The sequence below is a fragment of the Coregonus clupeaformis genome, chromosome 13 (assembly GCF_020615455.1).
Source record: "Coregonus clupeaformis isolate EN_2021a chromosome 13, ASM2061545v1, whole genome shotgun sequence".
NCBI lineage: Eukaryota > Metazoa > Chordata > Actinopteri > Salmoniformes > Salmonidae > Coregonus > Coregonus clupeaformis.
In genome coordinates, this window is record NC_059204.1 from 4,079,669 (window position 1) to 4,151,757 (window position 72,089).

Sequence of the window (72,089 nt, forward strand, 5' to 3'; positions counted from 1 at the left end):
TCCTCTAAAATTGGTGCTGGAGCTATCTGCTCCCTTGTAATCAAATGCAATATATTTATGGCTTTAATAACTATCAATGTTGAAAGAGTTAAATTGCTTCTCACTGTTGTTATAATAGACTGAAGTGTTGATGTCCTTGTTGTTACTTCATCCATTCTCCCTAAGACTTTGAACTCCTTACTTGTATTTCCATCTATCACCACTAGTGTCACTCTCTCTTCCTACTAACATTGAAAATTAGCTTACTGTCCTAGAGTTCCTTCAACCCTAGTTCTCCTAACTTTTTTAATCTAATCTTTTCTCCTAACCTTTAAAAACCTCTTTCCACTGATTTATTCACAAAAGCCTTTACCACCAATTTTTAGAATATGTGATTGGGTAATCCCCTGTCTAGACTTCTTTACACACAGACTTGGCAAACGATCGAACATCTTGTAGCCTAGTTTGAAATCTCTTGCACCTCTTTTAACTTTATTTTTCAGACAGATTGTCTAATAGGCAGTCCAATAGATTCCCCAAAACCCTACTCTTTTAAAATATTCTACCAGACAGCCGTCTAGTGCACATCTTATTGTACAGTTCAATTTACACAATGCATCTCTTCCCAACAATGCAATCTCTATATGTTCTAATACCAGTATGTGTATTTTAATTTCTCTTTGATTTTTATAGCAGAGCTCAATTGGTTCCTTAAGAGTAATCAACTGTTTTACTCCCTCAAATCCCTATCCTAATTAGTTAATTTTACATAGTGAGATGTTTAACCTCTTTAGGCTCAACACAGATAAAAGCTTTTCCTCTATTCACCTCTCCTCGTCCTTTGTTTTTACTTCAATTGTTAGATATTTTTTCTCCCTAATCGGTGCTATCAGCTGACACCCCCCTTCGGATCTTCTAGGCACTCTAGAATCCTTGCTCCTTTAAGGGTTCACCTGGAGGACAGGTGATCTTCACTTGCTCCTTTATCTTCCTCAGAAATGTCCTCTTTCCAGGAACTATCTATGGATATGGAACAACTTATACCACTTGTTGTGGCTGGTACAATTGCATTTGACCTTGTTCAGTTGAAGCTGTGGCAGTGATTGTTGATTTGGTTCACTCTGATTCTTCATAACCAAAGCTTCTCTTCTCCTTCTTATTCTCCACCAGTTGTATTTGATTGAGTTTTCTGAGAGTTTCTTGGTCCTGCTCTTTCTTGTTGTTGACATATCAGTATTCTTCAAAAGGTTATATTCTAAGTTCTGTCCTCGAAATATCATCTTCCATCATCTTCTTACTTTTCTCTCTTTCCTTGGCCTCAATGTATTCTTCTCCTCCAATTCTTGGGATCCTTTTCTCAGCAGTTTCTTCTTCTGTATTAATCATTGTTGGGTAAAATCCTCTTGAATATGAAGCACCTTTAATCTCCAAGTCTTCATCTTTGTCTTCATCTTTCCGAACCTCATTCTTCTCTTAGTTTCCAGACATCTCGGTTTTTTCTTACTTCTGGAGTTTTGGATTCATCTTTCTGGTCGTCTCTGCTTCTCCTCTCTCTATTATTCAACCACTTTCATCATGTTGATGACGTCAGGGTTAAGATTCCCTCTACTAGCTATGGTTGTTCAATGTCAGGCCAACATTTGTTCCATTTGCCGGATAACCTTGCAATACTTTAGTTAAAGGATTACTATTTTGTACTATATCAACAGGTGTAATTACCTTCATAGTCCTTATGTCCTTTTTCCCCATTGTAACAACTCTTTTATATTCCTTTAATGTGAATTATTTTTTATTATTTTAGAATATATAGCCTATAGTGTCCTCCCTTTAATTTTTAATATAAACTAAAAAAAACTTTTTTTTTTCCTAAATAATAAAAATTAATCAATAAAAATATGAATATTCAAAAATATTTTTTTTATTTCTATTTCCTATTTGACTAATTTATCAATTAGTGGCTATCTTACCACCTTCAATCAGGAAAAGTATGTATAATACCTATAATCCAGCAACACTACAGTACTCATAAACCCCATTGCTTAATAAGCATCCAATTATCTTAATTTTACAGAATAATGTCAGTACTCGATTCCCAACACAACTCTAAACAAACCCACTCATTCACAGAAACTCCAAAATGCAATTTTTATTTTAATCAGTCTTTTGCCAAGTCTTTGTCAAATTGTCATAACATCAAATATCCTGTAGGGAAGACTTTGTAAACAGAACAGCACTAGCCTGATATTTGACTCGATCCTGTCGCAGCAGACTCTGTCGCGTCACACCCTGTCACGTGATGTACACGTCAGCACTTCCTCTCTCTCCTCTTTCCTCCTATCGTTCCTATTTCCTCTCATATGACAAAAGAACAAAGAAACAGACAAGAATTTAGTAGTTTATGCAATCACTGATCCACTTCAACCATTCAATATTCCTCCAGTCACATTCGCTCTAAGAATTAACTCAGGAATCGCATAAATAGCTCAATAAAATTTTTATTTTATTTATTTACTTAATTATTTTTATTTTTAATCCGTCAACATCTCTCTCTCATTTATCAATTCAATAGGTCTCAAGAAAACAGTTTCATCTTCAAACAACAGCCTATGTAACAACCAGAATACACCATTAGACTCTAAATGTCTCTGTCTTTGTTCCTTCGTCTGTCTCCCCGCAGCACAGTGTAACAGAGGAGTGACCTATTTACCCCTACGTCACTCTAGTGTCGTGAAATCACACGTGTCGTAATCTAGTGTCGTAAAATCACACGCATGCGCAGTACATTCATCACTACAATTTCACCGTGGAAGCAGCTCCAGACAACAGAACGTTAGCATTCTGCTATAGCTCCTCTCTTTTACCCCTTATAGACAAACAATAACACTTAACAGTTCACAAGACACCAAGCCCAAGCTAACTAAACACATTTCTGGTGGCTCGTCCCATTCCAATGGACCACCAAGGAACAAATATTAATCATAACCCCGCATAAAAAATTGGCATATAGCATGAATTAGCATTAGCATTAGCATGTAGCATGAAGCATAATTAGCAGGCCACGTTAGCATTTCTCCCTCCGCCGTGCCGTAAAATTCCATTTGTTAGCTAAATTTGTGCTACCACGAGAACTGTGGAATCGATACGAGAGATTACATCAAACAAGCCATTCGTCAACCGCCAGCTGAGGGGCAACATACATTATCGATATACCACGGTCTCCAGTCCTCAGGACTCACCTAAAACACATCTAACGCGTTATCAGGATTTTCGGCCCACCTTAAAGAGGTCGCCTGTCTACCAGGGCTTGTACATGATCCACAGCGGCTCTAAGTTACATACATCTCTGCCTAGGCCTCATTCCTTATTCCACTTAATCGATTGTTCTTGAACTCTTATTCAAGCAAAATATCTCTATAGACACTATAGATACTCTCCCCCCTTTTGCGCTGTCTACCAGTGCAAATACATTTATAATGGTTAGGCCAGACCCCTTATAGTCAACAGCAATAAAAGCACACAACGGTCCCCAACGGTACATCTCCCCAGCGCACACTCAAATAGCCTCCGAACTAACCAATGCCCAAAGTGGTGAGAAAAACTCACCCTTATCTGGCCATGACTTTGGAACGAGAGTCAGCTCGGCGACCATGAATGGAACAAAGGAGAGACGCAGACCGTCCCTTTTCGTGATGCCATTTTGTAGTGTCGAGTTAAATGTTGCTAGTTATGCTGTAACAAAGGAGTCCGCTTATACTGAACTTTGATCATAAGTTTTATTCATATCACAAGATTTCAGCATAAGTGTACAGGTGTCCAGATCACCCGGAGAGCAGTGGTTCCCAAATTGCAATGTCTGCTCTGCCATTTTTGTCTCTAGCCTATACTTATAAGATATACAAAAATATGGGTGGCTCCCTCTACTGTCCAATTACCTGTCTCCAACGAACAGGGGTGTCACTACAAAATGGCTCCCTTTCTGCTAAATAAACATCCTCTCAGGTTCCACTTAAAACCTTATCAAAGTCATAATCTTAATACACTACACAGGCACACTATCTCCTCTGGCATCAGACCTCTTGGCATAGCCTACACCTTTCAAGGGGTCGTCACTAGTTACCACAGACACAAAGGCATAAACCCTGCCTATTTCTACAATTGATCTTCTTAAAATGTGATTTTAAACCTTAATCCTAAACCTAAACCTAACCACACTGCTAACCATATGCCTAACCCTAATTAAGACCAAAAACCAATTTTTTTTCGTGTACTTTTATGATATACAGTACCAGTCAAAAGTTTGGACACACCTACTCATTCAAGGGTTTTTCTTTATTTATACTACTTTCTACACTGTAGAATAATAGTGAAGACATCAAAACTATGAAATAACACATATGGAATCATGTAGAAAAAAATGTTAAACAAATCAAAATATATGTTATATTTCAGATTCTTCAAAGTAGCCACCCTTTGCCATGATGACAACTTTGCACCCTCTTGGCATTCTCTCAACCAGCTTCATGAGGAATGCTTTTCCAACAGTCTTGAAGGAGTTCTCACATATACTGAGGACTTGTTGGCTGCTTGTCCTTCACTCTGCGGTCCAACTCATCCCAAACCATCTCAATTGGGTTGAGGTCGGGTGATTGTGGAGGCCAGGTCATCTGATGCAGCACTCCATCACTCTCCTTGGTCAAATAGCCCTTACACAGCCTGGAGGTGTGTTTTGGGTCATTGTCCTTTTGAAAAACAAATGATAGTCCCACAAAGCGCAAACCAGATGGGATGGTGTATTGCTGCAGAATGCTGTGGTAGCCATGCTGGTTAAGTGTGCCTTGAACTCTAAATAAATCACAACAGTGTCACCAGCAAAGCACCCCCACACCATCACACCTCCTCCTCCATGCTTCCCAGTGGGAACCACACACGCGGCGATCATCCGTTCACCTACTCTGTGTCTCACAAAGACACGGCGGTTGGAACCACAAATCTAAAATTTGGAATCATCAGACCAAAGAACAGATTTCCACCGGTCTAATGTCCATTGCTTGCATTTCTTGGCCCAAGCAAGTCTATTCTTCTTATTGGTGTCCTTTAGTAGTGCTTTCTTTTCAGCAATTCGACCATGAAGGCCTGATTCACGCAGTCTCCTCTGAACAGTTGATGTTGAGATGTGTCTGTGACTTGAACTCTGTGAAGCATTTATTTGAGCTGCAATCTGAGGTGCAGTTACCTCTAATGAACTTAACCTCTGCAGTAGAGGTAACTCTGGGTCTTCCTTTCCTGTGGCAGTGTTCATGAGAGCCAGTTTCATCATAGCGCTTGATGGTTTTTGCGACTGCAGTTGAGGAAACTTTAAAAGTTATCTTATAACTTAAGTATATAAGTAATGCTTATTTGAGCTGTTCTTGCCATAATATGGACTTGGTCTTTTACCAAATAGGGCTACCTTCTGTATACCAACCCTACCTTGTCACAACACAACTGACTGGCTCAAACGCATTAAGAAGGAAAGAAATTCCACAAATTAACTTTTAATGAGGCACACCTGTTAATTGAAACGCATTCCAGGAGACTAACTCATGAAGCTGGTTGAGAGAATGCCAAGAGTGTGCAAAGCTGTCATCAAGGCAAAGGGTGGCTACTTTGAAGAATCTCAAATATAAAATATATTTGGATTTGTTTAACACTTGAAGTGAAATGAAAAAAATAACTTGTTTCAAAATATTCTAAAAAATAAATTACAGAAAAGTGGTGCGTGCATATGTATTCACCCCCTTTACTATGAAGCCCCTAAATAAGATCTGGTGCAACCAATTACCTTCAGAAGTCACATAATTAGTTAAATAAAGTCCACCTGTGTGCAATGTAAGTGTCACGTGATCTGTCACATGATCTCAGTATATATATACACCTGTTCTGAAAGGCCCCAGAGTCCGCAACACCACTTAGCAAGGGGCACCACCAAGCAAGCGGCACCATGAAGACCAAGGAGCTCTCCAAACAGGTCAGGGACAAAGTTGTGGAGAAGTACAGATCAGGGTTGGGTTATAAAAAAATATCAGAGACTTTGAACATCCCACGGAGCACCATTAAATCCATTATAAAAAAATTGAAAGAATATGGCACCACAACAAACCTGCCAATAGAGGGCCGCCCACCAAAACTCACGGACCAGGCAAGGATGGCATTAATCAGAGAGGCAACAAAGAGACCAAAGATAACCCTGAAGGAGTTGCAAGGCTCCACAGCAGAGATTGGAGTATCTGTCCATAGGACCACTTTAAGCCGTACACTCCACAGACCTGGGCTTTACGGAAGACTGGGCAGAAAAAAGCCATTGCTTAAAGAAAAAAATAAGCAAACACGTTTGGTGTTTGCCAAAATGCATGTGGTAGACTCCCCAAACATATGGAAGAAGGTACTCTGGTCAGATGAGTCTAATATTGAGCTTTTTGGCCATCAAGGAAAACGCTATGTCTGGCGCAAACCCAACACCTCTCATCACCCCGAGAACAACATCCCCACAGTGAAGCATGGTGGTGGCAGCATCATGCTGTGGGATGTTTTTCATCGGCAGGAACTGGGAAACTGGTCAGAATTGAAGGAATGATGGGTGGCACTTACAACTGGGAAATTCTTGAGGGAATCCAGTTTCAGTCTTCCAGAGATTTGAGACTGGGACAGAGGTTCACCTTCCAGCAGGAAAATGACCCTAAGCATACTGCTAAAGCAACACTCGAGTGGTTTAAGGGGAAAACATTTAAATGTCTTGGAATGGCCTAGTCAAAGCCCAGACCTCAATCCAATTGAGAATCTGTGGTATGACTTGAAGATTGCTGTACACCAGCGGAACCCATCCAACTTGAAGGAGCTGGAGCAGTTTTGTCATGAAGAATGGGCAAAAATCCCAGTGGCTAGATGTGCCAAGCTTATAGAGACATACCCCAAGATACTTGCAGTTGTAATTGCTGCAAAAGGTGGCTCTACATAGTATTGACTTTGGGGGGGTGAATAGTTATGCACGCTCAAGTTCTGTTTTTTTTGTCTTATTTCTTGTTTGTTTCACAATAAAAAATATTTTACATGTTCTAAGTGGTAGGCATGTTGTGGCGTGTGATTTGGACGGAGTCAGGCGCAGGAGGGTAAATCACAGAATAAAGATTTTTTCCGTATATAGGTCGATACAAAGTACAAGGAGCTCCACCGAGCTCATATAACCTCCACAATAAACAATCACACACAAAGACAAGGGGGCAGAGGGAACACTTATACAGGTGCTGATGAGGGGAATTGAAACCAGGTGTGTGTAATAAACAAGACAAAACAAATGGAATGATGAGATGAGGAGCGGCAGTGGCTAGAAGGCCGGTGACGACGAACGCCGAAGCCTGCCCGAACAAGGAGAGGCGGCAGCTTCGGAGGAAGTCGTGACACATGTTGTGTAAATCAATTGATACAACCCCCCCAAAAATCCATTTTAATTCCAGGTTGTGAGGCAACAAAATAGGAAAAATGCCAAGGGGGTGAATACTTTCGCAAGCCACTGTACATGATTTCATAGTTTTGATGTCTTCACTATTATTCTACAATGTAGAAAATAGTAAAAATAAAGAAAAACCCTTGAATGAGTAGGTGTGTCAACTTTTGGCTGGTATTGTATATAGCCAATTTTGACTTTGTAGCTATGGAATCTCGTTGAAATCCTCTCAAATATAGTCATTGATACACACACGTCACACCCCAATGCGAACAGAGGCCAGAGATGCCAAATAGGTACCAGGGTGAGTTGGTGACTACTACTATTGTGTGTTGTGTGTAGATGGTGGTGGGAATTACATTGATCCTTCCTATGTACATATATAGGTAGAGGTTTTTGTTTACATCCCTGTTAGTGAGCATTTGTGCTTTGCCAAGGTAATCCATCCACCTGACAGGTGTGGCATATCAAGAAGCTGATTAAACAGCATGATCATTACACAGGTGCACCTTGTGCTAGGGACAATAAAAGGCCACTCTAAAATCTGCAGTTTTGTCACACAACACAATGCCACAGATGACTCAAATTTTGAGAGAGCGTACAATTGGCATGCTGACTGCAGGAATGTCCACCAGAGCTGTTGCCAGAGAATTGAATGTTCATTTCTCTACCATAATCCGTCTCCAACGTCGTTTTAGAGATTTTGGCAGTATGTCCAACTGGCCTCACAACCGCAGACTACGTGTATGGCGTCATGTGGGTGAGCGGTTTGCTGATGTCAACGTTGTGGTATGGGCAGCCATAAGCTACGGACAATGAACACAACTGCATTTTGTGTATATCTGTATTCCCAGTCATGTGAAATCCATAGATTAGGGCCTAATGAATGTATTTCAATTGACTTATTTCCTTATATCAACTGTAACTTAGTAAAATCTTTGAAATTGTTGCATGTTGCATTTATATTTTTGTTCAGTATATCCCCAGAATGTGTTGGTTGCTCATGTTACATTATAAATACCATACAAAAAGATGTATCCCTTTTATGTCTATGCAGTGTAACCTAGCGTAACAGGCGTAAAAGAAATGCCTAGATACCCCACATTCTGGTCTTGACAAGAATAAAAAAAACTGTTGGGGGAGGTTCTCTTCTGCACTGTTCAACCAAACCAGTAAATGTGAAGGAGGAGTTAAGATGGAGTGAACATGCAGTTAAATGGAGCATGTTGTGTAGATGGCAGTAAAAATGAAGGTTAAGTATGTAACCACGGTTATGTGAGCTATTGGATCACTCCAGTATGGTATCCTTCTGCGCAGCAGGATACATTGCAAGTAAGGATTTTCAGATTGGTCCCGTGTACCGGGTAGTGCTGCAGCTGCGGCTGACCCCCTTAAATAGCTGCTGCCGCACTACTTCCACCTCATGTCCTTTTTCGAGGTGCAGTAGATCACAGACAATGAGCATTGGAGTGATCCAATAGCTCCCATAATCGTGGTTACATACGTAATAATACCAGATGAATCTGTGAACTAGATCTGGACCAGACAGAGTCCCGTAGGACTAAGCTCAGGGCAGCCATAGTTGCTGTGTCCCTCTGTCCTCACTCAGGGAAGCGGAGGCAACACCCAGCACAGCCGTCAACAAGGCGCATATGTAATTGAAGCAGGGCCCACGATGTAGCTACTCCTTTAGAAGAATGCGCCACTACAGCAGCTGGCAGAGGCCGGCTGGCCAGCCGATATGCTGTAGTAATAGTGTCCACAATCCAATGTGAGAGTCTTTGTATCGCTAGGCTCTGGCCCAGAACTCTCTCACCATAGCAAACAAATAACCGATCAGACTGTCGTAGTAGTATTAGTAATATTTATTTATTAGGATCCCCAATTAGCTGCTGCCAAGGCAGCGGCTACTCTTCCTGGGGTCCAAACAGAAATCAAAACACAACAAATAAAATACATAATATACAGTACATAGCCTACACTTACATCACAATTTAGTTATTTAGCAGATGCTCCCATCCAGAGTGACCCACAGCTAGTGCATTAATCTCAAGATTGCCAAACGAGACAACCATGCATAACATATCACTACATAATACAATACAAAATACCTAAACATTTTTGTGTGTCTTCACAGTCCCCGTCATGCCGTAAGGTGTTCTTTTAAAAATATATTTGTATCTGATTTTATTGCTAGCTTGAGTTACCTGGGGTGGCAGAGAGTTTAATGTAGTCATGGCTCTATTTAATACTGTACGTTTCACAGCCTCTGTTCTGAGACGAAGAGACCTCTGGTACCGATGAGTGTCCAAAATGTGTGCCAACTGCTTGAACAGACAGTTTGGTACCTTCAACGCATCAACACCTCGCACAAAGACCAATAGTGATTCAGTCAATCTCTCCTCAACTTTGAGCCAGGAGACATTGACATGCATGTTACTGACATTCGCCCTCTGTGTACATCTAAGTGGAACACATGCTGCAATTTTCCTATGTCCTTCTTTGTCGCACCTGACCACACAACTGGGCAGTAGTCCAGGTGTGACAAAACTAAGGCGTGTAGGACCTGTCTGGTTGACTGAGAAGTCAAGAAAGCAGAGCAACACCTTATCATGGACAGACCCCTTCCCATTTTAGCAACAATTGAGTCTATATGTTTTGACCATGACAGCTTGCTATCTAGGGTTACACCCAGCAGTTTAGTCTCCTCAACTTGCTCAATCGCCACATTATTCAATAATAGATCTAGATGAGGTTTAGGGTTGACTGAGTGATTTGTCCCAAAAACAATGCTTTTAGTTTTTTTTTTTATATTTAGCACCAGCCTATTGGTAGTTAACCATTCTAAAACTGACTGGAGCTCTATGTGTGTCAGTTATTTATTTTACTGTCATAGCCAACGTGTATACTGTTGAGTCATCAGCTTACATAAGCACACAGGCTTTATTCAAGGAAAGTGGAAGGTCATTAGTAAAAACAGAAAACAATGGCCCAAGCCAGGTGCCCTGCGGTACACCACACTCAACCGAATTTGCATTATAGAGGCTTCCATTAAAGAAAACCCCTCTGTGTTCTATTAAATAGGTAGGGGATGTAAATCTATCATCTAAATCAGAGGATGTAAATCTATAACACTGTACAGGTGTTTTTGGAGACCCCTCTGTCAAGAATGCAGTATTTCTTCGAGATTTGAACACAATATCCCCGAAATCACAGGTCTCATTTCAATCGCGGTTGGGATTACGTGGCATCAAAATCCACTCTGAGACTTTGTGGCTGTGTTAGCTAGTGGAAACCCAATGTAATGTAGCCAATTTTGACTTTGTGGCTGTGGGTAACTAGTGACAACACAACAGAGTCGGGAAATTTGAGACTGTGGATGCTGATGCGATAACAGTTACAGACAAGATTGGAAACTCCATTTGAGCAACAATGTCTTCACAACAGGTACAATTTATTTTATTTTATACATGTTATAATATTCACGTTGTCTGCCAGAAAGGTAGATAACGTTGGCAATTTCAAGGTAGCTAGCTAGCTAACATGGTTGATAATAGCTACCTTTTATTTCCCTGCCTGGTACAAGATAGCAATATGTTGATAGCTTTGGTACATTAGTTATCTAATTTGCATAAAAAAGCAGTGTTAAATAATGCATTTTGACTATGCGTTCATGGAAAATAACCGTGGCTTTGGCATGCATTCAATCCTTTGCCCTTCTGACTCCTAGCTATACTAGCAAGCTAATAACATTACTGGGATGGCCCTATGATTATCGAAAGCTATGGCTATGAAAGATGTTGTGTATGCGTTGTAGAAGTGTTATACTCAACTCTTCTGCATGAAAATCCTTATTGGTTATACATAAAGACCATGTAGTGAACATTACAATACAATCCTAATAAGTGTTGTATACTGTATATGTTTTTTTCTGTAGGATTCCAGTTTTGAAGAGCCGCAGACCATCAGGGGCACTGGCAGGGCTGCAGAAAGAATTGGACAGGAAGACCTTGAAGGGCTGCCCGACTGCAAGAAGAGAGGCTGGCCGAGATTAAGTTTAGTAAAACTCTTTCACCTGTGGTATTGTTTACTCGTTTCACAACATTATAATCATATCACACATTTGGCTGCATCCTGTAATTTCATGTTGCTTTTTTTCTTATCATTACAGGCTAAATTGCAAGAGCTGTCCTTTTAAGAAATGAAAGATGGGTGCTGGAGCTGGCCTCTTCCCGTCTACCTGGAGTGATTTCTGACATCATGGAGTACTGTAGAGCTATCCCAGGGTCTCCGGACAACCTCGCTGGTGCACCTGCATGAATTGCAGGGAGACTCTTGCACCTTACAACACACAACTGCTGCCATTTCTCCACTGCAATATTCAATGTTTACATAACAGGTTTCCACAACTACACTGTACTTTGTTCTTCATTTGTCGTTTTTATTTTTTTATTTTCCCTTGGTCTGGGTGATATCAGTCTTTTAACAGAATGTTTCCCTTACAATGTGTTTTTGTTATTTTGAGGAAGTATTCTTGTTTATCTCCATAATAAAACCATTTGAACTGATCTGTGTAATCGGGCCAACTTTTTTTATACCTTATTTACACCAGGGTAGTCCATCTGTCTTTCTGGATATCTACCCACCTGTAGGTCTGCTAATTTGAAGTGTAAACCTTCAAGAGCATAGATATCGAGGAAAAGAGAACAGTTTAGTAAATCATTGTAAAACCATTCCAAAAGTACAATAATGATGACTGTTGGATTAAAAATGTGCACGTATTGTTTCTCACACAAGTTTATTTCTGCCCACACAAACTTCCCTATGATTGATATGTTTGGTTGTAGGCCCACCTCTTTCCCCTGAGTACCCCGTAGGTTCACACTTCCCGGGAACCACCAAGTCTGACATCCGGGAATGCTCCGTTCATTCCCAGCTCAAAGGTGTGCTTACTGCACCCTGTGTTGCGTGGTGGCGTCTCCTTGAGGTTGTAGCTGCTCAACCATTGTTGGTGGTGGCACTTCAGGGAGTCTTGCTTGGGTAATCTGATCTCTGGATCATGTTCCTTGGTAGCCCCAATTGAGAGCCCAGTCTTCTCAACACTGCTCTCTGAAGTTCTGGGATGTCGGTGTAGTCCTTTGCAGTTTTTAATGCGTAGACACTTCACCTTCGAGACTTGTTAATGTAGTCTCCTTTAGTTGAAAGATATAATCATATTTGGTGAGTATTTTGTCTATAGCGGCTATTCCCCTAGGGGTACGTGCAATGCTGTGATTCACATTTTCAAACAGTCCATTTAGATTTTCCAACGGGGCTATACATTTGGGTGATGTTTTTTTCCTCGCCTGAGTAGCCTCGTTTCACTGCCAGAAATTTGCCAATATGCTGTGTTGCCAGACATATTTGCTATTCCCTTTGCCTCATTCCTCTCAGCCATACAGTTTTTATGAGTTCATCATCTATCATTAGTAAAGATGTGTTCAATACTAATGGATGATTTAGTTCCTGTTCTGTTTGTAAATACCATGGTAGGTTTACTGATAACCTGAAAAAGATTGCAGGCATCGGTTACAGCTCTAAGCTTATTTTTGCGTGGACAGCTTGATGACAACCAGTCAATATTTAGGTCACCCAGAAAATATACCTCTCTGTTCATATTATATACATTATCGAGCATTTAACACACATTCCAAATATTGACTTTTAGCACTCGGTGGTCTATAGCAACTTCCTACAAAAATAGGCTTTAGGTGAGGCAGATTAACCTGTAGCCGTATTACTTCCACATCATCTGACATGCGACCCTCTCTCAGCCTAACAGGAATATGGCTGTGGACAAGGGTATGTGGACACCTGCTCATCGAACATCTCATTCCAAAATCATGGGCATTAATATGGAGTTGGTCCCCCCTTTGCTGCAATAACAGCCTCCACTCTTCTGGGAAGGCTTTCCACTTGATGTTGGAACATTGCTGCGGGGACTTGCTTCCATTCAGCCAAAAGAGCATTAGTGAGGTCGGGCACTGGTGTTGGGCGATTAGGCCTGGCTCACAGTCGGCGTTCCAATTTATCCCAAAGGTGTTTGATGGGGTTGAGGTCAGAGCTATGTGCAGGCCAGTCAAGTTCTTCCACAATGATCTCGACAAACCTTTTCTCTATGGACCTCGCTTTGTGCATGGGGGCATTGTCATGCTGAAACAGGAAATGACCTTCCCCAAACTTTTGCCACAAAGTTGGAAGCACAGAATCGTCTAGAATGTCATTGTATGCTGTAGTGTTAAGATTTCCCTTCACTGGAACTAAGGGGCGTAGTCCGAACCATGAAAAACAGCCCCAGACCATTATTCCTCCTCCACCAAACTTTACAGTTGGCACTATGCATTGGGGAAGGTAGCGTTCTCCTGGCATCCGCCAAACACAGATTCATCTGTCGGACTGCCAGATGGTGAAGCGTGATTCATCCCTCCAGAGAACGCATTTCCACTGCTCCAGAGTCCAATGGCAGCGAGCTTTACACCACTCCAGCTGACGCTTGGCATTGCGCATGGTGATCTTAGGCTTGTGTGCGGCTGCTCGCCATGGAAACCCATTTCATGAAGCTCCCGATTAACTGTTCTTGTGCTGACGTTGCTTCCAGAGGCAGTTTGGAACACAGTAGTGAGTGTTGCAACCGAGGACAGACGATTTGTACACGCTACGCGCTTTAGCATTCAGAGGTCACGTTCTGTGAGCTTGTGTGCCTTACCACTTCGCGGCTGAGCCGTTGTTGCTCCTGGACTTTTCCACTTCACAATAACAGCACTTACAGTTGACCGGGGCAGCTCTAGCAGGGCAGAAATCTGACAAACTGACTTGTTGGAAAGGTGGCATCCTATGATGGTGCCACGTTGAAAGTCACTGAGCTCTTCAGTATGGGTCATTCTACCGCCAATGTTTCCAAAGAGATTGCATGGCTGTGTGCTCGATTTTATACACTTTTCAGCAACAGGTGTGACTGAAATAGCCGAATCCACTAATTTGAAGGGTGTCCATACAATTCTAGTGCATTATAGAAACAAATCAAATCAAATCAAATTGTATTTGTCACATACACATGTTTAGCAGATGTTATTGCGGGTTTAGCGAAATGCTTGTGCTTCTAGTGCCGACAGTGCAGTAATATCTAACAAGTAATATCTAACAATTTCACAACATTTACCCAATACATACAAATCTAGTAAGGAATGGAATTTAAGAATATATACATATATGGACAAGCAATGACAGAGCGGCATGGACTAAGATACAGTAGAATATTATAGAATAGAATAGAATACAGTATATACATATGAGATGAGTAGTGCAAGATATGTAAACATTATTAAAGTGACTAGTGTTCCATTTCTTAAAGTGGCCAGTGATTTCAATAGGCAAACACCTCCTCCATTTGCATTCCTATCTTTCCTGTATATGCTATAACCATGTATAGCTACTACTGCATCATCAAAATAAGTATCTAAGTGTGTTTCAGAGATGGCCAGAATATGAATTTTTTCTGTTTTCAATTTCATGAACCTTGTTTCTCAGGCTACGTACTGTATATTAATATGGGCAATTTCTTGTCCTTTTCTGGGTTGCTTGTTTGTTTTTAGTGATATTCTGACAGGCTAATCCGAGGTAGACATCTCAGTGACATTTGAGCCAATGGTACTGAGTGGGCTTCCCACAGTAGGCTTCATCCTAAGGAAGACAGTTTCCATTCAAACCGTGGAATTCAATTGTATGGGCATATGATTATTGCTGACAATACCCTCAGAGCTAACAGTTAAAGGAACATAGATTAAGTTAGTTACATTGACTGCACTTCTATTTCTCCAGGATATAATACCATTTCCATGTCCTCTATTGCTTATTATGACAGTGAGGACTGGAGCGCTACCAAAGCCAGACTGTCCGTCTCTTAAGCAGTTTGCTATGTTGATGGAGATAATCCTGGAACCCATGCGGTTAGGGTGAATCCTGTCTCTTTTAAAGAGTGTTGGTTACTCCCACAGCAAGTCAAAATTGTCACAAAAGGAGATATTCCTGTCCGAGAAAGGGAATAGATACAGTCTTAATGTGGATGCCGCTCGGCATACTTCAAGCAGTGACTGTGAAAACCGGAAAACAGTTTGCACATATGACCCTCACTTCAGGTACAGAATATGCCCCACCGTCTTTGATATGACACATTGGTGGAGGACTCCCTGGCGCTCTGCAACGTGTTCACCACATTGTCCTGAAGGCCTACGCTAGTCCACTAATGCCTCTCAGAGGCCAAGCCCAAAGCTGGAGGCGGTGCAGGTCCGGATGCCACAGTGTCCCCTAAGCCTGAGAGAGCAGGTCCGGCCTCAGTGGCAGCTGCCATGGGTCCCTAAGAGGAGGGACAACAGGAAGCTGAACCATGGTGGTCTACGACCCTGACTCTGTCTAGCGTAACTGTGATCAGGGGAAATGGTGGGAACGCATAAAGCGTTATTGCCAGCCAATTGTAAGCGAGGGCATCCAGACCCACAGGGCCTGGAGGGTCCGGCATTGAGAACCAGCTGGGGCAATGAGTGTTCTCCTGAAATACAAACAGGTCAACATGTGCTCTCCCGAACCTGCCCCAAAGCTGTAGCACCACCTGAGGGTGTAGACTCTAGTCCCCCTCCGGCGGGAGAGCGAGCATTTCCGCTGCATTGTTCAGGACCTCGGGGATATGTGCTGCTCGCAGCGATGCCAAGCGGGTCTGAACCCACGGCAAGCGCTCCCGAGCCATCTTGTGGAGGCGCCACAATTGCAGTCCTCCCTGGTGATTGACCTACGCCACTACTGTGGTGTTGTCCGATCGGACCAGGACATGCTGTTCTACCTTCGGGCTGGAACTGTTGGAGTGCTAGGCAAACCACCCTAAGCTCCAGCACATTGATGTGTTGACCACTCCATGGGGGGCTACAGCGGCCGTTGGCCACAAATGCCTCTGAACATTGCACCTTAATCCGTTAGTGAGGCGTCAGTGCACACCAGCTCTCTGCAGTGGACTCTGATCAGGCTCACTCCCTTTAACAGGAAGGAGTGGGATAGTCACTTCGATAGGTCCTCAAACTCGTCACCAACAGTTGACAATGTACGTGTTGTTTTGGTTGCCGGCAGTTGGAGTTGAACCATCGCTGGAGTTGCCTGAGATTAAGAATTCCCAGCGGAACCAACAGTGAAGCCGCCATCAGTAGGCAGAGAAGCTGTTGGCACTCTAACACCGACACTGTTCAACCGAGCCGGAAACGATTGAGGTAGGATAGAATTTTGTTACTCTCACCTGAGGGAGATGTGCCCTCATGAGAGTCGAGTCTATGGACATCCCGAGGTAGATCACCTTCTGTGAGGGGGTCAGGTGACTCTTCTCCTCGTTTAAGGCAAGGCCCAGACCTTGAATGTGGTTCAAGAGGGTCCTCGTGTCCATTGTGGCCTTTTCCCTGAATGGGGCACAGACTAGTCAATCGTCCAGGTAAGGCCCCAACACAGAAAAAGGCAATAGCCAGCGGGCCAGCCAAAATGCTGCAGTAACAGTGTCCACCATGCAAAGTGAGAGTGTGTTTGGATACACCCTGGCCCAAAACTCTCTCACCATAGTAAACAGAAACTGATAAAGCTTTCGTATTGCCTGTGTCCTGTTTTTTTTATTTTTATAAAGAGCAATTACCTACGCATGTGAAACTTGGTTATGTAAGATACGCCGTAAGAGCTTTTGTCCCCAAACCACTGCAGTGTAAGAATTGTAAAGGATTTGGCCATGTTTCAAGTGTGTGCATACGAACAGAGTACACTGAAGAACGGTGTGTAGAAGGATGACGGTGTTGCAATTGTGGTGGGGATCATTACTCCCACAGGAATGGAGGGAAAAAAGAGAGGCAGAAGAGGTCTAAGAGAGAGAGGGAGGAAGAGGGTGAGATTGAGTCGGGAAAAAATTGCAGAAAAAAGGGAGATGGTTTGTTAAAGAAGAATGGTAGAAAGTATAAGCAGAGTGAGCTGAAGACAGGAGGATAAATGGAAGTGAATGAGGACGAAGTATCGGAGGTGGTAGGTGTGGTGAAGTTCTTGGAGCCTGAGGATTGCAACGAGGGTCAGGATAAAGATGAGTCTGTGACAGTAGGAGTGAAGTTTTTGGAAAAAGTAGAACCTTGTCTTTTGGCTGATCCATTTGTGGTTTCAGGGTGGGTGAAAACAGAGTTTGGTGCTGTGGAATTGGTGAGGGTCTTGTGATAATTGTTTGGGTTTCTGCTTGTCAGAGGGAGCAGGCGCTCCGCGTTAAACGAATGGGGGCAAGAGATGTGAATTGTTTTGTGCTCAAGAAAAGGGCGCCATTGAAAGGAGTGATTACTGGGGTAGCAGTAAATGTAAAAGTTGATCAACTGAAGGGGAAGATTCCCAGTGTTTGTGATGCTCGTCGTTTGGTGCAACGCAGACAGGGTGGCTTGAGTGGTGAAACAGAAGAGTCATTGTTTGTTCTTTTGAGTTTTGTGGATGAGTCTTTGCCCGACAAAGTGATGTTAGGATATATAAGTTATCCTGTAAGAGCTTTTGTGCCGAATACATTACGTTGCTACAGGTGTCAAGCTTATGGACATGTGGCAGCAGTGTGTAGGAGGGAGGTTCCTAGGTGTGAGAAGTGTGCAGAAGGGCATGAGACAAAGGAATGTGTAGCATTGGTGAAAGTAGTGGTATGTGTTCATTGTAGGGGTGCCCATGGGGCTGGGGATCAGAAATGTCCCGTGTGAGAGAGGCAGGTTGAGGTTTCCAGGGTTAGAGTAGTGCAGAAGTTGTCATAGGCCGAGGCAGTGAAGAAAATAGAGGAAGATGAGTCAAAGGGGAGGGATCCTGAGAGGAGTGGCGTCGTTTTACGGACAAGATGGCGCCGGAGGAGATGGCTGCCGTTTTACGGCCCTCTAACCAATTCTGCTATTATGTGTGTTTTTTCACGTTATTTGTTATTTATTCTGTACATAATGTTTCTGCCACCGTCTCTTATGACCAAAAAGAGCTTCTGGATATCAGGACAGCGATTACTCACCTCTTATTGGACGAAGATTTCTTCTTCAACAAGTCGGACGCGAAGGATATTCTACAGACACCCGACAAGGCCCAAATCCCTGTCATTCGCATGAGAAAGAGACAGAGATATCGTGAACGTAGGTCGGGGTGCCTTGTAAGGATCCGACGGTGTGCGAGTAAAGTGCCTCTTCCATCAATCCTATTAGCCAACGTACAATCATTTGAAAGAAAAATGGACGACCTAAGATTAAGGTTATCCTACCAACGGGACATTAAAAACTGTAATATCTTATGTTTCACCGAGTCGTGGCTGAACGACGACATGGATAACATACAGCTGGCGGGATATATGCTACATCGGCAGGATAGAACGGCTGACTCCAGTAAGACAAGGGGTGGCGGTCTGTGTATATTTGTAAACAACAGCTGGTGCATAAAATCTAATACTAAGGAAGTTTTGCTCGCCTGAGGTAGAGTATCTCATGATAAGCTGTAGACCACACTATTTACCAAGAGAGTTTTCATCTATATTTTTCTTAGCTGTCTATTTGCCACCACAAACCGATGCTTGCACTAAGATTGCACTCAATGAGCTGTAGAAGGCCATAAGCAAACAGAAAATGCTCATCCATAGGCATTGCTCCTAGTGGCCGGGGACTTTAATGCAGGGAAACTTAAATCCGTTCTACCAAATTTCTACCAGCATGTTAAATGTGCAACCAGAGGGGAAAAAAACCTAAACCACCTTTACTCCACACACAGAGACGCGTACAAAGCTCTCCCTCACCCTCCATTTGCAAATCTGACCATAATTATATCCTCCTGATTCCTGCTTATAAGCAAAAACTAAAGCAGGAAGCACCAGTGACTCGGCTAATAAGGAAGTGGTCAGATGACGCAGATGCTAAGCTACAGGACTGTTTTGCTAGCACAGGCTGGAATATGTTCCGGGATTCTTCAGATGGAATTGAGGAGTACACCACATCAGTCACTGGCTTCATCAATAACTGCATCGATGACGTCGTCCCCACAGTGACCGTACGTACATAACCCAACCAGAAGCCATGGATTACAGGCAACATCCTCACTGAGCTAAAGGGTAGAGCTTCCGCTTTCAAGGAGCGTGACTCTAACCCGGACGCTTATAAGAAATCCCGCTATGCCCCCCGACGAACCATCAAACAGGCAAAGAGTCAATACAGGACTAAGATTGAATCGTACTACACCGGCTCCGAAGATCGTCAGATATGGCAGGGCTTGCAAACTATTACAGACTACAAAGGGAAGCACAGCTGCGAGCTGCCCAGTGATACAAGCCTATCAGACTAGCTAAATCACTTCTATGCTCGCTTCGAGGCAAGCAACACTAAAGCATGCATGAGAGCATCAGCTGTTCCGGATGACTTTGGGATCACGCTCTCCGTAGCCGATGTGAGTAAGACTTTTAAGCAGGTCAACATTCACAAGGCCGCAGGGCCAGACGGATTACCAGGACATGTACTCCGAGCATGCGCTGACCAACTGGCAAGTGTCTTCACTGACATTTTCAACATGTCCCTGGCTGAGTCTGTAATACCAACATGTTTCAAGCAGACCACCATAGTCCCTGTGCCCAAGGACACTAAGATAACCTGCCTAAATGACTATCGACCCGTAGCACTCATGTCTGTAGCAATGAAGTCCTTTGAAAGGCTGGTCATGGCTCACATCAACACCATTAGCCCAGAAACCCTAGACCCATTCCAATTTGCATACCGCCCCAACAGATCGACAGATGATGCAATCTCTATTGCACTCCACACTGCCCTTTCCCACCTGGACAAGAGGCACACCTAAGTGAGAATGCTATTCATTGACTACAGCTCAGCGTTCAACACCATAGTGCCCTCAAAGCTCATCACTAAGCTAAGGACCCTGGGACTAAACACCTCCCTCTGCAACTGGATTCTGGACTTCCTCTCTGCTACCGCACGGCAAGTGGTACTGGAGCACCAAGTCTAGGTCCAAAAGGCTTCTTAACAGCTTCTATCCCCAAGCCATTAGACTCATGAACAGCTAATCATGGCTAGGATCACCACTTTATTTTAAGAATGTGAAATGTCAGAATAATAGTATAGAGAATGATTTATTTAAGCTTTTATTTATTTCATCACATTCCCAGTAGGTCAGAAGTTTACATACACTCAATTAGTATTTGGTAGCATTGCCTTTAAATTGTTTAACTTGGGTCAAACGTTTTGGGTAGCCTTCCACAAGCTTCCCACAATAAATTGGGTGAATTTTGGCCCATTCCTCCTGACAGAGCTGGTATAACTGAGTCAGGTTTGTAGGCCTCCTTGCTCGCACACACTTTTTCAGTTCTGTCCACACATTTTCTATAGGATTGAGGTCAGGGCTTTGTGATGGCCACTCCAATACCTTGACTTTGTTGTCCTTAAGCCATTTTGGCACAACTTTGGAAGTATGCTTGGGGTCATTGTCCATTTGGAAGACCCATTTGCGACCAAGCTTTAACTTCCTGACTGATGTCTTGAGATGTTGCTTCAATATATCCACATAATGTTCCTTCCTCATGATGCCATCTATTTTGTGAAGTGCACCAGTCCCTCCTGCAGCAAAGCACCCCCACAGCATGATGCTGCCACCCCTGTGCTTCACGGTTGGGATGGTGTTCTTCGGCTTGCAAGCGTCCCCCTTTTTCCTCCAAACATAACGATGGTCATTATGGGAAACAGTTCTATTTTTGTTTCATCAGACCAGAGGACATTTCTCCAAAAAGTACGATCTTTGTCCCCATGTGCAGTTGCAAACCGTAGTCTGGCTTTTTTATGGCGGTTTTGGAGCAGTGGCTTCTTCCTTGCTGAGTGGCCTTTCAGGTTATGTCAATATAGGACTCGTTTTACTGTGGATATAGATACTTTTGTACCTCCAGCACTTGTTTCCTCCAGCATCTTCACAAGGTCCTTTGCTGTTGTTCTGGGATTTATTTGCACTTTTCGCCCCAAAGTACGTTAATCTCTAGGAGACAGAACGCGTCTCCTTCCTGAGTGGTATGACGGCTGCGTGGTCCCATGGTGTTTATACTTGCATACTATTGTTTGTACAGATGAACGTGGTACCTTCAGGCATTTGGAAATTGCTCCCAAGGATGAACCAGACTTGTGGAGGTCACTGTTGTATTCGGCGCATGTGGCAAATAAAATTGAATTTGATTTGTGAGTTGTAGATCTGTACCAGTACAGAGGGATAGGCCAACAAGTGATATGTTTCAGTAAGATTGGATTTTTAGGATTTATAGCAATGGTTATCAACTGTACTGCAGGGATGGAACGTAAGACGCAGAAAATTGAGGTTGTGTTGGCAGCTGCAGAGAGGTATTTGGGTGTGCGAGACTTGACATCAGAAGAGTTACAGGGTGTGTTAAGTGGTGGTGTCCCATCCTTTCAGGTTGTTGGCCTGAGGTAGGACTAAATAGATGTAAATAGTGGAGTAGGGTGGTGTTATTTTATTATTATTATTATTTAAATAGTTTTTTCATTTTTATTTTTTAAGCGAAGTATAAGGGAGCTGTACTCCAGTCTAGTAGGTGGCGGTAATGCAACATTTATTGGTTGCCAACCTTGGTTAAATCTTATCGAAGAAGAAGAATGGCGTCCACGCGAATGCGCAACAACTGCTAATCTAAACAAAGATGGCGGCCTGTGTAATTCGTCGAACCTTGCTGTCCACTGTTAGTAAATATAATAGGAAACACGCCATCCGTGTACTAAATGTCAATTTAAACAGTAGACAAAATCCGAATAGGACACGTTTATCATGTAGCCTGTTCAACGTCCAACAGAAACGGTTTATGTCGTCAAGGTAAGTTTGATATTAGCTAGCTAACTCGCTACGGCCGGTTAGCTCACGCGTAAACTGGCTAGTTCACTTTTGCTAGCTAGCTAGTTTAGCCTGACCAACTAGCAGTTAGCTATAACAGTTGTTATTGCCCTGCGTCTGCGCTAAAACAATACCACCAAAAGCCGATTAGAGGACCCCTTCATTAATAGCCTTGTTAGCTAGCTAGTTACTTGTTTTTAGCTAACTAACGTTAGATAGGTCAACTAGCTAGCTACGTTAGTTGGTTAGCAAACGCAGGTTGTTTTGACTGCAGTTGAGTAATCGCAACTCAGAATCTACTACATGGCAAGGTCAAATTCCCAATTAACGTTACTGTCATTGCATCCATTGAATCGTACTAGTTAATTACTTGCCTGGAAACCCGACTTTGAATTGCATTGATTTCTACTTCGGCAGAAATGAGCGTTTGAATCAGGAAAGTTAACTCTCACGACCTCTACAAGCCAGAATGTTGAATACAATTATATTTGAACTTTACCGTTTGTCCGTGCGGTTGGTCCTTTTGGCGGTAGGAATGTGAGAAAATATATAATTAAGTAGAATTAAATGAACTTTTCAAAGCGCTGGTAGTGCATTCCGATTTATTTCACCTGAAGCATGCAAAGAACCATTAAATATATAATTCTGCCAATGTCTACATTGGATTTCCAGGCAAGTTAATTAAGTAACAGCTAGCTATCTAACTGTTAGTCCTTGATCATGACGTTCATTTCCATTACACATAAGTCATCTGTGCTGGGAGTTTTGTTAAGAGCCCCGATGCTGGGTCTGAACATTAACACGCATCGCCTGCTGTACGGTTTTGGAAGCATAACGCCTCGGTCACACCTACAGCTTCATTGCATTTTGGTACACCAGAAGTATGTTAATTTCCAATGGAATGCTGCGTTTGCCTTGCAGTATTGTGTTGCAAAGGCAGTTGCAGTGCGTTGTGTTGGATTTATCGAACTTATGCATTAGGTTTGGGCAGTCTCCAGATTTTCTTATCGTCATACCGTCTTTCTTTCATCCCGGGATTTACGGTATTAATGGCATAGCACACAAGGGGATGCTTAAAACGCAAGAAAAGCCCATTGGGCCTCCTATTACCAGAATGCTAACAAAATTAGCACAAACTAATAGCGAAATCAGACTCTGGTAACGAGCGAAAACAAACGAATTGCAAAGGCAGGCAAATCCAGCTCAAAGTTATACAAGCATAGCTAGTAGCTACCAAATGTCATTTTTCACTGAGTGTGGACTTTTTACAAACAAAAGTGAACGAGGGAAATTGTGAAAATGAATAAAGTTGTGATTGATGCTTTTCTGAAGGAAGAGCAGCATGTGTACATAGAGCAGAGGGGAGAAGAATGTAGGAGAAAACCCCCCCTGCTAGTACTAAGCACAGGAAAAAAATGGCAACTGTACAGAACTCATCCAGAGCTCTTTGCCTTCTGGCAGGAAGCCGTTATAAGATATATGATGGATAACATTTAGTAGTGGATTGCATACAAGTGTAACTTCATCACCTCATGTGCGCCGCACAACAGACTCGTCGATATAGAACGCTATGGACTCACTAGCTCTCTCTTTCTCCCGTTGTGCTATTTACAAACAAGCACGTGTCTGGCTCAACTGTTCTGGGGAACTACGGTAAGCTTCATAATGTGACAGGTAAAATGAAGAATGCAATCAGCTTTATCTCCTAACGTATTGCACAAGTTGACTGCAGGTATTACCTTAGAAAGTAGTTACAAATATTCAAATATATTGAAAAACTTCAAAGAAATTGTTTTGACGGTATTGAAAAACCAAGCTGTTTTTTCTTGGCTCAGCATGTCAGGGCAGCAATACATACACACACTATCCCTAGTCACCTTTAGTCTTCAGGCTTACATAACTACAAAGAACAAAAATATGAACGCAACTGTAAAATGTTGGTTTCATGAGCTGAAATAAAAGATCCCAGAAATGTGTTATCCCTGTTAGTGAGCATTTCTCCTTTGCCAATACAATCCATCCACCTGACAGGTGTGGCATATCAAGAAGCTGATTAAACAGCATGATCGTTACACAGGTGCACCTTGTGCTGGGGACAATAAAAGGCCATTCTAAAATGTGCAGTTTTCTCACAACACACAATGCCACAGATGTCTCAAGTTTTGAGGGAGCGTGCAGTTGGCTTGCTGACTGCAGAAATGTCCAACAGAGCTGTTGCCAGATAATTTAATGTTCATTTCTCTACCATAAGCCGCCTCAACTTAGTTTTAAAGAATTTGGCAGTACGTCCAACCAGCTTCACAACCGCAGTCCACGTGTATGGCGTCGTGTGGGCGAGTGGTTTGCTGATGTCAACGTTGTGAACAGAGTGCCCCATGGTGGCGGTGGGGTTATGGTATGGGCAGGCATAAGCTACGAACAACAAACACAATTGCATTTTATCGATTGCAATTTGAATGTACAGAGATACCGTGACGACATCCTGAGGCCCATTGTCGTGCCATTCATTTGCCGCCATCACCTCATGTTACAGCATGATAATGCACGGCCCCATGTCGCAAGGATCTTTACACAATTCCTGGAAGCTGAAAATGTCTGTTCTTCATGCCCTGAATACTCACCAGACATGTCACCCATTGAGCATGTTTTGGGATGTTCTGGATCAACGTGTACGGCAGCATGTTCCTGCCAATATCCAGCAACTTCACTCAGCCATTGAAGAGGAGTGGGATAATATTCCACAGGCCACAATCAACAGCCTGATCAACTATGGGAAGGAGATGTGTTGCGCTGCATGAGACAAACGGTGGTTACACCAGATACTGACTGGTTTTCTGATCCACACCCCTACCATAAAAAAAAAAAAAAAAGGTATATGTGACCAACGGATTAATATCTGTATTCCCAGTCGTGTGAAATCCATAGATTAGGGCCTAATGAATTTATTTCAATTAACTGATTGACTCAGTAAAATCTATGAAAAATGTTGCGTTTTTATATTTTCATTCAGTGTCGTTTTAGGGGAGGGCACATTATAGACTTGCTTTGTGTTTGGCTTCGTTGCCTTGGCTTACATGGAGCCTACAGCTTTCACATAACAGAACACTTTTGACGCTCCAGCACTGGACAACATGGCTTAGGCTATCCCAAGATACAGCCAAATACTCCATGTAAACGTGAATCGATTCTAAATTGCGATACGGTTCTAGAACCATAAAGCCCTTTAATTCATATCACATCAAAATAATTTAACATGCAATTTAGCAAATGTTCGGAGCATGCTAGATAGCGAATTAGCACAGGTGGTTCCTTTTCTTCCGTAAACACACGCTGTAACATGGAGATATGGCCGTATGGGAACACTAACCCTTTAAAGGTTTTTAGAAAATTATTTCTCGCTGATATGAAAGGTCCTTATGCTTCCAAAACCGTACCGCAAGTGATGCTTGTTAATGGTCAGACCAAGCTTCAGGGCTTTTAACAAAACTCCCCCTTACGGAAGACGCCTTCGTCCAATGACTATGTGTAATGAAACAGAGTCATGATTTAAGGGTGTATAGTCTTGATAAGAGAACAACAGTGCAGCCTGAGGCAAGGAACAGATCGCAAGCTATCAATAGCCTATAGTCGCATCATGCAGCCCATATGTTTTGATATCTAAGACATTCTAAGGTTTGGATCATTCACAACTGAAGTTGCCAAATAACTTAATCTAGCGCATAGGACATGTTACAAATGATCACTTTTATGCCCTTCATATGCACACTTGCTCCGGAATGGGGAAAATATCCTTTCTATTTTATTCAGCTAATTTCAACTATATTCTTCTTACTATAAAATCATATAATATAAAATAATTGCACGGACTTATAAGCATATCTTGTCAGCTAATTGAACAAGCCTAAATTCTATGGCATGGAGCATAGCCAGATAACATACAGTAGGCCGACTCATATTCTGTTCTTCTGAAAATATACGTTTTCTTCATATCATAATGGATTTATTGTGATGGTGTATATTAAATTGATTTATTATACTTTTTTTGTATGCAGCGAGTAGGTGTGGGGGCCTGGAGATGCTAAACGTGTTTGTTAATTAACGGTCAATTACTGTGAGACCGGCAGTCTTTTGCATGACAATAACCGGCTGACAAAATGTAATGTCTGCCGCAGCCCTACTTAGGTCTACTTATTTTATTGTTCTCCACTGCTCCAACTAGGTATATGATAGTGACAGTGTCTGTTGGTTTTAGTGACATGATCCACCGTGCACTGAAAAAATCACACCAGCAATTAAGACTGACGGTCAACAACTTGGTCACTAATTGGCTGAGGAGTTACATGGATAACTTTGGAAGGGAAAGTCATAACATAAGTCAGTGTCTGTTTTATTACTTGCTCTTCTCCTAATGTCTTTGTTTTCTTTGTCCTACAGGCCAGAGGGGAAGGTTCTGGAGACAGTAGGAGTGTTTGAAGCTCCCAAACAGCAGGGGAAATATGAAACAGGACAGGTGAGAAGGTCTCCAACCACAACTCCATATTTACTCTGCATTAGAGACTAACAATTTTACATGGGGGTTCCCCAGGGATCTGTCTTAAGACCATAGAATGACTAATTATATAGCTAATTAAATTTCTATGATGAGCTAAATACTGTACCAACCTGGCAGGGTTGTATCCATTAACTCTACTGTTGATATTCGCTACCAAGCTATTCCACACACAGCCTTACGTTTGTCTGCCTCTCTCCCCAGTTATTCTTGCACAGTGTGTTTGGCTACAGAGGGATCGTGCTCTTCCCCTGGCACGCCCGCCTCTACGACCGTGACGTCACTCCTACTGCGACGGAGAGGTAAGGACACCACATCGCACTGTCGCCCACGGCTCCGCAACACCTGTCTGCTCAGCATGCTTTTCACTGTCTGGAATGGCACCCTATTCCCTATATAGAGCACTACTTTTGTAGGACACTAGGCCTATATATTGAATAGGGTGCTATATCAGATGTAGCCATAAGATCCAAACATGTCACAGGCAGTTTGTAATGGAAGTGGATTGAATGGAGTTATGTCTTTGTTTGGAAGTGGTCTAGCTCTCGTTGACTGGTTATTCTTCGTTGATACCTTTCCTCTGCTTGCTTTCTGTCCCCAGTAAGCCTACAGAACCCCCTGGGGCGCACAGGTCCAAAGAGGTGAAGGGGAAAACTCACACATACTATCAGGTTCTGATAGACACCAGGGACTGTCCCCACATTGTGAGTATCTGACCCAAAGTCTGTCAACTACCTCCACTGGTACTGTGACTTGTTTCTTTGTTGTCTGTTAGGACTGGGAATTGCCAGGGACCTTGCGATACGGTATCATCATTCTATATGTATTGTGATTCGATATCGTGATTTGGTGTTCCAAACATATTGCTCACTACATGCAGAGAGACGAGGGAGCATGAGAAAACGAGTTTTGATCAGTCATGGAAATAGAAGTGCTGTAAACATGTTGGCTCACTATTTAAGAAGATGGAGAACAAGCTATAAAATAAAAAAATACCTGAGTTTTGGCACAGGTACAGCCGACTAGCGCAAACATAATACTGCGGTGTGGTAAAACATAACTCTACCTACAGTAACAGAACAATCTATATATATGTTTTTCTTATACATACTTGGAGTCTCAAATATCGATATAATATCGTCCAAAAATAATAATGCGATATGTAACTATTTATTCCCCCATTACTGTAGTCTGTATCACACAGCAAAATCATGGTAAGTTTCCCAAAATTCCTAGGTTTTCCACAAACCCTGGTTCTTCCAATTTTGCAACCCTAATCGTCTCGTTACAAATGGTATGTGTCTGTCAGTCTCAGAGATCACAGACTGAGGCGGTGACGTTTCTGGCCAATCACGATGACAGCAGGGCACTTTATGCCATTCCAGGTGAGTTGGATGCAACGCTAATACATAGTTACTGTCACACAAAGGAGTTAATGCACTTAGCTAACTCTTGTTCTCTCTCTCACACTCTCAGGGCTGGACTATGTGAGTCATGAAGATATCTTGCCCTACAACTCCACAGACCAGGTCCCCATTCAACATGAGCTGTTTGAGCGTTTCCTCCAGTTCAATGCCTCCAAAGGTACTACTCACCAAAGGGCTTTTTGAGTGTATTCAGTCAGTTTGCCAGTAAACGTAATGCATACGTCTGAATAAAGAAAGAACTTGTTGTCAGGTAAATCCCAAAGTTTCAAATATGACCTTTGCACTGTAACCCGTTCTCCAGTTCCCCCGTTTGTCCCGCGGGACACGCTGCAGGCGTGGCAGGAAAAGAACCACCCGTGGCTGGAGCTGTCGGACGTGCACCGTGAGACCACTGAGAACATCCGCGTCACCGTTATCCCCTTCTACATGGGCATGAGGGTATGCCCCACACCACTTCTCTAAACTCTAAAGGGAATAAAGAATCAGGGTCACGTTCAGCACAACATTGTGGAAGAAATGTCATGAATAGAGCTGACATGATTCCCTTTCTACATGTCAGAGGCATGTAGTAAAAAGTTCAGTATTTGGTCCCATATTCATAGCACGCAATGACTACATCAAGCTTATGACAACACATTTATTGGATGCATTTGCTGTTTCTTTTGGGTGTTTCAGATAATTTTGTTCCCATAAGAAATGATTGATAAATAATGTATTGTCATTGGAGTCACTTTTATTGTAAATAAGAATACAATAATTCTAAACACTTCTACATTAATGTGGATGCTACCATGATTACGGATAATCCTGAATGATGAGTGAGAAAGTTAAATGCACAAATCTCATTTAACCCCCCCAAAATGCTAACCTCTCCTGTTATTGTAATTGTGAGAGGTTAGCATGTCTTGGGGTTATGATATTTGTGCATCTAACTTTCTCTCATCATTATTCACGATTCATTCAGGAATATCTGTAATAGTCCCCTCATTTTAGGGGATCATGTACAAAAAGTGCTGTAATTTCTAAATGGTTCACCCGTTATGGATGAAAATACCCCAAAATTTATTGCTATCTGAACATTCCACAACTCTGCCCTGCTGAATGTGCCCCAGTCGTATTTTCATGATTACAACCTGTTTGTATTGATGCTAATGCTTATGTGTGTCATTTTCTCTGTCAGGAAGCCCAGAATTCCCACGTATATTGGGTAAGTGAAAGAAGCTGCCTCTGACCGTAACTGTAGCCTAGCGATTGTTGTTACTGACTGCTAGCAAACTGTCAGAGAGATGAGGAAAAACGATAGCCACACCCAAAGATCACTGCAACAGCGATATATTCACTTCAGTCTATTTCATGGTGCTCTTTGGGCTAAAAACAAAAAACACACTTTAGGTTTTTGTTGCGGTGATGTTTGGGTGTTGCTGTCATTCTTTTTAGAACCTCTGAATCTAGCTACAGTTTTAGCCATACTATCTAGCTCCCCGTTCCCATAGAAACCGCTGATTGTGCCGGCGTACCTGCATACTACTGTAGTCAGTGTGCATCCAAAATGCCACCCTATTCCTTTCGAAGTGCACTACTTTTGACCAGAGCCATATGGGCCCTGGTAGAAAGTAGTGCACTACATAGGGAATAGGGTGCCATTTCAGACACCCAGAGTGGTTTCCATTGGCTCACTGCTCGGTCTGTGTGTGTGTCAGTGGCGGTACTGTATCCGTCTGGAGAACATGGGGGAGGAGGTGGTGCAACTAAGGGAGAGACACTGGAGGATCTTCAGCCTCTCAGGCACCCTGGAAACGGTCCGGGGCAGAGGAGTGGTGGGACGGGTGAGTCTCGGGCTGTTTTTCAATTAATCTTTCCTGGTTCCTCACATCATCTCCTCCTTTTCAAAACCTATTGGAGAAGGTCAGAGGAGAGGGACCTTGGACCCTCTTCAATACATTTGAGAAGGAGGAGATGGGATGCGAGGAATCACAGAAAGATACATTGAAAACTCAACTTTTTAATTTTTTACAGTGATCCAGTTTAGTGTGGTAAATAAGACTTGTGTGTCTACCTAATTATACCCTCTCACCCTGTGTTTGTGTGTGTCTGTGTAGGAGCCAGTGTTGTCCAAAGAGCAGCCTGCCTTCCAGTACAGCAGTCACGTCTCACTGCAGGCACCCAGCGGGCACATGTGGTGAGTCTTGCCAAGCAACGCACACACACGCACCGTGAAACAGCAGACTGCCTGCCCACTGTTGTCAAAAAGTAGACTTTGTACCAGCAGAACACGGATGGCAGAATGTCACAAGAATTGACAATTTTTTTGTTCCTCCTGGTCCAAGCAACGTACTATGATGGCAGGGTTAGTTTCCACCCTAAAATGAATACTAGCCTAATCAACATAATATCATATAATATACAAAAAATGCCATATAGCAAACATCAGGCAGAATTGTAAAACGGTTCATTAGGCGCCAAACAGAAGAAAAATGTACTGAAATGGTGAGAGAGTTGAGGTACTATCTGGACTATGCATTTCCAGATTCCCCCAAACAGGGTTTCTGGAAAACCTGGGAATTTTTTTGAAAAGTTACCAGAATTTTGCAAACCTAGTAGAGACTAGTTTGCTTTAGTAGGACGCAGTTCGGACTCTTGTCTTTATGGAGACTGACATTGGCTACTGCTTTGTGTGTGTGTGTGAGCCATCTCTCTCTTTTCAATCATCCTAATATGGAAAGTCTGGGTCTGAGCCCCAATGAACAGACACACACTTTGTTTGGGGTTAATATGCTCTGCAAACTCCCTCAGGAGTTCTCTGACTTGCGGTATCTAGCTATTGGGTAATTTATTTGCCTGATTTGGCCAGGTTTGCCCACTCTGTGCCAGGTCTGTTGTATTAGTCGATGAGGGACTTCTGTCGTGTCTTTGTGTGAAATGTGTATATATTTAAGTAAATTGGTATGTTTGTGAAGCATACTGTAGAAGCATCAATATTGTCAGTGGAAACAGTAGTAGTAAAATTACCGAAGTCGTAGCAGAAGTAGGCTAATTTGTTGGAGCAGTAGTAGTTGAAGTAAAATACTTGTAGTAGAAATAAGAAAAAATAGTAGTAGAAATGGGAAGCTAGTAGTAGAAAACAAGTCGTAGGACTCTGGACTGGGCAGTGGCTGGGCAGGGCAGAAGGGGATCGGACTCTGACGGTGCCTGTCGTTGTCTCTCGCCCCCTGCAGGGGTTCCTATCGGCTCGAGAGGCCCAACGGCACCTTCTTCGACGTCCGCATTCCGCCCTTTTCCCTCGAAAGCAAGAAAGACGATACACCCAACGGCTTCCTGCCCGGCCCTTTCACCTCACTGGCCTGAGTCGATCCATGCCATCCTCCAAAGTGCCCCCCCTCCAAAGTACACCCACACACTCATATCACCCTCTTCAAACCCTGCCTAAAGCCTGCCCCTGTCCTGTTCACCACTCATTCTCCTCTTCACATAGGCTGTACCACCTAATCATCAACTGTAGCCCCTTCTGCCAATACAAAGGCACTAGGATCTTGGATCGATGTCAATACTAAGTCAATGGGAAGTGTGAATGTGACTCTACGCCAAACCTTGCAGAGAGCCCTGTAGAGCTAAGCATGGTGCACATGACCGGCGACAACCTTGTCTGCACTACATGTACAGTACCACTAGTAGGATTATGTGTGGCACTTCAATAACGACCTTTGCTCTGGTAGCACATGGCGGTGTTGTGTCAAGACAGGTGCTGTCTGTGGTTCTCTTCTAATGAAAAGTAGTCTACCCAACATTTAGTCAGCCGGCTAGACGAGTCAATACTCTTAAATTGCTTCCTTTTCTCCTCTCCAGTCTCCTGCCCTTCAGTACAACTCCTATGGGTTAAAGGGCTGGAAAGGTTTCTGCCATCTTGTTTTTCACCAGTCATATCATGCAGGGCAGGCTCAGCAGTGGATGAGGAAAGGAAACTATCACAGACTATTCTGACCTTTTCATCTATTCCAGACTGATAAGACATTTAAGACTTTTAGACTCTTGAGACCGTTAGGCCTAATACTGTTAGACTATTTGTGACTAGGCCAGTGCATGTTTGACTGTGAAAAGGACAAACCGAGTAGAAGCTCAGGCTGAGAGGAACACACACATGGTAGGATATGGTATTCAGTATCCTACTGAGAGACTATCGTTCTGTTGTTTTTTTTTGGATCATCTAACATGTTTCCCCAGACATTTTAAGCCCATTTCTTGCTAAACCATAGTGAAGCGATAAGTATAACTTGTTGTGAATTTAACACTATCTGTTACGTTTTATGTCGGTCAACCACATACTGTATGTGTGTACACAAATGAAGAAGAGCAGTTGACTGAGTGTTTGACATGAGGGACATGAGTATAGTGTTTTTTTGTGTGTTTTATTTGAACCACATAGCACCTATTATAATATACTGTAGATAGACTGTTGCTTAACATGAGTTTAGAGCACTTCCTAACCAACGCTCATAGTAGACCTACTCCCAAAAAGAACCGAGGGCCTTGATTCCTACCCGCTATCAGTGCTGTACTTATCAGGACATATTGTACCTCAACCCTCTAACACAGAGGCAGCAAAGCTGTGGCGTAGTACACGACTTAGTTATAATCATGCTGCTTTATTTATCACACAAGTTGTTAAAGGGGAAGGTCAGTATTTTACAACGTAATGTTAAATGGTTCCTCACCCTGAAAGTATGTGCTGCATGCCCCTATCACTCCCATCGTTTTGTTTAGCTAGCAGTGGCTAAAGCTAGCTGAAGTTTGTGTTGGCTGTTTAAAGAAAACTGAACCAGGGATTATAGTTTATCCTGGGCCAGAGACTACTTTCAAGGTCTAACATTAAGTTGTAAAATATTGTACATTCCCTTTAAAGATGGAATCCGCATTAGGGGTAACAGCCCACTGTCTGCCCAAGCACCTTTTGTTATTGTTTTTGTTTTGTGGACGAAACGGAGGTGAGGTGCGTCGAGCAGTGTGGTAAAAAAGAAATTGGTACATATTCTGCTGTTCTATCGTGCGTGCAATGATGTCCGAGGGAATAAACAGTTTGTTTGTTTGCAGTAACTTTTTTGGGGTGTAATATCCGAACGGACGTGGCAGTTTCACCATTAAGAATTCCGGCTTTAAGTTGTTCTGCTATGATATGATCACAGCTGATTCACTGCTGATCAAATAGCCAATAAACAATCATAGACGCGCAATTACTAGATTGTTCAATCAATGGCAGACATTTGAAGTTGTCAATGTAGGACTGAAGTGTTACTGTATATCTAGTAATTTCATGGTGATTTTTAAGTATTCATGCTCGTATTTTTGGCACATTCCTGTATCTCCAGGAAAGGCAAGGCACTGCCACACAGTGACCTCAACCGAGGTCGGGCCTGTATATTTGTTAATGTTAATTTATACTTTATTATGAATATTGGATATATAATATATTATACATAATTACTTTATGTGAAGGAATCAATCTTTTATAGAATTAATGTCGCTGAAATGACACTGAGGCTTTTTGTTAGTCCCTGCATGTTTTACATTTGAATGGAAATGTACAATTTGTTAATGTGAATGTAACTGGTTAAATGGATCAGTGTATGGATTTGTGTACTTCAGTTTGGGAATCCTAAATAAACACTTCTGTTAATCACTGAAATTGTTCCGTCTATCACTATCTTAGTGTACTCCCATTTTAATCTACATGCATTAGGGGTGGAATGGGACCAGAAATCTGGCATTTCTGATAGTCCCATTTATTTTATTGCGGCCCATTTTGATTGATTGGCCATTTGGAGCCCATTTCTGAAAAGGGACAGCAGCCAAATGATCTTTCTGTGCAAAAATTCATTAATTTAGACCTGCTCACTTTTGTGTCTAGTCTTTTTAATTTGTTCTGTATTACATCCACTAGCAGGTCCTGATGTGAGGATGGCACTGTGGCCAAAACCGAGATGATAACACAACTTTATAATTATAGTTTTTATATTGCATTATGGTGTCGAAAAAGATGGCTGCCGTTTTACAGCCCTCGAACCAATTGTATTCTTATGTGTGTTTTTTCGCGTTATTTGTAATTTATTCTGTACATAATGTTTCTGCCACCGTCTCTTATGACCAAAAAGAGCTTCTGGATATCAGGACAGCGATTACTCACCTCTTATTGGACAAAGATTTTTTTCTTCAACGAGTCGGACGCGAAGGATATCCTACAGACACCCGACAAGGCCCAAATCCCCGTCATTTGCATGAGAAAGAGACGAGATATCGTGGACGTAGGTCGGGGTTCCTTGTAAGGATCCGACGGCGAGCAAGTAAAGTGCCTCTTCCATCAATCCTATTAGCCAACGTACAATCATTTGAAAACAAATTGGATGACCTAAGATTACGGTTATCCTACCAATGGGACATTAAAAACTGTAATATCTTATGTTTCACCGAGTCGTTGCTGAACGACGACATGGATAACATACAGCTGGCAGGATATACGCTACATCGGCAGGATAGAACGGCTGACTCCGGTAAGACAAATGGTGGTGGTCTGTGTATATTTGTAAACAACAGCTGGTGCATATAATCTAATACTAAGGAAGTTTTGCTCACCTGAGGTAGAGTATCTCATGATAAGCTGTAGACCACACTATTTACCAAGAGTTTATCTATATTTTTTGTAGCTGTCTATTTACCACCACAAACCGATGCTGGCACTAAGATTGCACTCAATGAACTGTATAAGGCCATAAGAAAACAGGAAAACGCTCATCCAAAGGCAGTGCTCCTAGTGGCCAGGGACTTTAATGCAGGGAAACTTAAATCCGTTCTACCTAATTTCTACCAGCATGTTAAATGTGCAACCAGAGGAGAAAAAAAACTCGAGACCACCTTTACTCCACACACAGAGACGCGTACAAAGCTCTCGCTCACCCTCCATTTGGCAGATCTGACCATAACTCTATCCACCTAATTCCTGCTTATAATAAAAAACTAAAGCAGGAAGCACCAGTGACTGGTTAATAAAGTGGTCAGATGATGCAGATGCTAAGCTACAGGACTGTTTTGCTAGCACAGACAAGAATATGTTCCGGGATTCTTTCGATAGCATTGAGGAGTACACATCAGTCACTGGCTTCATCAATAAGTGCATTGATGACGTCGTCCCCACAGTGACCGTAAGTACATACCCCATCCAGAAGCCATGGATTACAGGCAACATCTGCACTGAGCTAAAGGGTAGAGCTGCCGCTTTCAAGGAGCGGGACTCTAACCCGGACGCTTATAAGAAATCCCGCTATGCCCTCCGACGAACCATCAAACAGGCAAAGAGTCAATACAGGACTAAGATTGAATCGTACTACACCGGCTCTGACTCGTCGGATGTGGCAGGGCTTGAAAACTATTACAGACTACAAATGGAAGCACAGCCGCGAGCTGCCCAGTGACACAAGCCTACCAGACAAGCTAAATCACTTCTATGCTCGCTTCGAGGCAAGCAACACTAAAGCATGCATGAGAGCATCAGCTGTTCCGGATGACTGTGATCACGCTCTCCGTAGCCGATGTGAGTAAGACTTTTAAGCAGGTCAACATTCACAAGGCCGCAGGGCCAGACGGATGACCAAGATGTGTACTCCGAGCATGTGCTGACCAACTGGCAAGTGTCTTCACTGACATTTTCAACATGTCCCTGACTGAGTCTGTAATACCAACATGTTTCAAGCAGACCACCATAGTCCCTGTGCCCAAGGACACTAAGATAACCTGACTAAATGACTGCCGACCCGTAGCACTCACGTCTGTAGCATGACGTGCTTTGAAAGACTGGTCATGGCTCACATCAACACCATTATCCCAGAAACCCTAGACCCACTTCAATTTGCATACCGCCCCAACAGATCCACAGATGACGCAATCTCTATTGCACTCCACACTGCCCTTTCCCACCTGGACAAGAGGAACACCTAAGTGAGAATGCTATTCATTGACTACAGCTCAGCGTTCAACACCATAGTGCGCTCAAAGCTCATCACTAAGCTAAGGACCCTGGGACTAAACACCTCCCTCTGCAACTGGATCCTGGACTTCCTGACGGGCCGCCCCCAGGTGGTAAGGGTAGGTAACAACACATCTGCCACGCTGATCCTCAACACGGGGGCCCCTCAGGGGTGCGTGCTCAGTCCCCTCCTGTACTCCCTGTTCACCCATGACTGCATGGCCAGGCACGACTCCAACACCATCATTAAGTTTGCTGACGACACAACAGTGGTAGGCCTGATTACCGACAACGATGAGACAGCCTATAGGGAGGAGGTCAGAGACCTGGCAGTGTGGTGCCAGGATAACAACCTCTACCTCAACGTGATCAAGACAAAGGAGATGATTGTGGACTACAGGAAAAAAAAAAGAGGACCGAGCACGCCCCCATTCTCGTCGACGGGGCTGTAGTGGAACAGGTTGAGAGCTTCAAGTTCCTTGGTGTCCACATCACCAACAAACTATCATGGTCCAAACACACCAAGACAGTCGTGAAGATGGCACGACAAAGCCTATTCCCCCTCAGGAGACTGAAAAGATTTGGCATGGGTTCTCTGATCCTCAAAGTTATACAGCTGCACCATCGAGAGCATCCTGACTGGTTGCATCACCGCCTGGTATGGCAACTGCTCGGCCTCCGACCGCAAGGCACTACAGAGGGTAGTGCGTACGGCCCAGTACATCACTGGGGCCAAGCTTCCTGCCATCCAGGACCTCTATACCAGGCGGTGTCAGAGGAAGGCCCTAAAAATGGTCAAAGACTCCAGCCAACCTAGTCATAGACTGTTCTCTCTGCTACTGCACGGCAAGTGTTGTGGAAAATAACCACTATACTTTATTACAAATAAGGTCTTAGAGTTTTTGTTGCATCAAGAATTGACTTTATTAAAGTTTCAACAAAGCCGATACCAGTCTGCAGAGTGGCACCCCGTTCTCTCTCACGTCACATTATATACCATCATCCCCAACTCTTCTAGCTCTAAATCCCTCCCTCTTCAGTTTCCCGCTCTTTATCACTCCACGCCCACATCCTTTGTCTCTGAGGGCGGCTAAACTCGACTTTCATTATGCACATAATACTCCAACCAATCACTCACTCCCCTGTCTTGCACACACACTCATGTTTAGTTTAAACATGACAAGGCCCTAACATACACAAACCTCACCCCATCATGCTGTAATCAATCAAGAAGATACCAAGGAGACAAAGGTCTAGCCCAAACTCCATTCAACCCTGGTGCCGCTCCCTTCACGGTGTTTGAAGAGAGAGACAAAAGGCCACAAGCTAATTTCAGTCTCATCAGATGGATGGATTTAAGTAAGAGCAAGCAATTTGACCCTAGGGCAGATTCCCTCTCTACTCACCCACACAGTGAAATTAAATGACCCAATACAATTCCTGGCCCAGTAACAAATAATTCTAACTTTATGCTCTTGATTAACCCAGTTCTACCTCATAGTCCATTAAACTCTACAGTTCATTAATAATAATTCACCACACAAGCGGTACCGGAGCGCCAAGTCTAGGTCAAAAAGCGCAGTGGTCTAAGGCACTGCATCGCAGTGCTAGCTGTGCCACTAGAGATCCTGGTTCGAATCCAGGCTCTGTCGTAGCTGGCCGTGACCGGGAGACCCATGGGGCGGCGCACAATTGTCCCAGCGTCGTCCAGGGTAGGGGAGGGAATGGCCAGCAGGGATGTAGCTCAGTTGGTAGAGCATGGCGTTTGCAACGCCAGGGTTGTGGGTTCGATTCCCACGGGGGGCCAGTATGAAAAAAATCAAAATATGTATGCACTCACTAACTGTAAGTCGCTCTGGATAAGAGCGTCTGCTAAATGACTAAAAATGTAAATGTAAAAAAAAAAAGGCTTCTTAACAGCTTCTACCCCCAAGCCATAAGACTCCTGAACAGCTAATCATGGCTACCCAGACTATTTGCATTGCCCCGCCACCCCACCCCATCCTCCTCTTTTATGCTGCTGCTACTCTGTTTATTATTTATGCATAGTCACTTTAACTCTACCCCCATGTACATATTACCTCAATTACCTTGACTAGCCGGTGCCCCTGCACATTGACTCTGTACCGGTACCCCCCTGTATATAGCCTCCCTACTGTTATTTTATTTTACTGCTGCTCTTTAGTTATTTTATTTTATTTTTTTACTTATGTATTTTTTACCTAACAAAAATCTGTGTTGTTGATTTAAGGGCTTGTAAGTATGCATTTCACTGTAATGTCTACACCTGTTGTATTCGGCGCATGTGGCAAATACAATTTTATTTTATTTGATCAACATAGCAATTTTGACTCAGGATTCACACATGGAAACATGCTTTGTTGGCACTGACAGAATAGATACCTTTTCGGTGAGACTTTACTGTCTCAGTCTGTGAAAGACTAGCCACATGCTGTGGCTGTGCTAGATACTGTATCTCTGTGGCAGACAGCAACAGTGGGACAGGCTACTACCATCTGTAGTACCTCAGTGAAACTTTTCATAGCACGGGGACTGAAGGCATCTCCCCAGAATGAATGAGTGAGTGAGTGAGAGGGAGGGAGAAAGCATAGAATGCTCCACCATATCCTTGTTGAATGTAATTATTTTTTGAAAATATTTTTTTTTTCTGCGGCTGCTGCTGATTGGTATTTTTCGCCTTCCGCAGGGGGACTTTTACCTGCCAGCGGGCTAATGGCGGCGCCATGTTCGAAGTGGCCATCCCCTCGTTCTCCCTGGACAGCCACGGCCATAGGGACAGCCCCTACTCCTTCCTCTTCTGAGTGAGAGAGACTGTCTGCTGGGCCAGGAGAGACTGACTGCTACAGAGGCTGCCGCTACTGGCTCCTCTTCTTTATGGGGGAAATGGATCCAGGCTCAGCGTTATTCCCACCCACCCCCACCCCACACACACTTGTTTTCCCAGTCCTCAGGGACTTTATTTACCCTTTCACCTTTAAGGCAATCCTTTATGCACGCAGCCAGAGGTCAGATATTAGACATATATGTTACACATTACACACATCTCACTGAGGTTGTGTAAAGCGGTTAAAGACATGCGCCGGCACATTGGCGACTAAGTATTTTTTAAACCTTGTGCTTTGGGCTGGATGTGTCAATGTGTAGTTCATACATGCGTAATCTGCACATAATTACTGTCTTACCTCAATTAGCCATGAAATCCCGAGTTTGAAAGATACTGTTTTTCTGGAAGCTATGCTGCGCCATTTTCCCTACATTTCCCCCCACGTAGGCCAGCCCACTAGCAATTCAAGTTCTAGCCAACGAGCTTCAGCCCCTCGCCAGTGTTGCCATTTGGATGATGGCTAGCAAGATTGTCACGAGAATTTATATCTCTAATTAATCAAACTTAATGCTCTGAAAAATTCCCAGAGGGTGAAAGGCTCTGGTTTAATCATGAATTAAACAAAGGTCCACAACCGGCAAGAATGATCTGTATGTTTAATCATGGAGAGCTCTGCCGCCAAAAAACACATATACAGCTTTTATACCCCTTAACACAAAGGCACTTTGCTCCGCCCACCTTTAGGTGGTCTGTATAATTCCACAGTACAGAATGTTTAAATACTTCCAAGTCTCCTTCCTCCTGGAATGTTGTCTCAGCAGTGTCCAACCCCCCTCTGTTAGTGGGTTGACACTACATTATAACTCTAACACCGTTCACACATTTATACTGTATTTGGGGTGAAATCTTTTAGTCATTATTTTTAAAATACAAATTAATCTATCAATCCACCCTTTGACTAAATGTTTTCACACTCAGGATAAATGTATTTACAAGCATGATTAATTTCAGAGATTAGTTCCATTTATCTACTTCCAATCATAGGTCTTCTTTTTAAGATTTTCCCTATGACCTTCATACGTCAGAACCAATAAACGTTTCATCCAATTGCGGTCTTTCAGGGTCAAAGTCCTCGTTATCCACCAAGCCTGGAGGATCGTATTTCCCACTCTCCTGGTCAGAGTCCGGAGTCGGTCCATCTCTCATCATTTGGTGAGATACTGCATTCACCAACGCCTTGCTCACCAATCCTCGGACACAGGGAACAAAACAACAACCACATAATACAAGAATACCCATACAAATGCTGACTGCCCCTAAGATGGTGGCTGCTATGGTTTTCCATTTACCAAACATGGTATCAAACCACCCTGTCCAAGATGTACTAACTCCTGAGTTTTCAGCCCATTCTTCACTTGGAGCAGTTAATCCTGCAAGAGCTCTGGTGACCGTCCCCTCCGGTGCGGTGTTAGTGATAAATGTGCAACAATGGCCCCCCACCATTTTACAGACTCCGCCCCTTTCTGCCAGCAACATATCCAGAGCCAACCGATTTTCCCAAGTCATGAGTGAGGTGGCGGATAATTGTTCGGAGATCCCCTTTACTGCATCTCTAGTCTGGTTAATAAATCGTTGTTGGTTGTAATAGATATAATTAATCCAATCCACATTCTTGTTTGTCACCCACCAGAAAGATGCTGTGGTAAAACCCTCCCATATTTGATTCATAGCTTTGTATTCGTCTGGAACACCCCTGGGGATGCCTATACCATCAATCCAAATTGGGCTATTTCCTTCCTGACCTATATTTCTTCTCCTCCTGATTCTTCTTCTTGTTACTGGTCTTTGATGACTAATTCTTACAGGTTGGACCAACAATACTGGGGCACAAGTACCCACCCATCCTTCTGGTAATGTCTGTCGAATGCTCCCTTTGTTAGTAGATGCCCACCACACATCAGTCAGAGGGATGGTAAGGTTCATACATTTTTTCCCCCCTTCCCTATCTAAATCAGTCACATTAATTATCTCCTTACAGCCATCAAAATCACCCAAGTTACAGGTGCCATTTCTGTCTGTAACACTGGTATTCGCCAGGAGTTAAAGTGAACCTAGGTGGGTTGGCCGAGTAAGTCAACTTTGCTAGCCCAATCCCTGTGCAATTGGGTTCTTTTTGATTGGACCCCAGGTCTAAGACACAGGGAAACATTGCCTCTGGCATTGGGGCGGTCAACATTGTCGGTCGCCCAATGGAGCATGCATAACAGTCAGTCTCCCCCAAGGCCCTAGCGGTGTACTTCATCCACTTTAACCAGAGATTTTCATCAGGGATTCCCTCTACTTCCCCTTGGTTCCATTCTTGGAGGAGAAAATCTTTCATAGTGGACGGGTTAGTCGAATTGACTCCGTCATCCCTTGACTGATCTACTCGGTTTAGTGCTATTCATGGATTAATGACAGGACCTGGGCCCTCCATCTCTTTCGACTCCACCAAATGTAATCGTAGACAGGTATCCCGTCCGTAGTCGTCCGCGCAAGCCCAGTAAGTTATTTTCATGTCCTCTTTAGTGACCTTTACTATTGTTACTACCATCTCCGTGGGGATGTCGTTATACCTTATTATCCTCCATCTGGACGTCCAGCCCGTCCCCCCAGTCTCATATCTCCGTCTCCCAGTATGTCTAAACACCTGAGCCCAGGAACAATCCGCCGAGGGAGCTGAACATAAATACAATGGGATTTTATAATCCCACGTTGCTTACTTACCCGCCCTGATAAAATCCCTAATACTAATTTTGAACCCACCCTTCTCTGACCCCTATTTTGTAGGTCACTCGTCCTTGACGGTCAGTATGTCGGGTCGCTTCCCTTTTATTTCTTAATAATGGTAAGGGCATAGCGTAATTGGTGCGGGGTGGTGTTGGATCTTGACATATCAAGACTATTGCAGAGACTATGATGCAGCTCAGGGTCACCCATATTCCCAAAAACCGCCAAACCTCTCCTGCCCTTAGTCCTTCTGCTTGGTACCACCCCATACTCACACCCTAAGAACACACTACAGTGATGATAGGTCGGGGTAGGAGATCTTCGTTAACAGAGGTGATCCCCGGACCCTATTGGTACAGTTTTTCTCTCTAACTCTGCGTGTGTTCAGTGGTGCTTGTATGTGTTCTTACCTTTTTGCAGTGGGTAACGTGGACCCAGGTTGCTCTTTCTGCTATTCTAATGGCAAAGGCGGTGACCAATAAAACCTGATAGGGGCCTTCCCAACGGGGCTGCTTCCAGTCTTTCTTCTTTAGGGATTGTATCCACACCCAGTCACCTGTTTGGATAGAGTGGGTTACCCTCTCCTTTAGTTCTCCTGTGGGGCACAAAATCTTTGACATGCGTGTTTGGTTAATGAACAGTCTTCTCATATGTCCTGCCAACGTCCCTTCTACTTCTATGTCTGCCTGCTCTAGTCTGCCTAACTCGGGCATTCTATATGGTCTCCCAAACACTTTTTCAAAAGGGGTTAACCCATCTTTATCTGGTGTTACCCTAATCGTCATTAATACTATTGGTAGACATTGTACCCAATTCCTTCCTGTACTCGTGCGTTTTTCTCAGATGTGATTTAATCGTCGAATTAGTGCGTTCAATCAAACCCACTGATTCCGGATGATATGAACAATGTTTCTTCATATTGATATGTAACTTCTGTCCAATATTATCTATCACCTGGTTGGCGAAGTGAGACCCATTGTCGGAATAGATAGTTTCTGGCAATCCAAATCTAGGGATTATTTCCTGACATAAAGCTTTAGCTACTGTTAATGCATCAGCGGAGGAGGTTGGAAAGACTTCTACCCATTTGGTATACTTGTCTATTACAGTCAAACACCATTTCTTTCCTTCACTTGTAAGTTCTATCAAATCCATTTCCAACTGTTGGAATGGATATCTGGCCTGGGGAAATTCCCCTTTTGGTGCTCTCTGCTTTCCTTGATGATTACTTTGTGCACATATAACACACCTAGAACAAAACATTTTTAAGTAATTTGTTATTCCGTACGCTACAAAGTGCTTTCTAATTATTTCCATGTATCAAAATTGTTGCATATCTAAACAGAGATTTTGGTAATATAGGTAAATTACCCTGATGCCAAATTTCCCCCTTCTTGACTGCTCCCATTTTCTCCCATCTGGTCACTTCCTTCATTGGTGCTCTCAACTGGCTCTCCATCAGTAAAGTTTTATCAATGTTCACCTCTTCTTTCAGATGTAAGTATGTGGGTGCTTGTGGTTTGAGACCTGCCTTCTTCGCTTCCTCATCTGCCTTTCTGTTGCCTTTGCTTATGATATCTACACCTTTTAGTATGAGCATCACATTTACAGATAGCTAACTTTTCTGGTAGGAGTACAGCATCTAAAAGATTCAAAATTAACTGGGCATGTGTAATGGTTTTGCCAGAAGTGGTTACCATTCCCCTGTTTCTCCATTGTGCAGCAAATACGTGTACTGTATTAAATGCATAGGCACTATCGGTGTAAATAGTAATATTTTTCCCTTTACCCAAATGACATGCCCGAGTGAGAGCCACTATCTCGGCCTGTTGTGCAGAATTAATTTCTAGGTAATGATTCAGCTTCCAAGACGTCTGTCTCTGTTACAACTGCATATCCTGTAGCATTCGTACCATCAGGGTTTTTTCTAGATGAACCATCAACAGACATAGTCACTTCCCCATCTACTAAGGCTAGGTCTTTCAAGTCAGGTCTAGGCAACACAAGTTTCTCAGTTTCAGTTATACAATCATGTGGGCTGCCATCTATTGCAATAGGAACCAGAGTAGAGGGGTTTAGAGTTGTACACCGTTCTATGGTCAAATTAGGCATATTTAACAGGATTATCATACAAGATAAATGTCTAGCGGGTGACATATAGGCCATCTTATGCTCCAACAACAGTATTGATACTGCATGCGGAACCCTTAGGGTTAAATCGTGGTACAAAACTATTGATGCCGAATCTTGCACCGCCTGAGCTGCAGCTACCACAGACTGTAAACATAGAGGCATTGCTTGTGCTACTTGGTCTAATTTAGATGAATAATATGCAATGGGTTTGTTCTTATCCCCATGTTTTTGAGTCAAGACCGATGTCATATATCCTTCCCTACAGTCCACCGTTTGGGTAAAAGGCCTGTCATATCTAGGAAAAGCTAAAGCTGTTTGGGAAGTGAGCAACTTTTTTATCTCTATAAATTGTTCCTCCGCCTCTGAGTTCCAAATGATTTTATCATGGCCTTCCCATAGATAAGATCACTTAACTTCCCAGTATGCAGTGTATAATGTGGTACCCAAGCTCTACAGTAGTTTATCATCCCCAAAAAGCTCATTTGTTTTTTGTTTAACGGTTTTGGCGCTCAAAGTATAGCAGTTTTTCTGGATGAGTTTAACATTCGCCCCTCCTGAGTTATGGTGTGTCCTAAGTAAATCACTTCGCTCTGCCAAAGTTGAAGTTTCTTTTTGCTCACTTTGTGTCCCTGTTCTGCCAGGAAGGTTAACAATTGGATTGTATCCCTCTTACATCCCTCCTGAGTGGGATTAGCTAATAGAATATCATCTACATAAACCAACATTTGGCTTCCTTCCTGAGGTTCATGCTTTCCCAAATTCCTAGTTATAGCCTGGGCAAAGATTGTAGGACTTTCCGAGTAGCCTTGTGGCATCCTAGCGTAAGTCCATTTCCTTCCCTGGAATGTAAAGCCAAACCACCCCTGACTATCTGGATGAACTGGGATACTAAAGAAAGCATTAGCTAAATCAATCACCGTAAAATAGGAGTTATCTGGTTTCAATTGGTTCAGCAATGTATGTGGATCTGGTACACATGGAGCTCTGGGAATTATATTTTTATTAAACCCCTGCAAGTCCACGACCATCCTCCAGTCGGCGCTAGGTGCCGCCTTTTTAACAGGAAATACTGGAGAGTTGCATTGTGCCTCATCTCCAGGAATTATCACCCCTCCCTTAAGTAAATGCTCAAATGTAGGTGTTATCCCTTTTATTGCTTCTGGCTTCATAGGATATTGCTTTTGGTATGGCCTGTGATCGGATCGAGGAACCACTTGTACTGGAGCTACCCCCTTAATTAGTCCCACATCGGCAGGTCCTTGTGACCATAATTTGAATGGAATTCCTGCTAACTCATCCTCCTGTTCCTGAGTTAAGAAAATATCTTCCTGTCATTCGTCAAAACTTGTCTCCAGGTGGACCCCGGGCTGGGTTTTCGCTCTCCAATTCAACTTTCTTCTGTATCTCCCAGTGGAGTGGCTATACTGATCCCCATTTGGTGTATTCTGCCAGTCAGTGATGTTTTTCCCCTGTTTTACCCATTTACCTAGTGATAACAATTCCTCTGAAGGTTCTTTCACTAGGGAAACATGGGGGCTCCACTTTTCTCTGTACAGTCTCTGGCTCTGTGGTCCCAACTCCACCTCTACAGCTGCACGTTTTTTATCATAGTGAACCCATTTTAACCCAATTGATCTTTCTGTGGTTTTTAACAATTCTTCCTCATAATCTGGGTTAGGGCCTGGGTGCTCATTACACCATAATGTACAGTGTAAGTCATCTACTGTCATATTGGTTGATCCAATCACTAAATCATTTGCTAGGTCTATTAGTGATTTTGGTATGTCTGTAAGTCCCCCTCTTAGCAGATCCTGGCTATACCAATAGCATGGTTCTCCCTCCCCGCTCACTACCATATTATCCCTTACTACATATGCCTTCATACCCCTCAGAGTCGGCTTCACAGCTACGTTCAACTGAGTCATGGCATCTCTTCCTAGTAAATTGACTGGACACAGGCTTGATACAAGTACAGGTATGCATACCTTTCCCCCTGAATCTTCATGTTGTAAAGTCACAGGGGCCGATCATCGCTCTATAAATTGATGGCCCGAGGCCGAGCGTACCATGATTTTTTTCCCCATTAATTCTAATTCCTTCGGGCTTGTCGGCTGCACAGATCGCTGTGCGACATGCCCCTGTGTCACACAATAATGTAATATTTTTTCCCAGTACTGTTAAGGTGAGGTATGGTTTCTGTTCTTGCTGCAGAGCCAATTCAATCGTTGCCAATTCAAACACTTCACACCCCGTATCAATGGGTTCCTCTGACCCCTCTCCTCCACTATCTGTACTACTATCTTCCCCTTGTTCTAGTCATGCTTTATCTTCCTCTTCCTCCTTACCGGAACTGGGCGATGGGTGTCTGTAGGTCCTTTCTCCTTCTCTACCCCGATTATCTCGCTTACTCTTTCCTTTATGTCTGCAGTCACGATGGTTATGGCCTGTCTTGTTACAGTATTTACACAGGGCCTTACACTCTCTGGCAAAGTGCCCTCCCTTGTTACAGTTAAAGCACTTACTTCCTCCCCCATAGGGCAGGAAAGAGTGAGGGCTTTCTTCCCTCTCTTCTGGAGTTCTACCTCTACCAGCTATTTCCCCTAGAGTGGTCATTAAATACTCTGCTCCCTTCTGTTCTTTTCTTACTCTGTCCTGTCTACTATTTTGCTCATGATGGATTGCATATCTCTTGACCTCGGCTAACGAAGTAGTTCCCCATCCCACTAAAGTCATTTTAATATTCCTGCTTATTTCTGGTCTCATTCCACTGAGGAATGCTATTTTCAGCTGCTGATGGTACGGAGTATCATTTCCCTGCCCCTGGGGAGGCTCAGATATGCCACTATTTGCGTTAAATACATTTCTCAGTCTTTCTAAGTATTGGCTGATGGTCTCACTGTCTTCCTGTTTACATTCATGTACTTTGGAGAAGTCAGCATGTCGATGGTAATGTTCCCTTAAATTATTACACAACTCAGTTATTTTCCCAACATATTGCCCATCATCTGCCCATGGCAGGACTGCTCCATTGGCATCCCCTGAAACCCACTGCTCGTGAACAGCTGCCCAATCTTTCCCAACTAGCGTTCTGACTGCCCTCTCAATTTCCCCTGTGTTTAGCTTAAAGCTTGCTGCTAGACTCTCCAAGTCCCTCGTGAACCCCTCTATTCCTGTCTTAGGGTGCACTACACCCTCTATAGCTCTTACTACATCTCGCTGTGTCCACGCCCTATACACATCGTGTGTCTGGTGCATGCTCCTCCCCAGCCCTTGTGTTCGGCAAGGCTATCAAAGGGTACTGGTCATCTCCTTCCTCATCATCTAACCACTCTCTCTTCCCTGGCTTATTATAGTCTTCTAATCTCTTCAACTCTCTGTGTTTAAATTCTCTATGTTTTTGTTCTCTAGCCCTTCCTGACTCTTTCTCTCTATCCAGTTCTTCTCTTAGCCTGCCTATTTCCTTTCTACTCTCCCTGAGTTCTGTAAGTTCTTTCTGTAAAACTTCCCCCTCTTTCTTATCTTTATTGGCCTCCCTACCCTCCCCCCCTTCTTCCCCCTCTTCCAACATTCCGGCTTGGCCATCATATGGTGGGGGAGGGGCGGGGACCAATCCTAATCTTCTCCTACACATGACAACGTTATCATCTGGGCTTTCTTTCCAAGCCTGCTCTACTAAAACTGGATATAACCTTTCTGCCCTCAGTGCCAAATTCACTTCATTTTCTCTCTGCATAACTATTGTTTTTCTTTTCTGTCCTTCCTCTCTCTTTCGAGCCTCCAAAAGCCATACTCTCGCTGTCTCTAGCCCCTCCCCTCGCTGTTTCTTCAAATCCGTTCCACAGTTTACATGCATCTGCCTAATCATAGCCTCTAATTTCTCTACATCGAGATGCCCAATAAATCCATACCTCTTCTCCCAAATGGATCCATAATACATATTTCTTTGATCCCTTCCTAACATATATCTTTCATCCCCCGTTAATTCTCGGACCTCTTTAGAATATTTATTTCCCATATAGAAAAATAAGAAATCCCCCCATTTTAGTAATAATTCAATCAAAAATAATTTTCTTTGGGATTTATTATTTGGTGCGACTTTTGAGCAAATGTTATGATCTGCTTTTGTAATCAACCATTTAAATTATTCAACCCGTAACCCAGAGTTTAAGACCCCAGTTTCATGACACAGATGGGACAACCATTTTTTTTTCTCACGCGACCTATTTTAGTCCCTTCCTTGAAACAATTATCACGTATTTCGATGGATCATTAGGTCTCACACGTATACAACCTTATACGATTTTTTGCTAACACTATCCGTAACCTAGAGGTCGTAACTGCTCTAGTTTTATGAAATAGACAGAGTTAGAGCAAATCCCCAGTTGTTTATGACTCTTGACTTGTTTAATGTATCTATCTCACACAATTATAATTATCTCCCTTCCTGTTTATATTGTAAAGACTGTATCTTGTACAATCTCAATATTAACTAGTTTATTTTGGTATAGGCCTATTACCTAGTCATTTTCGGAACCCCCTTCCTTCCTTTATACCCTTATGAGAGTTTGGTAACTATTCTCTGCCCTTCACACAAGTTCAAATCATTTCACCAAAAGCCATGAATAAAAATTACTGACCTCCTCCTTGCAGTTGGGATTTAAAAGCTTTTTCAGATCTCGTCAACGTCTTTATCGTTCATAAGATTAATCACCGGCCTGTTTAGAACCTTAACGTCAAAGGCCAGGTCTATTCTATACGGATGCTATCATCCGCCCGTGCACGGTTTTCGGTGTCCTCAGAACGATAAAGACGTATTTTGAGCTCCGCTCGTAGGACCATTTGTCACGAGAATTTCTATCTCTAATTAATCAAAGTTAATGCTCTGAATAATTCCTAGAGGGTGTAAGGCTCTGGTTTAATCATGAATTAAACAAAGGTCCACAACCGGCAAGAATGATCTGTATGTTTAATCATGGAGAGCTCTGCCGCCAAAAAACACATATACAGCTTTTATACCCCTTAACACAAAGGCACTTTGCTCCGCCCACCTTTAGGCGGTCTGTATAATTCCACAGTACAGAATGTTTAAATACTTCCAAGTCTCCTTCCTCCTGGAATGTTGTCTCAGCAGTTTCTAACTCCCCTCCCCCTCTGTTAGTGGGTTGACACTACATTATAACTCTAACACCATTCACACATTTATACTGTATTTGGGGTGAAATCTTTTAGTCATTCTTTTTTAAATACAAATTAATCTATCAAAGATGCACACATAGCAGAGCGAGCGAGAGAGCAAAGACGTGGTGCACATACAGTGCCTTCAGAAAGTATTCACACCCCTTTACTTTTTCCAAATGTTGTTGTTACAAAGTGGGATTAAAATTTGTCATTTTTTTGGCAACAATCTACACAAAATACTCTGTCAAAGTGGAAGAAAAATTCTAACATTTAAAAAAATAAATAATGGAAAATAAAACACTAATATACTGTATCTTGATTAGATAAGTACTCAACCCCCTGAGTCAATACATGTTAGAATTACAGCTGTAACTCTTTCTGGGTAAGTCTCTAACAGCTTTGCACACCTGGATTGTACAATATTTGCCCGTTCTTAAAAAATGTTTTCAAGCTCTGTCAAGTTGGTTGTTGACCATAGCTAGACAGCCATTTTCATGTCTATCCATAGATCTCCAAGTAAAAACTGTAAGTAGGCCACTCAGGACCATTCGATGTCATCTTGGTAAGCAACTCCAGTGTATATTTGGCCTTTTTTGGGGGGGGCAATTGTCCTGCTAAAAGGTGAATTTGTCTCCCAGTGTCTGTTGGAATGCAGACTGAACCAAGTTTTCCTGTAAAAAATTTCCTGTGCTTAGCTCTGTTCCGTTTTTTTTTTAATCCTAAAAGAACTCCCTAGTCCTTGCTGATGACACGCATAATATTATCCAGCCACCACCATGCTTGAAAATATTTAGTGGTACTCAGTGATGTTTTGGGGGATTTTCCCCAAACATAACGCTTTGTATTCAGGACTTTAGTGCCTTATTGCAAACCGGATGCATGTTTCTGAATAATTGTTATTCTGTACAGGCTTCCTCCTTTAAACGCCATCATTTATGTTAGTATTCTGGAGTAACTACAATGTTGTTGATCCATCCTCAGTTATCTCCCATCACAGCCATTAAACTCTGTAACTGTTTTAAAATCACCATTGGCCTCATGGTGAAATCCCTGAGTGGTTTCCTTCCTCTCCGGCAACTGAGTTGGGAAGGACGCCTTTATCTTTTGTAGTGACTTGGTGTATTGATACACCGTCCAAGTTATAGTTCATAAAAGGAAATCAGTCAATTGAAATTAATGCATTAGGCCCTAATCTATGGATTTCACATGACTGGGAATACAGATATGGATCTGCCTTAAAGAAAAGGTAAGGTTGTGGATCAGAAAACCAGTCCGTATCTGGTATGACCCCCAGTTGATCAGGCTGTTGATTGTGGCCTGTGGAATGTTGTCCCACTCCTCTTCAATGGCTGTGCGAAGTTGCTGGATATTGGCGGGAACTGCAACGCTGTCGTACACGTCGATCCAGAGCATCCCAAACATGCTCAATGGCTAACATGTCTGGTGAGTATGCAGGCCATGAAAGAACTGGGACATTTTCAGCTTCCAGAAATTGTGTACAGATCCTTGCGACATTGGGCCGTGCATTATCATGCTGAAACATGAGGTGATGGCGACAGATGACTGGCACGACAATGGGCCTCAGGATCTGGTCACGGTATCTCTGCATTCAAAATGCTATTGTGTTAGTTGTCCGTAGCTTATGCCTGCCCATACCAACCCCACCGCCAACATGGGGCACTCTGTTCACAACGTTGACATCAGCAAACCGCTCGCCCACACGACACCATACACGCTTCCTGCCATCTGCCCGGTACAGTTGAAACATCTGGTAACTGTTGTACACTGCAGTAACACAGACAAATATTAGATGCCTTTTAAAAATTTAATTATGTAATTAATATTTTCATATTGTGAACAGACGACATTGGCATGTAAAACGTTGGCCCTATTTCTCCTTCACGCTATATACAGGATAGTTCTGAATGGGATTTATAGTCATTCTGTAACTAATAAACATGTCAAAGTGACTTATTCATATCTGGTTGCCCTTTTGTCCATAAGTCTCGACATACAACTGTGATAGCCAATTACTGAAGAATTTGTTCAATGGCCTGTCATAGTAATTGTGTATAAGTTTTGGTTGTGTTTGATCAAATAAATTTAACTATGCGTTTAAGTGTTTCTGAGTTTTATTTGAAGTACAATGAGGCGGCACCTGCAAACAGACCGTATTGCAGAAATACTGAAGTGTTGAGACTTCAAGGATCCTACCTAGTCATAATAGCAGATGTTTAACTTATGAATACTTACTTATTGTCTACAGCACAGGACAATACATCTATATAACCTGTCTGTTAAAGCCGCAGTGAGGGTGTATTGAATGTATTGATCTGTGCATCCAATTCAATGCATTACATGTGGTGATATCAATTCTATAAAATATGTATGTACAGTATTTGCATCCTGTCTTCTATAAATACTTTTTGTTTGTGCAGGGGGACGTTCCAAATCGAGAGAACGGATGGCTCCCACTTTGACGTGCGCATCCCCCCCTTCTCCCTGGAGAGTAACAAGGACGACAGGGCCCCTCCTGCAGGCTACACCTGGTAGAATAGTGCTGCGCTCCCAGCCCCGACACACACACACACACCCACCCTCCACATATAGTTACAGCCAGCTCTTTAGTCACAGTCTTGTTCAGGTTTCTTTTCACTTCAATGTTATTATTTATCTGGTGTAGCAAGTGTTAGGATTCAGCCATTTCCCATGTGGTTAATAAAGACGGCAAAAAAAGGGCTTTGGAGACTAAAGAGCATGCACAGGTGATGGAAATGTCAATGTAAGGTATACTTTAAGCAGGAGGCCATATTGTAAACAGTAGTTGTGCTAGTTTTGGTTGGGATGGACACAAATTGCACTGTCTAGAATTAGGTGTATTATTTGATAAAGAAAGGATAATCAATATCTAATCTGTATCAATAGCTGTATAAATGGTTAACTTCAAAGTTGTTTTTATCACAGGAATGTGTTTCATGAAGATAAAGTAGAATAGCCTTCACCTTTTGTCACGCTTTCAAGCAAAGGGTAAACATTAGCCTACATTTTTAAAAGGCATGGATGAAGGTAAAAAGGTTTCAGGGTCGAAATGAATTTTGAATTGCATCATATTGCTGCAAATAGTGCAACAACTGAAATGTAGTCGAAATGACCGAGAGCGGCCCACTCTGCTTTGTAATAGTGTGTTGTGCAAAACAAAGAAATGTATGGGATTGCTGAAAAGTCAAATGTTGTCAATCATTATAATCTGTTTATGAAATTCACCATTGTCATAAAATGTTTATAACGAATTTTCACCCTAGAGTTGAAGATTACAAATTGACCCAGATATGAATCCCTTACTGTCGTCTCTGGGTATCTCTCTCTCAACGTTTCTTCCCCATTCGGTTCTATTGGGCTTCTTAAAGTCTATCAGTGGAGCCCTTTACAGAACGCCTCTTCTATATAGTTGAACCGTATCATGGGTTATTTTAGCACAAACGCTTTGGGAGGCCAGTAAAATGTAGATCTGCTGGCGCTACAAAAAAAGGCTTCTCTGGAATGGGGTGCTTATCTGGTTGGGTAAAATCATTTAGTCCTTAGTATTCCAAAAAAGGAAAGGTGATTTCCCTGGGAAATGTGTGAATTCTGAGAGTACGACAGACAGCCATAATGACAGTCAAGGTTCTCCTCCTGTTCTCATGCTCTTCGTACGACAATGAGTGTTACTGTGAATTCATTTGTGTTGTTGGCATTTTGTACACAGACTCTAAAGAACATGAATAAATATTATATATTATTTTTTAAAGGCATCCTCATCTGCTGTTTAGTTCTCCAAGGAATCATACTAATGGTATTTAGACTTGTTTGGATAGGAAATACACTGAGCAAAAATATAAACGCAACATGTAAAGTGTTGGTCCCGTGTTTCATGAGCTGAAATAAAAGATCCCAGAAATGTTCCATAGGCACATAAAGCTTATCGCTCTAATTTTGTGCACAGATTTGTTTACGTCCCTGTTAGTGAGCATTTCTCCTTTTCCAAGATAATCCATCCACTTGACAGGTGTGGCATATCAAGAAGCTGATTAAACAGCCTGATCATTACACATGTGCACCTTGTGCTGGGGACAATAAGAGGCCACTAAAATGTGCAGTTTTGTCACACAACACAATCCCACAGATGTCTCAAGTTCTGAGGGGAGCATGCAATTGGCATGCTGACTGCTGGAATGTCCACCAGAGCTGTTGCTAGGGAATTTAATGTTCATTTCTCTACCATAAGCCACCTCCAACGTCGTTTTGGAGAATTTGGCAGTACGTCCAACTTGCCTCACAACCGCAGACCACGTGTATGGCATCGTGTGGGTGAGCGGTTTGCTGATGTCAACATTGTGAATAGAGTGCCCCATGGTGGCGCTGGGGTTATGGTATGGGCAGGCATAAGCTACGGACAACGAACACAGTTGCATTTTATCGATGCCAATTTCAATACACAAAGATACTGTGACGAGATTAAATTTTTTTATAAGGTATCTGTGACCAACAGATGCATATCTGTATTCCCAGTCATGTGAAATCCATAGATTATGGCCTAATTCATTTTTCAATTTACTGATTTCCATATGAACTGTAACTCAATAAAATCTTTGAAGTTGTTGCGTTTATATTTTTGTTCAGTATAGATGTTGATGTGATAGAGTTAAATATTTGTTTTAATCAGCAAGATATCCTTCAGCTGTAACCGTATGTGCGAATTAATTGCATTGTCTTTCTGTTGACTGGATCTATGTGTGTCATTATTGTGTATGATCGTTCATAGTATAGGCCTAGTCAATCTATTTGGTGGTGCTAAACATATTTGCACCTCATCTTCATTAATTGTGTGTATGTACAGTATTTATCGAGGTGGTTTTAATCATTTTTGACCACCTCCTGGAGATTTCCTCCAGCCACTTGAGTTTCCCAGATTGAAGTCTTCTGGTTCCATACGGAAGCACTATATCACCATCTGCAGGTCAGTGTTTCCACTTACATCCATTCAAATATCTGGCAATCTTATACATTTTTATGGGATTCAGCACATCCTAACTCCTTGCCTCAACTGTATTGGCAACCTGGTCTCAGAGCATTTCGTATTATTCTGTATGTAAATCTCTGACAGTTTAGTATGATATGTTACGTTTCGTATGGTATGTATTAATTTGTGTATGTCCATCACCCATTTTGTTTGATATGTTACGAATTACAATTCGTATTATATTACGAATTTGCAAAATGTACGATATGTTACGATTTCTATATCTGGCTAACGTTAGCTAGGTGTTAAGGTTTGGGTTAAGTTAAAGGGTTATGGTTAGGGACGTTTTAGCTACATGCTAAGTTGTTGCAAAGTAGCTAAAAAGTAGTGGTAGTTGAAAAGTTGCTAAAATGCTAAAGTTGTCCATGATGAGATTCAAACTCGCAACCTTTCGGTTCTATTGGGCTTCTGAAATTCTATCAATGAAGCCCTTTACAGAACACCTCTTCAATAGAGTTGAACCGTATCATGGGATATGTTAGCACAAACAAACGCTATGTGACCTAGTAGAACTTAGATGTGCCGGCACTATTTCTCTGGACTGGGCGCTTATCTGGGTAAATAATTTAATCCTTAGTATTCCAAAAAAGGAAAGGTCATAGCGTCACCTTGTGACCTCAGTGGAAAACGACTGATATGACTGACGGACAGTGGAATGGACTAAGAGGCTTTGTCCGTAACGTCTCTGAGACCGCTATGTAGGACAGGACAACAGACTCTCAACATCTATTTCTATGCTCTAACACCATTCTCCATGCACTGTAATGTACAACTTGATAAGAGCTAGGTAAATGAATAATCCGTTTGGATAAGGGAATTGTAAATATAAATTACTTGTTTTAGATCTATTTTACTTTATAGTCGCTGGAGACAAATGTGAAACCAGTCATATGGCAGCAAACTGAAGCATATCAACTTCCCCCAGTAAAGTTTATGAAATGCTCTGCCATTATGCAGGATTTTAATTGTACAGCCTTTTAACTTGCAGGGATGGGCACTCATGTCTTAATTATAGGCTACCCTGACTTTCTCTGTTTCCTATTTCTATCATGTAAAATATTAGCCACTATCAGTATCGACCGTCAGTAGGCCTAATAACCAAACATATTTAACTGTTAGTTCCCTTCAGTTGGTATAGCCTACATTATCATGACATAATTTATGAATCATGACTTAATTTGCTTCCTCTGTAAACGCCGTCATGGCCGTGTGGTTGTTGCTGAGGATCATTAGTAACAGTTGATAATATATATATTCATAAATACTTTCCTAAACCTAAATAATCTACAAGATCAGAGTATTTTTAAATCTACCAATTGGTGCTGAAACGGAGACGAATATGCATATATTTAGAATAGCTTTCTAGAATAGCTTTCTTTCATTGATCCCTAATATTCTGAACCCGTTCTCTTGATATATTCTAGTGAGTCTGTTGACCAAATTCTAACTGAAATGTACACCATATCTAAAGGGATGGCTTAAGATAAATGTACTGAAAACTCTATTGAGGGCACTGCGTTCATCCACCTCTGGCCTGCTGGCTCCCCTACCTCTGCGGAAGCATAGTTCCCGCTCAGCCCAGTCAAAACTGTTCGCTGCTCTGGCACCCCAATGGTGGAACAAGCTCCCTCACGACGCCAGGACAGCGGAGTCACTCACCACATTCCGGAGACATTTGAAACCCCACCTCTTTAAGAAATACCTGGGATAGGATAAAGTAATCCTTCTACCCCCCCCTTTACTCCAACCCACCCCCCCCACCCCCCAAACACTGTAAAGTGGTTATCCCACTGGCTATAAGGTGAATGCACCTATTTGTAAGTCGCTCTGGATAAGAGCGTCTGCTAAATGACGGAAATGTAAATGTAAATGAAAGAAAACTCCACAATAAAATATATTGGCCAGCAAGTGAGAGGGTTTTCAGCTGTTGAATGACATTTATTCAGAGCGCGCAAGGTAGCCACACCTGCAGAGCCCGTTACGTGACTGAATAAGGTAAGTCTGAATACCAAATACTGAGGAGTGCGCAGGAAAGGCTTGCCTAGGGAAGACTTACATTTCCTAAATCTGAATCAGCCCCAATGTGCCTACAGTCACATTAGAAGTTATGGCTGATTTAAACCTGAAAATGTCAGCCCTGTTACTTTCCACCCTGTTCCTTTTATGGTCCACCCTATTACTCTTTTACTATCCACCTCATTACTAATGGAGGACAGACTGAAACTAGTTAAAACAATTTCAAATGAAAATGTTTGAATCTGCCCCACTTCCCCCTACTACTGAGGGGTATACTACAAAGCAGGATCAATGAGTAGCCAACTAACTTGCCTAAATATTCTGAATTATAAAATGGTTTGTTTGGATCCTGGATTCTGATTGGTTGATATGCGGGAGTTGTGGGACAACAAATCCTGCAAAATATCATGATGTGTTTATGTCATAATTCCACTGTCCCACAGCCCAGGCATCAAATTCATAAACTTAATCTACCTCTGGAAAAAAGTTTCTACACATTATTTTCCCATGCTACTATTTGGTTTCCAACTGCTGGGGGTTGCAGTGATGTGGTGGTGCCTGGAGATGTGGGCATACTGTCATTTTGCCAAAGAAAATCCTAAACGGTCCGCCCGGCAAAGTAAAGGCGCCCTGTGTGAAATGTATGTTTTTCTAAAAAAATTTAATGTTCTCACTATTAAAATCACTAAGTGCTGTTATTGTGAAGTGGAAACGTCAAGGAACAACAACGGCTCAGCCGCGAAGTGGTAGGCCACATAAGTTCACAGAACGGGACCACTGAGTGCTGAAGCGCGTAGCACAATAACTGTTCATCGTGAGCTTCATGAAATGGGTTTCCATTGCTAAGCGGCCACACAAAAGCCTAAGATCACCATGCGCAATGCCAAGCGTCGGCTGGAGTGGTGTAAAGCTCGCCGCCATTGGACTCTGGAGCAGTGGAAACGTGTTCTCTGGAGTGAATATAACTCAGGTTAGGCTCTTTTATGAATGATCAAATGTGTACAACATTGCGCAGGTCTTATTTTCCAGATTCCGACCCTAGTTTCAAAACCACATTGTAGGTAGCATGGCACAACATTGATGCAAGTAGTTGGGGACCGTCAACAAAGTGTATGATCACAATATTCAAATGTCAATACCTCTTACACCACGTGACTTAGCAACCTCATTTCAACTGTCCATTATTCCTTATAAAGAGAGGCATGTTGCACACCCTTTAGTTTTCTAATAAAATGATTCCCCCCCATAAATTATGTATATATTTATACAAAATCACTTAAAATGCAATAGCTCCTTGACCATGTGACCTAGACACCGCAAACCAACTTTAGAATGTTCAGAGGGTAAGGACACACATCGCACACAGTAGCGGGGCATGTATAAGATCACTGGGGAAGCCAAGCCAGGAAAAAAGCCATATGACAACCTGTGTTGTGATAATTGTATTGTTTGCTCTATAACCTGTTAGTTCATATGCCTTGTCACTGTGATACAGTGCATTCGGAAACTATTCAGACCCCTTGACTTTTTCCACATTTTGATACATTACAGCCTTATTCTAAAATTGATTAAATTGTTTTTTTCCCTCATCAATCTAGACACAATACCCCATAATTACAATGCAAAAACTGTTTTACAAAAAAAATATTACATTTACGTAAGTATTCAGACCCTTCACTCAGTACTTTGTTGAAGCACCTTTGGCAGCGATTACAGCCTCAAGTCTTCTTGGGTATGACGCTACAAGCTTGGCACACATTTTTTGGGGGAGTTTCTCCCATTCTTCTCTGCAGATCCTCTTGAGCTCTGTCAGGTTGGATGGGGAGCGTTGTTTTCAGGTCTCTCAAGAGATGTTAGATCGGGTTCTGGTCCGGGCTCTGGCTGGGCCACCCAAGGGAATTCAGAGACTTGTCCCGAAGCCACTCCTGTGTTGTCTTGGCTGTGTGCTTATGGTCGTTGTCCTGTTGGAAGGTGAACCTTCGCCCCAGTCTGAGGTCCTGAGCACTCTGGAGCAGGTTTTCATCAAGGATCTCTCTGTACTTTGCTCCGTTCATCTTTCCCTCGATCCTGACTAGTCTCCCAGTTACTGCCACTGAAAAACATCCCCACAGCATGATGCTGCCACCACCATGCTTCACCGTAGGGATGGTGCCAGGTTTCCTCCAGATGTGACGCTTGGCATTCAGGCCAAAGAGTTCAATCTTGGTTTCATTAGACCAGAGAATCTTGTTTCTCATGGTCTGAGAGTCTTTAGGTGCCTTTTGGCAAACTCCAAGCGGGCTGACATGTGCCTTTTACTGAGGAGTGGCTTCCATCTGGCCACTCTACCATATAGGCCTGTTTGGTGGATTGCTGCAGAGATGGTTGTCCTTCTGGAAGGTTCTCCCATCTCCACAGAGGAACTCTGAAGCTCTGTCAGAGTGACCATCGGGTTCTTGGTCACCTCCCTGACCAAGGCCCTTCTCCCCCGATTGCTCAGTTTGGCCGGGCAGCCAGCTCTAGGAAGAGTCTTGGTGGTTCCAAACTTCTTCCATTTAAGAATGATGGAGGCCACTGTGTTCTTGGAAACCTTCAATGCTGCAGAATTTTTTTGGTACACTTCCCCAGATCTGTGCCTCGACACAATCCTGTCTCTGAGCTCTACGGACAATTTATTCGACCTCATGGCTTGGTTTTTGCTCTGACATGCACTGGCAACTGTGGGACCTTTATATAGACAGGTGTGTGCCTTTCCAAATCGTGTCCAATCAATTGAATTTACCACAAGTGGACTCCAATCAAGTTGTAGAAACATCAAGGATGACCAATGGAAACAGGATGCACCTGTGCTCAATTTCGAGTCTCATAGCAAAGGGTCTGAATACTTATGCACTGTATATAGGCCTAAAGCCGAGACAATAAGAATACACAGTTGCAGAATAAATTCAACCACACCTTTGTTTCATCAGAAAACCGGAGAGCAACATCTGTCTGGTGGAGTCCACAAAGCAAGTTGCATGTAACAAACTGTTACATGACCTACAGCATAGTCAATCAAGTTAATGTTTCCGACATTTTCGGACTACTAAACAACTATTGATATTGAACAACAGAGAGTTATCGGAAGTTGCAAAGAAAACTTGAGCTGCCTCCACTATTCCAGCACCATTTCAACTTAAACATTTCAACATCATCAAATCACCCATGCTTAGTCTAATACAGTGACAACTAAAATATTCCAAAAACAGTTTAGTCCAATCAATGTACGCTAAATATCATGTGGCTGTCCATAGTGTGTGTGTGCGTAAGTAGAAAAACATTGTGACCCTATTTGTAGAGAAACTCCAATGCCATCCTCATCTCTTTCATGTTGCTGAAATGGTCTATGGACTCATACAGTACACGCTTTTAGTTTTTGTTGTCCTAGGTTACCTGGCTAAAATGCTTGCTTGCTAGCCTAACTTCCTTTCATGGGCAACGATTAGCCAGCTAGTTAACATTAACCTTCTACATCTAGCTACATATTGAACTTCCATCCTCTCAGGCCAGAGGCACAATGTATGAATTTATGGTTGGATCAGAATCGCCGTTGTAATCATTGGCCAGTACAGAGAATTAAGTAAAACCACAAGTCCAAATCCCTATCTCCATCCATGGCTAATTTAGGAAATTGACATTTTTATCTAGCTAGCCAGCCACCGGAGGACAACAACACAACAAGATGCAACAATTCAAGTTTTTTCTATCAATGGCGTTTGGCTTTTCATGTGATTGGTGTGAAGCAATATCCAAACTGCCTTCCCTTGACACTTTATTTTGGTGCGCCACGACCATTCACAGTTGAGCTCGCTCAGTTTAGCTCAATGCTGATTGGCTATTATTGTATTTAGAAAATCATCAAGGGAGGCCAAATGCTCTTTGGCTGGCTTCCCTTGCATTTAATGCTACGGGCGGCAACAATATCATATTCTTTTTGACCAGACAGCATCAGATAGATGGGCTACACATACACAGACAGAGGGGGGCGCTGTTTCGCATGCCCGGATGCTTTCTCAAGTGAGATACATTCAGTCTTGCAAATTGAAGGAAAATTATGAAACACAGAGACGAAAGATACGTTTTTTTTCTTTTGTAAATCTTTTCTTGGTAAATGTTTTGGGGAAGCCTGGCTTCCCTTGGCATCCATGAATACATGCCACTGATCGCACACCCTTTGGTTTTCTAAAAAATATACAGTACCAGTCAAAAGTTTGGACACCTACTCATTCAAGGGTTTTTCTTTAATTTTACTATTTTTACATTGTAGAATAATAGTGAAGACATCAAAACTATGAAATAAGACATATGTAGTAACCAAAAACGTGTTAAACAAATTAAAATATATTTTATATTGGAGGTTCTTCAAATAGCCACCCTTTACCTTGACAGCTTTGCAAACTCTTGGCATTCTCTCAACCAGCTTCATGAGGTAGTCACCTGGAATTCATTTCAATTAACAGGTGTGCCTTCTTAAAAGTTAATTTGTGGAATTTCTTTCCTTCCTAATGCGTTTGAGCCAATCAGTTGTGTTGTGACAAGGTAGGGGGGGGTATAAAGAAGATAGCCCTATTTGATAAAAGACCAAGTCCATATTATGGCAAGAACAGCTCAAAAAAGCAAAGAGAAACGACAGTCCATCATTACTTTAAGACATGAGAACCACCACAGGAATGGAAGACCCAGAGTTACCTCTGCTGCAGAGGATAAGTTCATTAGAGTTACCAGCCTCAGAAATTGCAGCCCAAATAAATGCTTCACAGAGTTCAAGTCACAGACACATCTCAACATCAACTGTTCAGAGGGGACTGTGTGAATCAGGCCTTCATGGTCGAATTGCTGCAAAGAAACCACAACTAAAGGACACCAATAATAAGAAGAGACCTGCTTGGGCCAATAAACACGAGAAATGGACATTAGACCGGTGGAAATTTGTCCTTTAGTCTGGAGTCCAAATTGGAGATTTTTGGTTCCAACTGACGTGTCTTTGTGAGACGCGGTGTGGGTGAACGGATGATCTCTGCATGTGTAGTTCCCACGGTAAAGCATGGAGGAGGAGGTGTTATGGTGTGGGGGTGCTTTGCTGGTGACACTGTCTGTGATTTATTTAGAATTCAAGGCACACTTAACCAGCATGGCTACCACAGCATTCTGCAGTGATACGCCATCCCATCTGGTTTGGGTTTAGTGGGACTATCACTTGTTTTTCAACAGGACAATGACCCAACATACCACCAGGTGGTGTAAGGGCTATTTTACAATCCCCCGCCCTCAACCAAATTGAGATGGGTTGGGATGAGTTGGACCGCAGAGTGAAGGAAAAGCAGCCAACAAGTGCTCAGCATATGTGGGAACTCCTTCAAGACTGTTGGAAAAGCATTCCAGGTGAGCTGGGGTGGCAGGTAGCTTAGTGGTTAAGAGCGTTGTGCCAGTAACCAAAATGTCGCTGGTTTTAATCCCCGAGCCGACTAGGTGAAAAATCTGTCGATGTGCCCTTGAGCAAGGCACTTAACGCTAATTGCTCCTGTAAGTTGCTCTGGATAAGAGCATCTGCTAAATGACAAAAAAAAAAAAAAAAAAAGCTGGTTGACAGAATGCCAAGAGTGTGCAAAGCTGTCATCAAGGCAAAGGGTGGCTATTTGAAGAATCTCAAATATAAAATATTTTTTGATTTGTTTAACACATTTTTGGTTACTACATGGTTTCATATGTGTTATTTCATTGTTTTGATGTCTTCACTATTATTCTACAATGTAGAAAATAGTAAAAATAAAGAAAAACCCTTGAATGAGTAGGTGTGTCCAAACTTTTGAATGGTACTGTATATGTACAGTGAGGGAAAAAAGTATTTGATCCCCTGCTGATGTTGTACATTTGCCCACTGACAAAGACATGATCAGTCTATAATTTTAATGGTAGGTTTATTTGAACAGTGAGAGACAGAATAACAGAAAAAAAATCCAGAAAAACGCATGTCAAGAATGTTATAAATTGATATGCATTTTAATGAGGGAAATAAGTATTTGACCCCTCTGCAAAACATGACTTTGTACTTGGTGGCAAAACCCTTGTTAGCAATCACAGAGGTCAGACGTTTTCTTGTAGTTGGCCACCAGGTTTGCACACATCTCAGGAGGGATTTTGTCCCACTCCTCTTTGCAGATCTTCTCCAAGTCATTAAGATTTCGAGGCTGACGTTTGGCAACTCGAACCTTCAGCTCCCTCCACAGATTTTCTATGGGATTAAGGTCTGGAGATTGGCTAGGCCACTCCAGGACCTTAATGTGCTTCTTCTTGAGCCACTCCTTTGTTGCCTTGGCCGTGTGTTTTGGGTCATTGTCATGCTGGAATACCATCCACGACCCATTTTCAATGCCCTGGCTGAGGGAAGGAGGTTCTCACCCAAGATTTGACGGTACATGGCCCCGTCCATCGTCCCTTTAATGCGGTGAAGTTGTCCTGTCCCTTTAGCAGAAAAACACCCCTAATGTTTCCACCTCCATGTTTGACGGTGGGGATGGTGTTCTTGGGGTCATAGGCAGCATTCCTCCTCCTCCAAACACGGCGAGTTGAGTTGATGCCAAAGAGCTCGATTTTGGTCTCATCTGACCACAACACTTTCACCCAGTTCTTCTCTGAATCATTCAGATGTTCATTGGCAAACTTCAGACTGGCCTGTATATGTGCTTTCTTGAGCAGGGGGACCTTGCGGGCGCTGCAGGATTTCAGTCCTTCACGGCGTAGTGTGTTACCAATTGTTTTCTTGGTGACTATGGTCCCAGCTGCCTTGAGATCATTGACAAGATCCTCCCGTGTAGTTCTGGGCTGATTCCTCACCATTCTCATGATCATTGCAACTCCACAAGGTGAGATCTTGCATGGAGCCCCAGGCCGATGGAGATTGACAGTCTTTTGTGTTTCTTCCATTTGCGAATAATCGCACCAACTGTTGTCACCTTCTCACCAATCTGCTTGTCGATGGTCTTGTAGCCCATTCCAGCCTTGTGTAGGTCTACAATCTTGTCCCTGACATCCTTGGAGAGCTCTTTGGTCTTGGCCATGGTGGAGAGTTTGGAATCTGATTGATTGATTGCTTCTGTGGACAGGTGTCTTTTATACAGGTAACACACTGAGATTAGGAGCACTCCCTTTAAGAGTGTGCTCCTAATCTCAGCTCGTTACCTGTATAAAAGACACCTGGGAGCCAGAAATCTTTCTGATTGATAGGGGGTCAAATACTTATTTCCCTCATTAAAATGCAAATCAATTTATAACATTTTTGACATGCGTTTTTCTGGATTTTTTTGTTGTTATTCTGTCTCTCACTGTTCAAATAAACCTACCATTAAAATTATAGACTGATCATTTCTTTGTCAGTGGGCAAACGTACAAAATCAGCAGGGGATCAAATACTTTTTTCCCTCACTGTATATATATATGAAGTCGGAAGTTTACATACACCTTAGCCAAATACATTTAAACTCAGTTTTTCACAACTCCTGAAATTTGTGGAGTGGTTGAAAAACGAGTTTTAATGACTCCAACCTAAGTGTATGTAAACTTCCGACTTCAACTGTATATAACCTTAATTTATTAGTAAAATGTTTGACTTAGAATTTCAATAGCTACTTTATCACATGCACAAGCACCTGAAACCAACATTGTCTTGTTCACAATGTAGGGGAACACATTGCACACCTTTTGTTTTTCCCATAAACCAATTACACAATTTTATATAAATATTTGGCAGAGGGATACAGTGAGCGTCAGGTTGCTTCCATCCTTAAAATTTCAAAGACGGCGGTTCATAAGAACAAGGTTAAGCAGCAGACATTGGGGACAACAAAGCTACAGACCGGCAGAGGGTGAATATGACTCTCTACTGACCGGGATGACCGCCAACTCATTTGAATGTCACTCAACAACCTGTTAAGAGAATGTATTAACTAACTATTTCAATGTCTCTGTGCGTTTCCCAAAGTTTGTAAGACTTTGGTTCAAGAAACGGACAGAGCCTCAGTGCAATAGCCAGGTCTTTATTCAGAGAATTCTGCCCAGAGAATTCTGTTATCACAATTTCAGAGTCCATCTTTTATACACACACGTCATACAAAAATCCCACCCCGCTTTAGGCGGGCTGTACATGGGTTTAGCTCATGTTTTCCTCTGCTCTCCTGACCATCAGGTCACACACACACACATATTCTTATCATAATCTACTCCTTGCTCGGGCAGGCTGCATTTTTTAGTTATCGCTGTTCTCACAATATTCTGACTGCCTCATTGTACTACTAACTAAGCTACACATATTATCAGATTATAGTCTTATGATTCTAACACTTTTCACACAGTTTCAGGGTGTAATAATTAGTCATTACCAAATTCTTCTATCAATCCACCCTTTGACTAAATATTACACACATACTCACAAAATATATGTTGTTATAGAAATGAATCACACACATTGAAGCATATAAGTTGATTTGCATATAAAATGAATCACTAGTACAAAACACACTATAATAACACAATTTGCCTGGCATGCTACCAAATTTGACTTCCAACCATAACTCACTCTCCTTGTTAGGATTTTCACTATAACTTTCATTGAAAAGATAGTATACTAAACATCAAAAATTGTCTCATTTAATACAGGTTCATCAGGATTGAAATTTTCTGCATTGTCCACTAGAGCGGGAGGATATAGGTCGTCGTTCCATCGGTCTGAGTAGGGAATGGGCCCATAGGTCACTGCTTTCTCCAACGCCTAGCTCACCAACCCTTGGACACAGGGAACAAGACAACATCCACAAAGAACAAGCATACCCATACAAGCTATAGCTGCACCCAGAATAGTTGCAACAATAGTTTTCCATTTACCAAACATTTCATCAAACCATCCAGTCATTGATGTATTCACCCCCCAGTTCTCAGCCCATTCTTCACTTAATGCCGTGAGACCGGCCAGTGCTGTAGTTACTGTACCATCTGGGGCTATATTGTTGGGGATAAACGTACAACAATGACCTCCCACCATCTTGCAAATTCCGCCCTTCTCTGCTAAAAGCATATCGAGAGCCAACCTATTCTGCCAGGTCATGAGTGAGGTGGCGGATAGTTGGTCTGAGATTCCCTTTACTGCATCCCTTGTCTAATTAACAAACCTTTGTAGATGTAATTAATCCAGTCAACATTTTTATTAATTGTAACCCACCAGAAAAACGTTGTTGTAAACCCTTCTCCAATTTGATCTGCGATTCGCATTACTTTGGTGTCTATAACATTGATAATCTCCGGGGTTCATGGTGAATTGGGGTGCCTTAGTATTATCCTTTTTAAGAGTGGTTATTTTAATATCAGAACAATTCGGTGAGGTTTGGTTTGATCCCAAATCTATCACACAAGAGAACATGGTCTGAGGCATAGGTGCAGTTAGAAGGGTTGGCCTACCTGTTGAACAGGTATAACAATTAGTTTGACCCAACGCCCTAGCTGTGTAGTTCATCCACCTTTCCCAGAAGTTCTCATTTGAAATTCCTTCTACTTCTCCTTGGTTCATTTCCTGCATGAGGAAATATTCTACCCTTGGTGGTTTAGTGCTATTTAGGATTCCTTCTGAGGGCCTTCCAAGGGGTATTAGACACTTTTTTGATACCTCTGGTGATAACATTGGATCTACCTGCTGTTCTGTCTCGGAGGTGGAAGATTCATTTCTCTCCTGAAAAATTAACCTCACACATGTATCTGCCCCGTGCTCATCAACACAGGCCCAATAGTTCCTTGCTATGTCATCTTGCATAATTGACTTTACCGTTATCACCAGTTCCGTTTTACATTTATCATGGGTTTGTTTAATTCCCCATCGGTGTACTGCGTCCATCCGTGTGGTGCCAGGACAACAACCTCTCCCTCAACGTGACCAAGACAAAGGAGATGATTGTGGACTACAGGAAAAAAAAGAGGACTGAGCACGCCCCCATTCTCATCAACGGGGCTGTAGTGGAACAGGTTGAGAGCTTCAAGTTCCTTGGTGTCCACATCACCAATGAACTATCATGGTCCAAACACACCAAGACAGTCGTGAAGAGGGCACGACAAAGTCTATTCCCCCTCAGGAGACTGAAAAGATTTGGCATGGGTCCTCAGATCCTCAAAAAATTCTACAGCTGCACCATCAAGAGCATCCTGACTGGTTGCATCACCGCCTGGTATGGCAACTGCTTGGCCTCCGACCGCAAGGCACTACAGAGGGTAGTGCGTACGGCCCAGTACATCACTGGGGCCAAGCTTCCTGCCATCCAGGACCTCTATACCAGGCGGTGTCAGAGGAAGGCCCTCAAAATTGTCAAAGACTCCAGCCACCCTAGTCATAGACTGTTCTCTCTGCTACCGCACGGCAAGCGGTACCGGAGTGCCAAGTCTAGGTCCAAAAGACTTCTCAACAGCTTCTACCCCCAAGCCATAAGACTCCTGAAGAGCTAATCATGGCTACCCGGACTATTTGCACTGCCCCCCACCCCATCCTTTTTACGCTGCTGCTACTCTGTTAATTATTTATGCATAGTCACTTTAACTCTACCCACATGTACATATTACCTCAACTACCTCAACTAGCCGGTGCCCCCGCACATTGACTCTGCAACGGTACCCCCCTGTATATATAGCCTCCCTACTGTCACTTTATTTTACTTCTGCTCTTTTTTTTCTCAACACTTTTTTTGTTGTTGTTTTATTTTTACTTTTTTTGTTAAAAATAAATGCACTGTTGGTTAAGGGCTGTAAGTAAGCATTTCACTGTAATGTATGCACCTGTTGTATTCGGCGCATGTGACCAATAAAAATGTATTTGATTTGATTTGATTTGATCCCATTCTCTTAGTATGTTCCCCAGGTATGTTTAAACACCTTTGCCCAAGGACATGAGCGTTCCCCAGTGCAAATCTATTTACCATACCTTCTAGGACCTAACTTTCTTGTACACGCCCCTTTCTTACCAAAGCCCCCAAAACCTCCTATCTCTTCATGGGAGAAGTCGAATGGTATCTTGAATCCCCCATCTTGTCCTAAACTGACTTTAACTATAAAATAATAATTCCCCCCATAGTCTTTCTTGGTTTCAGTATTTCTACGAGATCGAATCAGTGCCTTAGTATTATTTTGTTCATAATTTCCCTGTTTAGGTTGACCTGGATTAATCCATAATATGGTTAACACGATGATGCAGCTCAGAGTCCCCCAAAATCCCCAAAACCGCCATACCAATCCTGTCCCTGACCCACCTGCCTGGTACTTCCCCATACCCACACCTCTAGGAACACCACACAGTGGTGAAAGGTCAGGGTAGGGTTTCTTCGTTAACAGAGTTTACCCCCGAACCCTAGTGCCTCAGTTCTTCTCTTTAACTCTGTGTGTGTTCAACGGTGTTGGTATGTGGGCCTACCTTTTTGCAGTGGGTAACGTGGACCCAAGTGGCTCTCTCAGCTATTCTTATAGCGAAGGCAGTTACCAATAGGACTTGGTATGGTCCCTCCCAGCGTGACTGCTTTCAATCCTTTTTCCTCAACGATTGGATCCACACCCAGTCTCCAGGTTGTATACTATGAGTCACCTTCTCCTTTAATTCTCCTGTAGGACACAAATTCTTAGACATACGGGTATGGTTAACGAACAATTTTCTCATGTGTTCTGCTAGTGTATTCTCTAGTTCTATGTCTGCCTGTTCTGGTCCTGCCAACTGTGGCATTCTGTAAGGTCTTCCAAACACTTTCTCAAAGGGGGACAATCCGTTCTTATCTGGCGTTATTCGGATAGTCATTAGTACGATTGGCAGACATTGTACCCAATTTCTTCCTTTCACTTCGTGATAACTCTATAAAATCAATTTCCAATTGCTGGACTGGATATTTTGCCCTCTCTACCTTGGAACCCAAAAATATATTTTATACTATTTTATTTAGTAATTTGTTATACCATAGGCCACAAAGTGTTTCCTAACCTGATCTACCATCCCCCCTATTGACACATTTCTTTACCCATGTGTCAATATTTCCACATATCAAAACAGTGACTTTAATAAATTTAATAATTTATCCTTATGCCAAACATTATCTCGTAGGATTGCCCCTTTCTTTACAGTATGAAAATGTATGCACTCACCAACTGTAAGTCGCTCCGGATAAGAGCGTCTGCCAAATGGCCAAAATGCAAAATGTAATCAAGAACATAGGAAATATCTGTTTCCCCGTATATTGTTCCTATTTCTTAATATGACATTAAGAAATATGACATTCTTAATGTCATATTTCACTCATTTGCCAATATAATCCCTTACTTCGTATAAATAAGCAGTGATATTTTATTCCAGGCATCTATTTAAAAAAATGTTTGATATGTTGTCTCCTACTGTCCCTTAACATATACTGTAGGGGATTTTCCTCAGTCTCCCTGCTTACACTCGTGGACAGAGTTGTGCCAATTTATGTCCATAAACCCCTCCCTATTCAACATTTCTCATCACCCAATTTCTATTACCTTTTTTTTTCCAACTAAAATTATAGCCATCTCTTATGAAAACCCCAATCTGTCATTGTTTAGAATACAGCAGATCTAGGCAACTGTCCTTTCTAAGTAGGCTACAAGTAACACCGAACACTTGCTGTATTTTACCATCATATATTGAATTCATGTCCATATTATCAATATCCAATTTATTTATAGACATTACTCTAGCAAACCCTTAGGCAACGAAAGAACGAAATAAACAAATAAATAAATGACTACCACGCAAACGTTTCAAACCGTCGCTTATACATCCCCAAACCAGATACTCTGCAGTATCCGTTCCAGTAACACATACCAGCAGATAATTTACACTCATAAAGACAGATTTATTCACTCTATGTGATTACAATGACAAATATATCCCACTACTATCACAATGGTCTGTCGTCTTACCATCTGATACAAAATGACGTTCCTTAATGGAAATCCTACATTGGCTTTGTACAATATTATAACTTGTCTTTAACCACATTACTTCTGGTCAGTTTATTCCGAAAACCCATATTAATTATGTCTCACCCATGACGTATGTCTACGTTTGGGTGAGCAAGTTAATATATAATTATTATTCCAATTATTATTTTATGAAATCTCTAGCCTCCCATTCAACACAAATCCCCTTCATCAAATATACTCCCAGCAGAACTGACAAAAAACACAGACTGTGATTTCCAGGACACTGTCCCTTTGTTCTGGCCTCCTATCTCCCCGAGAGTTGGCATGACTCTTTTCTCTCCGTTCTGCTCATGGTGAACAGCATACCTTTTAACCTCAATGAGTGTTGCTTTGCCCCAGCCAATCAGGGTCTTTTTTATTGTTTGAGAAATGTCAGACCTCATTCTGCTTAAAAAGGCTATTTTTAATTGTTGATGATTGTCACGATCGTCTAAGGAGGGAGAGGACCAAGGCGCAGCGTTGAAAGCAAACATATTTATTTTATCAAGATCACACGATCAAAACAACGAAACGTGACGTCCTTGGTTACAAAAACAAACCAACACGGAACAAGAAACCACAACACAAAGTGAAAAGACCGATAGTTAAATATGGCTCCCAATCAGAGACAACCAGCTGTCACTCGTTGCCTCTGATTGGGAGTCACTCAGCCCAACATAGAAAATCAAACATAGAATACACACCCTGGCTCAACATAACATTGTCCCCAGAGCCAGGGCGTGACAGTACCCCCCCCTAAAGGCGCGGACTCCGACCGCGCCAACTACATCCCACAGGGGAGGGACCGGGTGGGCACTCCGCCTTGGCGGCGGATCCGGCTCCGGGCCTGATCCCCACTCCCTCTCCAACCCCCCAAAGTACCCCTGGTCCGGTCTGGCCCCGCTGGCCGGAGCCGGACTGACGATACGCACCCCTGGCTTGGTGCGTGGAGCAGGAATGGACCGGACTGGGCTGGCGACGCGCACCCCAGACTTGGTGCGGGGAGCTTGGATGGGCCAGACTGGGCTGGCGACGCACCCCGTAGGCTTGGTGCGTGGAGCAGGGACTGGCCGGGCTGGGCTGGCGACGCACACCGTAGGCTTGGTGCGGAGAGCAGGAACGGGCCGGACAGGGCTGACGAAACGCACCACAGACTTGGTGCGGAGAGCAGGCACGGGCCGTGCCGGATTGATGACGCACACCACTGGCTTGGTGCGGGGAGCTTGGATGGGCCGGACTGGGCTGGCGACGCACCCCGTAGGCTTGGTGCGTGGAGCAGGGACAGGCCGGGCTGGGCTGGCGACGCGCACCGTACACTTGGTGCGAGGGGCTGGAACAGGCCGGACCGTACTGGGGACACACACCACTGGCTCTACCTCGGGATCTGGAACGGGCCGGACCGGACTGGTAACACACCCCAGTACCTCTCGCCGTGCCTCTACATCCTCCATCCCCTCTTCGACCAGTGGCCCCCGTAACCTGGCGGCCTCCTCTGGCAACCCGCTGGGCCGCTCTATCGCGGCCTCCTGCTGGTCCGACGTCGTGAGCCCCCCCCTAAAAATTTTCTGGGGGTCTCTCCTCCCCGTGGGCCAGGCCTCCATCGTTCTCGCCAGACTCTCACCCCACTGCTCCAAAGTCCAACCTCTCTCCTCTTCTCTTGGCTTGGCCCAGTCGAGACTCCTACTCAACTGCTCCCAAGTCCATCCTCTCTCTTCTTCACGCTGCTTGGTCCTGTTATGGTGGTTTCTTCTGTCACGATCGTCTAAGGAGGGAGAGGACCAAGGCGCAGCGTTGAAAGCAAACATATTTATTTTATCAAGATCACACGATCAAAACAACGAAACGTGACGTCCTTGGTTACAAAAACAAACCAACACGGAACAAGAAACCACAACACAAAGTGAAAAGACCGATAGTTAAATATGGCTCCCAATCAGAGACAACCAGCTGTCACTCGTTGCCTCTGATTGGGAGTCACTCAGCCCAACATAGAAAATCAAACATAGAATACACACCCTGGCTCAACATAACATTGTCCCCAGAGCCAGGGCGTGACAATGATACGGACCCTCTTGTGCCGCCCCTGGTCCTGGATCTATTAGCCCACTGTTTGCATTGAACACATCTCTCAGTCTCTCTAGGTATTGACTAATAGTCTCATTGTCTCCCTGCTTACACTCGTGGACTTTGGAGAAGTCGGCATGTCTGTGATAATATTCTCTCAGATTATCACAGAGTTGTGCCAATTTATCTCCATAAGCCCCTCCCTCTTCCCACTCTAACACCGGCGCGTTCCCATCTCCGGGAACCCAGTTTCCCCTTACTGCCGCCCAGTCCTTCAACACTATCTGTCTGACTGCCCTCTCTAGTTTCCCTGTATTCAGCTTAAAGCTGGCGGTCAGCCCTACCATATCTCTTCTGAACTGGTGACCCCCGTTTTAGGGTGGGGTATCCCTTCCACTGCTCTCACTACATCTCTCTGAGTCCATGCTCTGTATACTTGTAAGATATCAGGCTGGTTCAACTCTCCTGCTCTGGGTTTGGCAGGGCTATTAAGGGATAGGATTGCTCCGTTTTACCCTTACCGCTGCCAGCCCCATCTGACTCTTCCCCTTCTGTCTCCTCTTCTCCCTTTCTCTTGGCCTCAGCCATGTACCTCTCTAGCTTTCTCCTTGTCTCATCTTTCTCTCTTTTCAACTCCTGTCTG

At 42.9% G+C, this 72,089-nt stretch overlaps 1 protein-coding gene across 3 annotated transcripts; it reads left to right on the forward strand.

The window, feature by feature from the left end:
* The first annotated feature begins 22,180 nt into the window (after nucleotides 1-22,180).
* Nucleotides 22,181-53,083, forward strand: LOC123492148 (polymerase delta-interacting protein 2-like). Of its 3 annotated transcripts, XM_045224155.1 has the most exons (12): nucleotides 22,181-22,369; nucleotides 26,822-26,897; nucleotides 27,141-27,238; nucleotides 27,538-27,640; nucleotides 28,246-28,321; nucleotides 28,413-28,520; nucleotides 28,665-28,801; nucleotides 29,544-29,570; nucleotides 30,064-30,189; nucleotides 30,463-30,542; nucleotides 39,079-39,193; nucleotides 51,735-51,823. In XM_045224155.1, exons 1-11 carry the CDS (start codon nucleotides 22,200-22,202, stop codon nucleotides 39,191-39,193), a joined length of 1,116 nt encoding a protein of 371 aa, XP_045080090.1. In that variant the 5' UTR covers nucleotides 22,181-22,199; the 3' UTR covers nucleotides 51,735-51,823. The 3 variants fall into 3 exon arrangements, with proteins under 3 accessions (XP_045080090.1, XP_045080089.1, XP_045080088.1); XM_045224154.1 differs by lacking the exon at nucleotides 39,079-39,193 and having other exon boundaries at nucleotides 51,735-53,083; XM_045224153.1 differs by lacking the exons at nucleotides 39,079-39,193; nucleotides 51,735-51,823 and adding an exon at nucleotides 31,579-34,037.
* Nucleotides 53,084-72,089: the final 19,006 nt, after the last annotated feature.

Bases quoted from the DNA above. Each gene is read 5' to 3' on its own strand.
- LOC123492148 (XM_045224153.1), top strand. From the start codon at position 22,200: ATGGCGGCCTGTGTAATTCGTCGAACCTTGCTGTCCACTGTTAGTAAA. The intron at 22,370-26,821 runs GTAAGTTTGATA...TTTGTCCTACAG, and splicing joins AAACGGTTTATGTCGTCAAG to GCCAGAGGGGAAGGTTCTGG. The intron at 28,521-28,664 runs GTACTACTCACC...CCCGTTCTCCAG, and splicing joins CCAGTTCAATGCCTCCAAAG to TTCCCCCGTTTGTCCCGCGG.